General features: G+C 36.8%; 1 protein-coding gene across 2 annotated transcripts; it reads left to right on the plus strand.

Annotated features, from left to right (window-relative positions):
- Window positions 1-4823: 4823 nt before the first annotated feature.
- Window positions 4824-60277, plus strand: BMP5 (bone morphogenetic protein 5; the record flags this gene model as incomplete). 2 transcript variants are annotated; one of them, XM_083857856.1, is made up of 7 exons in its annotated part: window positions 4824-5481; window positions 29086-29278; window positions 35836-35984; window positions 46448-46645; window positions 54525-54601; window positions 56382-56492; window positions 60128-60277. In XM_083857856.1, the coding sequence occupies exons 1-7, from the start codon at window positions 4998-5000 to the stop codon at window positions 60275-60277; spliced, it is 1362 nt and encodes a 453-aa protein (XP_083713982.1). In that variant the 5' UTR covers window positions 4824-4997. The 2 variants fall into 2 exon arrangements, with proteins under 2 accessions (XP_083713982.1, XP_083713983.1); XM_083857857.1 differs by lacking the exon at window positions 56382-56492.
- Between the last annotated feature and the right edge of the window lie 671 nt (window positions 60278-60948).

The following is a 60948-nucleotide window of genomic DNA, read 5'->3' on the forward strand; positions in this document are numbered from 1 at the left end:
TCAATCAGCCTGGGAATAGCACAAGATACTTCTGGCCGTGCTGCAGCCAGAGAACAAGGAGACCAGCAGGTACCAGTCTGCAGCTGGGGCACAATAAAGCCCTTCTACAAGCTGAGCCAAGAATAATCTTCTTTAAAAATGCTTTACTACTTACAAATGTTGCTGCTCTTGTCCAAGTGTTTTGTATTTGCTTCAGTGCAGTTCCTTTTTTTTTTCTTTAAGACGATTAGGGGTATATTGTAAACCAAAGGGGATTTCTGGGAGGTTTTTGGGTTTTTAATTATGCAAATGATAGCACTGTGATGTTGAATAATATTATTAATTGGATATTTTGTTGTTCTCATTTCTGAAGTGTATGTATATAACAAGATTTTTTATTTCCCGGTCCTTGATAACAATAAGTTTCTAAAAAGTCCTCAGGCAGATTGCAAAATTATGTTTCTCAATTTTCATAATGTCAAAGAAAAGTATAATTGTAATGCTGTAGAGTATTCTGTGCTGATAATTTTACAACATTGTGTATGTACTGTGAATAGAACAAACTTCACAAATTATTGTACTTAAAGCTGGACCCTTTCTGTAAATTTTAAACAAAGTGTTCTATTAAATGCCATCTATAAAATGCTTGATGACTTACCTCCTAGGCTGATTTGTGATTTTGGCTGTGCTTTTGAATACCTGGATGAAAAACTCATTTGCTACAGGAAACTTGGTTGGTAACTGAATAACTAACACTATAATCAAAGTATTGAACATGTCCACATAGTAAGTGTTATTTTGCAACGGACTCCTCTTGCTGTAGCATAAAATGGAAGTGTGCTCTCTCTCTACAAATAAATAATACTCTGAATAAAAGGAGTTTAAAAACATCATAGTTAATTTATGTCTCAGCTGCCGATTTCTGCAGATAATTCTACCAGTTTTCACAATATGCCCATTACAAATGGAATTATCTTTGCATTAGAAGACATGTCTCTCAATGATGAAGAAAAATATGCTTGTGCTTCATTCTTATGTTAACAGGGTAAAAATACATCCGTCATACAACATCCAACTCAATCAAATAAAAAAGTGAGTGAAATTTGTCATACAAGGTTTTTTGATTGGACCTTTGGAGCATTTTGTTGTGTGCATACTTACGTCCAAAGTCGCAAGTGTACACCTTATGCAGTCCATACCACCAGTAAATCTGAACTGGATAACAGGTAGTATAACAGGTTTGACAAATTATGGTGTCCGTGTCACATTTCTCCCTCAGGAGATGTCCAGACTATGTGCTTTCTTTTTGCTGGGGAATCTGCAGCTTTAGCAACTAATTATTCTCCAGCTCTCATGAAACCTTTTATGGGAGTCTTTCTCCACATACCTTTTGCTGCAATAGCCTTGAAGGGAGGTAATAAGAACAGACTTAAACATTTTTAATGCTGGATCATCTGTTTATACATTATATTTATCTGAATGACAAATTCAGCTAGTCATTAAGGGGTGAAAGGGCCATCAGAATCATTCTGTGTGCATGCATAGTTTTCAGATTTAGACTGCAAATGTCTTGAACAGGGTCTGCATTTTAGCCAAATTTGCCAAACAGTTGCAGAGAATCATTGCTGTGGAGAATCACCCTCTGTTGATGTGACATTGAGAACCAAAGGAATTCTGCATTGAGTAGCTATCCACTGATTTTTAGCATGGGTAAAACTTGTCCACAAAGCTACTTCTAGCTTCAGTGATTACAGTGGTGTGCTGGTATAATTTTTTTCACCTTAATAGTGAATGGTGATCCATTGGAATTCAAGATTGGCAAGATCTGGATTCCCAGGTTTCATTACTTCCCTTAAGATATTTTCTCTAACATTGTTTAGATTAGTACAAACATAATGAGCTCTGAATTCACTCATCATGTGCATACATGCCACATTGTTTAAGAAATTCATGCAGCTGCTTCCTATCTTGTACTGCCAAGGTGCCTGCACGGTGCTGCGCTGCTTTCCTGCCTCTGAGTCCCTGCTCTCCAGGTGCTCCTCTGTCACACATCTATCCCTAAGGGGAGCTCACTTCTGGAGTCATTTTAGTCTTCCTTTTATTTTCAAAAGGTTGAGTACAGGCTGTTCAGGTGATTTCTTATGTTGCTACCAGGTTTAGTGTCTGGGGAAGAACGAAGTCTATCTGCGTATATCTTGACATGCTGAAATTGTACATGGTATTTTTTCTTTAGAAGTTCATTGTTTCATATTGGAAATGCAAAATGGGGTCTATCAGCGATTACAGACACCTTTCCCTTAATCAGCAAAGACTTTCAGTTTTAGAGCTGTGTCTGCACTCTATGAAATACCCATGTTAAGAATGGAATATAGGCTTAGGCACAAGGACATTGTGCTTACATTAATAAAAACTTTTTATAAATTATTTGTGTGTTCTAGTCCAGGACATTTGGTGCCTCAGTGTAGTGCAAGGTATTGTAAAATAAATGTTTTGTATTTATGCTGCTCGTTTGGTTGTGGCTCAATAAAAAAATAACAGGAGTTCTTTTCATCAAACATATGATTACTGGTTTTGATGTGTTCTTATTTAATTTCTGTCTGGAAACTTTTTTATCTACATAAAAATATCCTTGAATTTAAAGGAATTTTTTGCTTTTTTAATGAAAAAAAATTACCTAATGTGGGACAGACTAGTAACATAATATAGGAAATTTCTGTTGCTGGACAAACTGATGGGCTGAGGACTTAAATCCTCTGAGCAATCAATCCAATGGCTTTTATGAATGTTTAGGGGAAAAAAGAAATATATTACTGGAAAAGAGGAAGAAATCTTGTTGCAGGATATGCATTGGCCAGATTCAGAAAAGACATACGTATGGTAAAGTCTCGTGTATCCTTGCAACTGACTGAGCAGAGCAAGTGAAAAGAACCAGGAAACCAGGAAATAATACTTTTCTTTTAAAAGATAGATTTTAAAGGAACACCTTAGTGAGGAAAGAAAATGTGTTCTTATTGTGGTTGCTCTTCCGCTAAGGAGATCAAGACTTTTGCTAAATATCTTCCTAATTTTAGTGCAAATTCAGCAGGTCTAGCATGACATAAATCCTTTCTTGGGGGAAGCATTGTTCATTGCATGTGCTGATTTATGAGAGAGAATCAGCTTTATTTAGGTGATGGCCGGACTAGACTGTAAAGCTTGTTTGTGCTTAACATACTAGATAAATTGTTCCTGGCTTCTTAGGGTGTGACTATACTTGCTGTCACACCCCTAAGTTTACTCAAGGACTGTGTGATTTGCTGAGTAGGTGTCATGTAAAGGAAAATCCAAAGGGACGGATTTTATATACCTAGTTTTTGCCTTAACTTCATGTTGACAGAAAACCCTTTTTGTCCCTTTTTTCTACATCAAAGTAAAGTCTCCTGAAGGCTAAAGGCAAATTTTAGCAGCAAGGAAAATGACCACCAATAATCTGAGCAGTATGAAATTTGACACAGTGATTTTGTTTTAGCAAGGGGAAAATACCAGCTATTGGCTGTCAAAAAATTCTACACTAAACCTTAACTTCATGGGCAGCAGCTTTAAAATCTATTTAATATTCTTATTTCTTCAGTTATACTTTTTCCTTCGTGAGTTAATAACAGGCTATGGGATTAAATCTTAGCTTTTCATATTTACTGTGAAAAGTAGTATAGCAATTTATGAGTAAAAATATTCTTTGAATAAATTATCATTGCAAATTACAGTTTATGAAAGATGTGGCTATAACCATAATTACAGCATTGGCTGTGCACAATTTGAAATCTTGCTTGCTGAATAAATTTGTTTTCATTCAGCTTGCATTCCCAACATTCCCATTTCTAGAAAAGAGTGAATCAAGCCTTACTGACAAAATTTCCTACAGAGTTTACTAAAAAGGTCACCTTTGTTTGCTAAATTTGCATAACACATAAACTTTTCTTGATTTAGTGAGATGCTATTTTTGTCTGTTATGAAAATTTCCTACGCAGGTTTACTAAACCACAGACTTGTAAGGAGGCTCACAAGAGCTTCCATATTATGCCATCTATATATCCTAAAATTGTTAAATTTATAATTGATTGTGCAAGCTGTTAAGAAAAAAAACAGCCAATGGCCAAAATTAGGTATATTACTGTAAATTGGAGAGACGAGGGAGAGCTTTAAAGCTCTATCTGGCAAGAGAAGGGTTAAGGACTTTTTCGCTATACCCGTTTCAAATTACAATGAGAAGCCTCTTCTTTCCCAGCAGGGTTGTGCTTACATTAGTCTTTAGATCTCTCTTGAAGAGAGCTGCTATATTTGTGCCTGCTACAGTTGGAAATAACAGTTCAGAAGCTGAAAAGAGTTGAATGGATTTACAGAAGGTTATTTTTTGCAAGTAAATTCATGGCAACACATTAATTTGATTAGTACATGCTTTAGAATTACTTTACACTCAAGCGATTCAAAAGATGTTAAAGTTATCTCCAGGCTGCTGGACAAATATGTGTTACACCACCAAGGTACAGATCAAGACAAATCTGTGACTCAGGATTTTATCTTGGGAAGAGCGCAAGGTGTACGAAGAACTCAGAATAACGAGGGAAGATAACTCTGGGAACTACAATGTGTCAGAAGAACATCTCTTGCTAATACAGCTCCCCACCAAAGACCTGGTTATCTAAGGTTTATATAGGAATGCCTAGGTCAGCTGACAAAATACTGGTCTTCTGCTCCATAAATGCAGAAAAAATGATAACAACACTGGAAAATTGGAAGTCTGAATTTCAGCTTTCTTAGAAATAACTGCAACCTGACACATTCCATAATATTTAAACAGGGTGGGGGGAGAGGAATCACCAAAGATATTACGATGTTACGATTAGAGATGACATTGACATGAAGAATAGGTAAATTTTGTTTTTCAGCTACTGGGAAAGCAGACCTCATAGGAACCCAGAACAAGTAGGAGAAAAGTTTGTTGGTTTTTTTTTTTTAACTTGTTCTTTTTCTTTTCAAAGATGAACCTAACTGTGCTCAAAGCTTTCGTGGGCTTGCTCTGGAATTGCTGGGTTCTGGTGGGTCACGCACAGGGAGGTTTAGGAGACAATCATGTCCATTCAAGTTTTATTTACAGGAGGCTGCGGAACCATGAGAGAAGGGAGATTCAGAGAGAGATTCTCTCTATCCTGGGTTTACCTCACAGACCCAGACCATTTTCACCAGGAAAGCAGGCTTCTTCTGCACCCCTTTTCATGCTGGACCTGTATAATGCCATGACAAATGAAGAGGATTCTGAGGAGCTGGAGTATTCACTAAAGGGATCAATGGCAGGGGAGAGCAGAGGGATACGGAAAGGATACCCTGCTTCTCCAAATGGATATTCGAGGAGAATACAATTATCTCGCATGACCCCCCTGACCACACAGAATCCTCCCTTAGCCAGCCTGCACGACACCAACTTTCTGAATGATGCTGACATGGTCATGAGCTTTGTCAATTTAGGTAGGTGGAAATATTTTTTGTTTTTGCTCTCTCTGAAAAACTGTTAGTCTGATCTTGTGAAGGGCAAACCTCTCGGCCAAACTGTAACCTGTCCTAAAACGGCAGGATGGGGCCCAGGCTGCTGTGCCACTGGTAAAAGAAAAATCATACGGATGGTAAAGTAGCTACATTGTAGGTGGCCGTGGAAAAAAGATTTTTCTCACTGTTTATATAAAGTCAGTTTCTATAACTTCCCTCTGCTGGCTTCTGTTTTCTTTCTTTCATTGATGTAATGAAAATTCTAGCCTTAGGCCAACTAACTCCTTTTTAAAAAAAATCTCTAAAAATCAAACACTTATGCCTATTGCTCAGTTATTTCCCTCAGTGTTTTCCTTAAAGCTTACATATGAACAAACATCAGTTGTTAATATTTTAAAGCTAGAAAGGTATGAAAAGGGAAAAGTTAAACCATTAAAAAAAAAGATTCATAGGTTATTTAGTGGGGTATTTTTCTTTTGTTAAGAGTCAGAGTTTGAGAGTTTTATTATCTTTTCAGTTGGATGGCTGGATTTTAAATAATCTGTTGCTGTTGCTTTGTTATTTCTATTTAATAGCAACAGGCTGTGTTTTATTATACTGCTATGGTGCTCAGAATCTACAATGGTTTTTATTTTCTCTGTCATAAATAAATTAAATGACAAGTAGAGTATTAAACACTAGAAACATGCAAGCAAGGAATGCTTTTGAAAATTATATAAATTCAGATACAAAACCTGATAAAACTAAATTATATTGGCTTCTGAGTATAATAAACATGCTTGCCAGTTACATTGTAGAAAAAAAACCCAGTTACAGATTTCTTTACTAAAATGCAACTTAAAACTTATCTAGAAAGATGTAAATAATTCATGAAATTAATTTAGTATTTTTATAAGTATTTCAAATGCTGCAGGACTCATAAATTTGGCTAAAAAAGCCACTTCTCACTGGACCTGAATAGCAAGAGATTTAACTGAAAACTTGAAGTTTCATAATAAGCTGGTACAAATTCTGATGCACTCTTGTTTTCCAGGGTAATACTTTAGAAACTTTCTAACAGTGCTGCATATTCCAAAATACCTTCATTTTAACACACACATTCTATACCTTTTTGTCTACCAGGTTTTCAGTAAATATGAATACTCCAAATACTGAAATTCTGGGAAAGTTACAATCTAGAGTTTATTTGCCGTAATAACAAAATCACTTTTCATCAATTATTTGGCTGACAAGGAGGTGTTCAAGTCTGAGGTATTTTTCCTTAAGAGTAACAGATGTCCACACCTCTAAATACATTTGCTTGTTGCTTTTGCTCCGGAAATAGCAGGTTAGGAAAGAAATGAAATCTGTTTTCAGAATACGTGCTCCTTATCATTAAGAAACAGTTGTATATTGCTCATGTATTACTTTTAAATTAACATTGTGTGCCTTGATTTACCCAGAGTATCTGGAGTCAGCTGAATTTAAAATAGCAAAGTTAAACAGAAAAATCAAAAATGTTCTTATCCTTAGCATAAGTCAAGGCACCGATCCTGCAAAAATTCTCCTTGTGTGTCCTGAGAAGTACCCTCTGTAAAATATATCAGGGTCCATTCCATCAGCGTTCCTGAGGACTATTTACATGGAACCTAGGCTTTGATTTCAGAAATGTCTTTGATTACAATAGTACTTCTTGTAGTGAATGAGCAGAAGTCTTTGAAGTTTCAGTGTCACATATGTCCTTGGCTGATCCTACTGTGCTTTCCCAGACAAAAATCTTCTCTTGAAGAACTCAGGTTTCCCCTGAGTGTTGTACCTTGGGTAGGAATTTTCTAATATTTGTCTTGGTTTTTTAGATGCCAGTGCTGTCTTAAGAAAATAATTCTGAGAAGCTAAAGCTTATCTTATGTTTCAAAACTGTGAAAACTGGGACTAAGATGCTGTATTTTTCTAGTGATTAATATTAATAGATGCCATTTGCCTATAACAAAGTACTGTGTAAATATCAAGTTTAATTTGGCATCTGAAAAGTTAAAATGTGTCTCAGCTCTAAGTTAGTTTAAATCCTAATTCACTTTAAATACCCTTCCATACAAGTTGGACATTGTGGTATATCACACAATCCACAGTGTAAAATGCATAAAAAATATTGATGACCAATATAGATTAACTTCAACATTTTTATTAAACAATGTAATGTTTCAGTATAATTAACATAAAAATGAAATAAATCATGGAAACAAGTAATCATTTTATTTGATTTATTCAGTATGAGATTGTGACAGATGAGGGCAAGCTCTTTTAATGGAGAATGGGGAAAAATATGCAGTGATAAGTGAATGCTAATGCTGTACCTTAAAATCAATAAATGCTAATGCAGCACAGTAATAACTCAAATGGATTTAGAATTGAAGCCCCAGTCAACTTACATTAAATAAATCTGCTCTGAAAATAGTATTCACCATGTTCATACTTGCACACCATTAATTACATAATATGTAATTATAAAACTCTATTAATCATCATGATGTTTTAAATTGAAAATTTTGTATATAGTTGTACCAGTTAAGATGTATATATTGAAACAAGAAATATGTAGCTGAGATATTGGATAGAAATTATTAAGCATAAGAATTGATAAGACTGAATGAGATTAAAAAGTAAAGAAAAATAGACAAAAGCAAATAATTTTATATTAAAGAATAAAAATTTAAGTTTATATGCTAATTTTGATTAAAACCTCAACCTGTCAGAGCTGCAAATACCTCATTTTCAAAAACAAATTTAGAAAATAAATTTCTAATTTCAATCAAAATTCTATCAAGCAATCAGGGAGAAAAATAAGAATGCATTTATTTCTCCTGAAGTTAAAATTGTAAATACCTGTTCTTTCTACTGGAATTTATATCAGAATTTCCATCTCTTTCTTTCTTGAAAGATACAACAGGACAGAGACTATGTCTTGTCCTGTGTTTTGTATAAGATTGTGTACATTGGCAACTCTCCATAAATATTGATGAGTGTAACAGAGGAGTTAATTGGGTTTGGTCCAGCAGTCAAAGAATAAATCCTCCACTAAACACATTGGGGTTTTCAAAGATCTGATTATATCACCTTCAAATTCAGATTTTTTTTTCCTGACTGAATGTTTTTTTATCCTATTATAATATTTTATTATATTATTGTAAAGCCCCGACTCTTTAGAGTTCTGGCATCTTCTTTTTGGCTGGTCTCCCAAAATGACATATATAGGATACCCTGTTCCCCAGAGAATAGGCAAATAATACTTACGCAGTCCAAGTCACTTTTTGTTCACTCAAAATCTAGCTAGAGAAGGACTTTTTAAAGATTGATGTTAGTGTTCCCACTCTTCACCTTTTACAAAAGGAGGGGTATTGAATAAAATAGATTTACATGGATGAGGCTTGAAAAAACAGCAGAACTTTTGTAAAGTATATTTAAATGTTTCAAATACTGATTTTTCCATTACCATCATTAAATCCGCCGTACTTAGGTGTTCTTTCTCATGCCATTCAAAAGATCAGTATTTTAATTTTTTACAAGGTGTTAATTTTTCTCCTAACAGATTGTTTCATTTGTGAAGCAAATCTATTTTCTTTCTTCATATTTTCCTGTTAATTGATATGAACCTTTCATAAAATGGGGGATATATATTTGCTTTTGTGGTTTTCTGTTATGTCTTCTTTTTTAGCATATAAAATTAATTTCAAACACTTGAATGTGAAGATCCTGACATACACGTGCTAAGAAGGATATAGTAATTGCTGAGATTTTTAAAGTGAACAGTACACCCCAGAAAACAGTAAAATAGTATGCCCCATTTTTTCATCTTCACAGACAATGGGAATGATTGCACAATCTTAGAATAATTTTAAACCGCACGCGCTGTGTTCAGTTGTCAAACCAGACACTGAAATCAATGGAAATTTTGTCTGAGGCACAGACAACTGTTGATATTTCTCCAGCATCTCTATCCCAACTTTGAACACTGTTTTACAGATTATATTCTTCTTTAAAACCTGAATCATTAAGCAAATACATAAATTCAAAAGATTTATAGCCCATTGTATTCATTGGAGAATGCTAACATGGCATAGAACAAATTTTACAGCTACTTTGAGAAACCTATAGTACGTCAATCCACACCAAATACCTGTACAAATATATTTTTGTTACGCATGAAAAAGAAAGGATTCCTTACTGCAATCAGATCCTGAGCATACATAGTAGCTCGTTTCTTAAATTAAACTAATTCGGTTTCTACAACCTTCCACTCACAGCTAACATATCATCAGCGAGGAATATGGAGTGCTAAGCTATAAAATGCCAGGAGCTGAGGAAGGGGTTTGAAGGATACAGGCAAAAAAGTCTCAGGATCATTAACTTCTCTCCAAAAGCTTAGGAATGAGCACAGTTTCTTTCTTTTCCACAGGATTTCAGAGGTTGCTGTCTTAATTTTAACCGTACGTGAATTTCTTTGGCTGTGGTACAATTTTAGTATATAAACGCAGCCTTCTAATAAAAATATTGACACAGCCTTAGCTGAAGTGATGGAAAGAGCGCTATTATCTTGCCTTGAACAGAGGGATGCTGTTATAGAGATAAAACTTGTTAAACAGCAAATAGACCCCATGTCTTTAATTGTGCAATTGGATCAATACTGAGAAAAAAAAAGAGAAAATGTTTGTGAAGCTTTTATTCAATGGCAACCCCAAGACAATAAGGTGCCATTTTTCACTGTTTTACATAACATTTGGAGCAAATTGGATCAAGCAGGACTCACTTAATTTTCATCCGAAGTAGACATCACTTGACATCTTGAAATCCTAAGACTTTTTTTCCCTTTATTAAAGTTTTGTCACCCAGTCAGTGAATGGAATGAATTTCTTGTGACCTGATACAGTCGGGCATTAGAAATAACCATGAATTATGAAATAGTTTTCTAAGATCAAATTAAATATTAAGACAACTCTTGGCAAAAGAATTTTATTTGTTTCTAGAACAAAAGGACTTTACTCACAGGATGACATGAGTTTAAAATGCTCATCCAATACTAGCAATTCATTAGAATTTTAGCCAATTTTTGTGCAATGACAAAGCAGGTTTTAGAGATTGCTTTTAGATTTAGCAAGAAATATTCTCCTTATCCCTTTTTTGAATTACACTGCGTTTGTTGTTTTATATAGAAATATTTTATATTTCTTTTGAAATCTCTCATGTTATATGGATCTTAAGAACTATATAGCTCTACCTCAAAATAGGTCTGTGTGATCCATAAATATCATCAAAATAATGTTTTTATAACCGTCAATTAATTTTTATGCCAAAGTTAACACTTTAAATCCAAGTAAATTATTGTATCTACCCAGCCAAAGAAATGTCAAGCTCTCCATTAACTGGGGTATAAAACTGTCTGACTCTCCTTGCCGACAGGTTTGAAAGAAATTGCAGATAACTAAAGAGAAACTGATTTAGCAGATGGTTAGACGTGCATGGTGAAAAGCTATGTATAGGTATGGATATATAAAAATGTATATTATTATTAATATTTTTCCCATTGGGAAGAATGGCTGACCCAGTTCCGCTTCTTCTTTAGAAAGTGTTCCTTTCCAGACTAAACACAGACTTTGGGTGGGGTTTTGGGGATTGTATGTATTGTACAGTGCATATTTTCCCAGGAAAACACAATCTGGCAGTGATTCTGGCTAACCATGAAAGAGAAAGAGGAAGGCTTGTGGAGACATCTCTGTGTGGAGAGTATTAGGGAAGGAATCCTGCTATGGATTGGATGGAGAGTCTCTTGGTTCTCTCCCTAAACTCTGCGTTGTTTTCTTAGATAACTGGACAACTTTGCACTTACTGCTCCTATTATTATTTTCTCTGAATGTTAAATTATGCAAAGAATTTTACCATGGCTACCTGCCTACTTACTGCCTAACTTATGGGGGTAATTATGACAGAGGCAGTTACTTTTTCTTTTCTTTTTAGCCACAGTAGTTCCTTTCAGCTTGCTTTCATAGGCCCACAAACTAATACAATTTGGAAAAAATTGATTGATTGCAGTCTGATCATTCTAGGTGTCATCTGGTGTTTCCACATAGCTGAGAATGAACAGTTTATGAAGTGCCAATTGCAGCCTCCAGCAAAAGAAAGGCTCCCCAGGGCTTCAGGAGAGCTCTGGCTGCTACCAGACTTTTTAATTATTTCCCACACTTTTCCCTATCCTCTCCTCCTTGTCCTTTCCCTTGTCTCTAACCCCTGCTGCCTAGGCAGGGTCACTGAACTTTAGTTTTATGTCAGTGGCATTTGGCTGTAGAAGGGATTAAAGGCTGAGAAGTGGTGAAGCCAGGCGACAGAGTGGGAGATGGAGACAGAAGGAATGAGAGCAGGCATGACAGAAAACGGCAAAGCACAGGCTGGGCTTTAGAAGGAGGACCTCTCTCTTCTCAGTAGGCAACAACCAACGTGCAGGGCTGGATGCAGACCTGCTGGGCATGGGAAAGGTTCACAACAGAGAAACAGTCTCTGCAGAAACTGATGGAAGATTTAGCCCTACTCCTCTCTGCCTCATGCGGAGGGTGATGTTGCAGCACTGAGAGCATTTCCTATGCCAGTAGAATTACAAAAGTGGAAGTTCATCGTGGTAGGGAGAAGGTGAATGCAGATGAAGAAAAGCAAAGAGCATGATAAAGATACACAGTGTACAGAAGAAATGCAAAATGAGTGCAGGTGTGGGTTTCTTCTCTGAGTGAAACTTGAAGGTGAAGGGAGCACTTTTCCTCTGATTCCCTTGCGGAAGAGCAGCTACCTCAGCCTCCCCAGGCACTTGGCTTCCCAGGCAAAACTTTTCATCCTTGCAAAACAAAATGCAGCTCCCCCCACCCTCCGGTATGTGTGTGCCGGGAGTACACAGACGGGCTACTAACATTTGCAGCCATAAATAACTTAGGAGCTGCTTTTAAAAACCGCAGGTTAAAGGATGAGGGCTGCCATGACGCACACAGAGGTTGAGATCAGAGAAGCAGCTAAGAGGGGTCAGGAGAAACAATGAATCCCCTTGTTCTGAGTCATATTTATGAGTGCTCCATTGCACCTAAAGTTCATATTTATTGGCTAGGCCATGGGGTTTCCCCATTTGCTCATCTCTTAAAATAACACCCCTGGTTAAAATTTCCTATAAAACACAGAAATGCTACAGCAGGCAGAACTTGTCAACCCTGACAACTACATTATTTAAGTTTGTGGGTGGGGTATACCAAGCAAGAGCTGGTTTGTGTTTTGTACTGAATTATCAATTTGTTTCTCTACAAAATACAACTGTAATATAAGTAGAACAGGAAAGATTTTATAGCTCATCTCTCCACTCAGAAATTTCTCAATTATTGAGAGATGCATTTAAGTGTTTAGTTCCCAGCTCTTTTTGAGAAATTATTGTGGTGCAATAGATCAAGAACCTGGCTTTATTAATCACTACTATACCACTCAATACACATATGATACATGGGACACATGTGGTACCTCACCAAAATGTGGTACTACCTTTTTTCCCAGTGTAATTCAAGGCAAACTGAGGCAAAAATCATTAATGAGTCAGAACCTAGAAGACTAACCAGGAGAGCTAGTGCTCGTTCATGATATGCACCTGTAGCTAATAACTAGTTACTTAGCAGAAGCAAAATTCCACGTAATTCTCTTTTTCAAGGAGAATCAGGATGAGGAAGAAATCTGAACAACTGAAATTTCTATAAGGTTTATCTTTACCTGGCTCAACAATATTACTTATTCAGACTCCATGAGAACCTTAAGGTCTTTTGCAACTGCGATGATTCTGTAATTATATCCCTTTGTTGACTGGGTCAATTAGATGAAATTATTGTTGTGTTAATTCATAGGTATTTGACTGTAGCCAAATTGATGAAGTTAAATTAATATGATCTGTTATGCTGTACCGCTATTCCAGAGTAATTATTGTCGATTAAGAGCAATTTGGCTAGGCATATCCATTTAAAACATTTATTTTTTTAAAAATGGAGGGGAAATACACATGGGGTATGTACCTATACGATACTGCAAAATAATTTTAAAAACTGATTTTATTGGACTTTTTCAATTGTGAATGGCAACATTTTTGGGTGTAGAGGTGTTAAATTCTGTTCTAACAAAGAATGAAATTCTGAAAAAAGATGTGTTCTGTTTTGTTCTAGGTCTGAGAAAAAGAAGGAGCAGGGACACTGAATGAGCAGGGACTCTGATTCTGGGGTATTGGGCAGATGGTATCTGATGGCATCCGGTCCCTAGAGCCACAGGATTCTGGTGGCACAGTTTTCTATCTGAAAAACTGAAAGAGTGAGAGAACAGTAGTGTGGATGATATGGCTATGGAAGCAAGCCCAAGCCCAGTGTACAAGCCCACAGCAGCTGTAGTCTTTGGGATGATTTATGATGGTGGAGGTCCAGAAGGAACATAGCTCTGGGGAGGTTGTTCCCAAGATTAGCTCAGCTGGAATATTTGTCAAAAAACTACAAGTCATAACGTGCTAGTGATCCCGAAGGTTAATCTGCTGCTCCTGACCAGGTTACCTTGCTGCCTCATACATGAAAATTAAATGTGTGCAAAGGTTTTGCAGTGAGTCATTCCCACCCCCAGCCAAGTCAGAGAGTGAAATGTCAGAGCAATCTAATAGAAAAATCCTGAAGAGCTGCAGATAGAGAATGAGAACCGTGTACTTCTGTTTTCTAGTCCATAAAATGAGGATGGGCAAATACTCCTGCTTTCATTTTCTCTTCTGTGCATTGTCATTCTTTGAAGTTGCAGATTTGCAGTTGGTATAGCTTTCTTCTTGTGAATCTTTGTTTTACTCTGGCTGTGTGCTCCCTAAAATACTTTGCTTCTAAAAGCCTCACAACACCTTGCATTTCATCATGGTGATCTCAAATGTTATTTTAGAAAGGACTAAAATACTCTCCTACAAGGGCAACAAGTTTTCTGTTCTTAAAATAGACAGATTACAAAATAATGAAAATGAAAAAGAGGCACTGGAATTTAAGCACCAAAACTGAGATTTGTGTTTTGGTGTAATAAAGAGAGGAAGTGTGGCTAACTTAGCTCTTGTTCTCAGAATATAGGCTTGTGTCTCTCTGAGTCATGTGTGCATGCATATCAGTCTGTGTGCATGGCTTTGTGTATGTAATATAGAAAGCATGTAAATCTCTTCAGTTTTAGTCACTGGAATTTTTTCCCCCTTAAATCATAATATTCTTTCCCATCAATACTATGTGGCTTTAGCGGCCCTGACCTTTCAAGCTGCCTGTTTGGACCAGTGTTTATCAGATGACCATTTGACCTCCTTGTTAATTGTACTTAATTACATCCTGTTGTAACATTTTGAAATAAGGAGGAGAGTTTATGGATCTGCTCCAAAGACCTGAAGACTAAAACAGCAGCAATTTTCAGTGGTATGAGGTGCTGAGTAATCTTGTAGTGAGAATAATAAGAGCTGTGGCTTGTCCAGTCGATGGCAAAAATTAGATCCTTAAACCAGTCCTTTTCCATTTAGGATCGTTGGTACTTCTTTGAATAAAATCACACTTTTTTTTTTTTTAATTTTATTTTGTTCTGAGAAGGACTTCTCCTATCTGACTAACATCTTGGCTGTTTCTCCAAAGAGATCAAGAAAGGAGTGAGATATTAACAGTACTGCAAGGGCTGAAGTTCACATCTAATGATATAAAAGACAGTAGCCTCTGTTTCCATAAATATTATCTCTGTAGTTTTCCAAAATTTCACAGTTTCTTATGCTTCCATAGAATTCCCAGTTCCCATGGGTTTTCAAGACTTGTATAATCTCGTTTCTACAAGATTTTTTTGTGCATTGATGATTTATGAGAACATTTAAGGTTTCATTAAAGGGAAGCAATTATCCCCGGCAGCTGCAGAAAAACAAAAATGAAAACAAATCAACATCTAGAAAGAGCTGCAGTTCTTTAAAATGGTCATTCTAAAGGCTCAGAAAGCTATTTCAAGCACTTTGTATTTAACAGTGGTTTTCATATAGTCAATGGCTTTTGAAACACATGGCATTGACCATATCACTTCTCACTAGGGATGATATATATTTCTTTTTCTGTTGTTATTCCATAGCTTACTTTCCACAAATTTGTAGTATACTTGATTTCCTAAAACACATGAAGGAAAAAGTGTATACAAGCTATAAAATTATCATTACCAGGTGAAAATCTACTCCCAAAATTTTAAGGCAAGGCAAAAGAATACATCTTTGATTTTGTTTTATTACAACAGCAATAAATAGATTTATTGTAGAATGAAGTGCCACAAAAAATTGATTGTAGTGGTTAACTTCACATCATTATGGCTTTATAGCAATGGTTTATCATCCGGCATGGGTCAAATTCTAGATAAAAAAGATAAGCAACTTAGGGCTGTGCTGTGAGCACTTCGGCTGATGCAGTACTGCCCATGATTGTCACTGTGAACTGAACACTATTGTGAAAGCTAAAACTCTGTACTGTCTTTCATGTACCAAAGGTTAAACCTATAGTTCAACTAAACACAAGTGCTTTTACATAGTTACATTTTTTTTGTGTATTGATTTAAATTACAAGCCTATATGACTAAAAATAAAACACAGATTTGCTGGATGTCATACTAATATATTCAAAAGGTCACAGTTTTTAAATCCTCTTGGGTGTTAAGCAATAGAAAATATACAATTAAATATGATGACTTTCAGGAAGGATCGGTTTCTTTTTCAGAATTTTGAGAGGTATAATTTGACACTATACAGTATTGTATATGACAGTAGTTTGCAATTACTTATTATTTCAGAACAAATTTATTTCTTTCCTTTAGTTCTTTGGTTATCTTCTATATTATATCCTATAGCTATCAACTATGGTTCTTCAAAAGGTAATTTTTTTTCATAATTTCTTCAACTATTGAATTAATAATCATGTTTAATGAGGCTGTATATAATAATGAGAACACATTTACAAGGATAATAATTTTTAGATATATCAAATTTTTTAATTTAAGTAAGTATATCTTAATATATTTACAATTTTATAAAATATGTGTACTTATATATTTTTGTATAGAAATATAGGTATGTATTAATGCAAAATCCAGAGGCAATTGATGCTGTGGAGTAAATTCTAAGATACAGATCACAGAGTATTCATAGTTGAAAGGGACTCATGAGGATCAAGTGCAACTCTTAAGCGAATTGCCCATATGGGGACTGAAACCCCAGCCTTGGTCATATTAGCACCGTACTCTGGACAACTGAGCTAATCTTGAGGTGAAATAGTTCAAGTTCATGCTGCAATTCATTGGGTAAGAATGGAGAGAGTAATGTCGTTAAGATTAACATCATATTGCCATTATTCTGATTTCCCTGCAGTTGTGTTCTTCCTCCTCCGTATTTGTATGTATTCCTTATAAATGCAAAATACAAAAGATGTGTTTATTAGCACGTGTGTGCACAGGAGACCTTGTCTAAAAGGTGTTCACCACTCAACTGGAATTGGTACACAGGCACACTCATGAAGTGAAATCTTGGCTCTATGGGCACAGCTTCCAAACAAGTTATGAACTGTTTGTGCTGGGTTTACATTACTATCTGCTGCTGTACAATAATGAAATTTCTTTTATTAACATATCACTAACATTACATCATTATATCACTGAGATTTACCAGAGACTCCCATAAATCATGCTGCTTCTCCTTGTCTGCAGGTAAGGAGCACGTTTTAATCAAAATGGGAATGAAAGTGTCTCCAAAAGATGAAACTGTGATACTTCCAGATTGACAAATGGGATTTTACTTCATAAAAAAACTAAGCCTATCCCCAAAGATTAGAGCAGTTGTCACTCCAAATCTAGTGGAAACACAGGTTTAGCGCAAGTGTGGGCAAAGGCTAAGGCTGATCAGCTGCTGCAACATGCATGTGAAATATTCTTAGTGGTCTTGTACCAAAAAGGTTGCAGGCCAGGTTCCCACTCCCTGCTCATTCTTACCTTCTGTTCACAAATTTTGTGTGGAGCACATCACCCCAGCAGAGTACAAGCTCCAGGAGATTGCCTTTGCTATTCCAGAGAAGTGTTACATCTCTAGTGTGATTGTAGATACCTCTACAATCAACTTGGGTATTGTGTTTGTAAGTAACTCTGTAAGGAATATGAGGAATGCAGTCTCAGGTGTAGTCTTCAGTTTCCCTCTCACTGAAAATGCAGAAATATTGCAACCATGTCCACAGTCCTGGGCAAGCAGCTCTAGGAGCAGATGACCTTCTCATGTCCCCTCCAACTGCAGCCCCTCTGTGACTCTGTGACAGAGTAACTACAAAGAAGGGGTGCCTTACTCTTCTCATATACATTGACATCAATCATTGGGGTTTTTGGATAGGAGTGATGATCTTGCATCAGACAATTGTTGGATGAACAGTACTGTATGCTCAAAATGTCATACTCTTTCTCCTTCTACTTTGGAAATTATTTGCTTGCTTGTTATGTCATTTTGAGGCTCCTGTGTCTTTCTCCCCAAGTACAAAAGAACCTACCATGAGGGATCATGACCTACTGTCATGTTACCTGGAGCTAATCTGAGCTCTTCACGTGGTTTGTGAAGGTTATTTTTCCCTTCCTTTGTCAGTGCAGGTGTAATTCTAGATGGCTAACCCAGAGGTATTTTATCCACTAACAGTCAGTCAGTTTCTGCCCAGAAAGAGGGTCAAAATGATCATTAACTTTGGTAAGTTTTAAACTTTGTTCAGGGAAAAAAAAAAAACAACCACAATATTTTTCCTTCTTGTTGAGGGGACTTATTCCATGTGGGGGTGAAATTATCTTTGTGAGAATAAATCATGGTCAGATTAGACTGACAGAACTGCTGAGGAGAGGGTACATTTTGAATCAGTATTAACAAGCTATTAAAACCACAGCCAGGTCCCAAACTGGCTGTTAAAACCTGGTGTCTGAAAGTGCCATTCCTCACTACCCCTGGCCAGTCTCCTGTCTGGTCTTCCTCCTCATCTTCCTCCTGCTTGCCTCCACTGTAGTGTCTCTGAGGGCGTGCCCCTGCTGTGCTTCTGGTCCCATTGCTCTGTTCCTCAGCACCGCTGCTTAGGCTCTCCTTGGTGGCCAACAGCAAGAGTGTGCAGGACAAACCTTCAAAACAAGGGCCAACAGAGTATAAAATATGACATTTAGTCTCCCTACATTTTCAATTTTAAGGTGATGACTCAGTATAGTGATTAGCCCAATGTACATTTGTGCAACCAAAGTATAAATCAGAAGACTTCTGATTTTATTTGAGCTAAGCTAACATAATAACTAATTACACAGCCTGTGTGCAGTTATTTTTTGCAACTGTATTTAATATCCTGTCTATCATATAGTCTACAGAAATTTTTTGATTTCTTATATGTAAAGAAGACTTTTACTCTCTAAATGAGATAGATGTTCTTGAGGGCTTCCTTTCTTATCCTTTTACAGCTGGGCTGTTTTTATGGAATGTTTGGTCAGTGTTTAATGGGTATGGTATTAATATTAAAATGCTCAGATGTGAGCACAGAGTGAGCAGAAAATATTGCCTATCCAGTCATATCCAGTTTGCTCTGCAGACACAACTTCCATGGAGGCATTTCCAACAAATTTCACAGAAGAAAATAGATGGAGTTTATTAGACAACATGCATGAATGGTAAATGGTAGAGTGACTTGCCACCTCTGGCTGGAAGTGAGCAGAGGGTTAACATGAGCAGAAACTAAGAAGATGTGAGAAGATAGAGTGCACTTTAATGTTTAGCTTTTCCTCCCCTGCTAGTTGCCCTATGATGATATATGCCCTTTCACCCTCCTCAGAAGTTATGTTCCATCTGTATACTTTTACAGTGTCAAAACAGTTATAACTTACACCTATTTTCTGACCATTGGATCCCAGAGGTATAACTTTTGTTTCTATTCAGTTGCAGTTGAACCCAAGGGGGATCTTTTTTTCTGTCATTTGTTAACCTTGAGGTTGTGTTGATCTGACATCCTGACTTTCACACATAGTCAGAAACCTGGCAATAATTGTTAGTTTTCTTTGTGATGATCCGTGATTATAGAAAAACAAAATTAAATGTAAGAAAAAAAAAATGGAAGTCTACTGTCAGATGGTATCAAAATTTACTGGCTTTGCCAAAGGTGAGGCAAAATAGACATCATTGAAAATAGCAGACAAAATTAGCAACCTGAGGTTTGGTGGTGTAAGGATTAGTTAATTTATCTATGCATTACGTAATAGAACTATGTAATAGAGGGATCTTTGCTGAATTTTTCAAGATTTATCACTAGATGAAATTGAATGCAATCAGAAATCTAGAAGATTTAGGTTAACACATGTATTTGTGATTGGAATGCCTTTGTAATACAGTGTGCCTTAAAACAATAAAGAAACAGCAGGGTCCTTACTTATTAAAGATGAAATTGCACATATGTCCAGTTGTATCTTTTGTTGTGCTTCGTGCTACAGCTGAGCAACTGGAGTGAAAGGTTTGCATTTGTGAGGTTGGAAGATACAGTGCATTATACTGTCAAAACCATCAGAAAAAGGAGATTTTGAGATGTCAAGTTGCCAACTATCTTTTGTGTTAGGATTGTGATAATACCCAAACTTAGACTCTCAAAGTTCTGTTCACTTCTAAAACTTGATCTCTTTGTCTACTTCTCCTCTAGTACTGGCCGGGTTTAAAGCAGCATAAGAAAAGCAGGGTGTTGCTCTCCCACTTATTTTGTATCAACAACTGAAAGCCTTCCAGCATTTAATTATTATTGGACCGGCTGCAGTGCAGCACTTGTTTTGACTTGTTAAGCAAGTGCATTTGACTTGGAAGAAGAGTAAATTGAATGAATAACACATGTTTAGCAATGAAATTTTTAACAAAACATTGGCTATTGAATGAAGACCAGCAATTTCATTAAAACTTCTATTTCACTCCATATTTTAATGTAAAGTAACAGGAAGGTATCATGGGTAATCTCATAGTGTCCAGATTACCTGGGAGATTATGTGTGAGAAAGCCAAGCCCAGTTATGCCTCTTTGATTGAGGCATTTCTTTAGGTATCTGCTTATAGAGGTTGCTGGCAGGCACTGTTACATGGTTTCTGGGAACTCTTTCCTTCTCATGGTGAATGCTGGAAGCTTTTAACTATTAACTGGGTTCCAATTCTTACAATAATTCATTAAAAAAAAAAAAAAAAAAAAAAAAAAAGAGAGAGAGACTAATCCTTTTACATATTCACTTATATTCCAGCATGGGTATATAACTTTCTTTATTTACATGATAAAGTGAAAACATTGCATGCTCATTTTGAGGGGATTAGAAAGTAGAAATCATATAATTTGGAAGTCCACCTTAATAATATTTTAGTCTTTACACTATTTGGAGTTTTTGAAATGTGTGTTTTGTTAATTGGCAAGAATCTATGAGATCTCATTGGCTACAATAACAAAATGAAGAAATGAATATTTCAATAATAGAAGAACGTTCTCAAAAGATGTAATACTAAGTGCTTGGTTAAAATGCATTATTATATTCTAACATTTTCTTTTTCTATAAAGTATGAGATACTGAAATGCATTTTTAAGGGTTAAAGAAAGAAAACCAAGAAGTGAAATATTTGCTTCAAAAAAGACAGGCAATGGATTTTTTTGTTCGCTTGATTTTGTTATTATGCTTTCTCTTTTCCTTCTTGCTCTAGATTCTGCTGCCATTGTTGAAGGTTTTTTTCATTGACTTTATTTTGATTTGAATTATTATGCAATTCATACAGTTCATTAAATCTGTTCATTTATAGAAAGAATGTTCTATCACTAAAAATTTGGATTCGATAAATTGTATTTCATTTATTAAAATTGCCACTAACTGCACAGTATTTCATCAATTTTCAAACTGCCTCTAATTCTGGTAAACAAAATAGGAAAATGTTGCTCATTGATGTCAGTAGCTGACTTAAAAATAAAGAATTTAGTGAAATAGCCCTAAACTTACAGCAGTATATGTAGCTTCTGCATATGACTGATCAAACTTTATTCTTTGTGTTTTGAAAAGAAAGTATATTTCATGTGAAAGTAATTTATATCATTATTTCAAAACCACATCTGTAAATATATTTACTTTAAATACAACCAAGGTAATAATAACAACAAATGCAGAGAAACTCAAATAAAGAGTACTGCAATAAATCAGTATTTAAAAATCAGAACTGTTGCAATGAAAAAAAAGTTCCAGACTTGCCCTTTCTAATTAAGCAAAATCCTCACTGATAAAGGAAATAGCTTTTCTCCAGCTGGAAGGGGATCTGAACGTAGATTAAGTTTCTGACAATGACTTTCATGTCTAAGATAGGGTATGTGTGGAATGTAATTTTGGGGACTCCTATTTTCAACCTCTGCCTACATTTTTTATGTAAGATATCACAGAATCATAGAATCATTTATATTGGGAAAGGCCTTTAAGATCATTGACTCCAAGTATTAAACATTCACTGACCAGTCCACCACTTTGAGGGCTTCATTCTGCTCCCTGTAGCTGTCTTCAACCTCAGGGAGCTGGCACAGGACTGGTCCAGCTCTATTAAACAGTGAAACAAAGAAGTACCTCAGCCTTTTCTTCATCCTTTCTTTTTTCCCCACATCCAACAGAACAGAAATTCTCCTTAGCACTCCATTTGTTACTGTATTTACAGTAACCTTTTTATTGTGTTTTAAGGCAGTGCCCAGATTACATTATAGTTGGGCTTTGCCTCTTCTAATTTTCTCTGCATAACCTCATGACATCCTTGTAGTCCTTCTGATTTCCTGCCCCTTCTTCCAAGGTGCATAAACTCCCCTTTTTTTTCTGACTTCTAGCCAAAGCTGTTTGTTCAGGCAGGCTGCTCCTCTTCCCCATTGGCTGTTTTTTTGGCACATAGAGACAGTCTGCTCTTGATCTTTCAGATTTCTCTCTTGGAGAATGTCCATCCTTCCTGGGTTCCTTTGCCCTTCAGGTCTGCCTCTCAAGGGACTCTGCCAAACAACCTGCTAAACAGGCCAAAGTTGGCCCCAGGAATTCCAAAGGAGCAGATCTGCTGACTCCCTACCTTACTTCTTCAAGAATTAAAAACTCTATTAAAACTCCATAATTCTGTGATTGCTGTGCCCAAGAGGCGTCCAGGTGTCACATCACCCACCAGTCATTCTCTGTTCACTAGCAGCATGTCCAGCAGGACACCACCCTAGTTGAATCCCTCACCAGCTGTGTCAGGGACTTTGTTTCCACACATTTCAGCAACCTCCTAGACTGTTTTCTCTCTGCTGTGTTCTATTTCCAGCAGACTTCTTGTCGTCCACGAGAATGAGAGCTGGCAGTTGGGAGACTTCTCCCAGCTGCCTGCAGTACTTTTCATCTGCCTCACCATCCTGGCTGAATGGTCTGTAACAGACTCCTACCAGGATATCTACCATTTGCCTTCCCACTGGTTCTTACCTATAAACATTCAACCCAGTTGTCACCAAAAGAGGCAATCGAACATTCCCTGATATAGACGGCTGCCTCTCCTTCCTTGCCTTCTCAAGAGTTTATAGCCATCTTTAGCTGCATTTTAGTTGTGCAAGCTATTTCACCATATTTCTGAGGTGACAATTCTCCATCCTAAATGGAAAACGTGCAATGGGGTGGATAACTCCGAAGTTTTGTAGTTAAAACACTCAACTGAATGATTATGGTAATATAAATGGTAAATGTCTAATGTCAATAAAAATATTACAGGGACGATGTGGGAACAAAAACTTAGTTCATTCTTATTTTGGCCCTCAACCCCAGCATTTCTTCTGTGGAATGGCTCAGGATGTCTCATTGCTGGGCTACTGGCATCCTGGCAGTTTGGGGACAGTCTTTGAAATCAGCTGATAAGGATTGAACTGTCCTTTGACTGAGCAAGAATTATTATCAGTCTGATTTTCTGGAGCTGCAGTGAACTAAAGGGTAAATGTAAATAAACTCCTTTGTTCTGTTTACTGGCTGATACCAGACAATTGACCCTTAACAAACAGAATTGTCTCTCCACTAACTGTATCAGGCAGCCATCTCTGGTATCCAAAGCAATGATTTAAGGACAAGTGACTATTTTTTTCGATTCAATGTCTAACTCAAAATAGATTCCCTGAGTTCAGATCATTCTAAAAAACAGATAAACCTAGTAATGCAGTAGTGCTTAGAGAAGTAGAACCATAGTTTGCTGCTTTCTAGTTTTTTAATCACCACTTTGGGAAGTTATTTTTCTTCATTTTTGGAGTTTAAAAGTCCACCTAATTTAAAACTTTTTCCAGAGGATTGCGATCTTCATTCAAAGGCCAATGAGCAGAATGAAATAGCTGGCACTTATTTCAATATTAACTAGATTTTACATATTTAGGACTTGCAGGGTGAAAAGATTTAAGGTATGCCTGCCCAGATAAAGTCATTTTATAAAATTGCTATTCATTTTCTACAAGCCAAAAAAGTTACAAAGCTTAAAAATATCAAAATACATATTTTAGTATCTGTTATCTGGTGTCTTTTCAACTGAGAATGACATTCTGATGAATGTCCTTAACTTCTCTCAGATGCACTTCATTAAAATATTTACACCTAGCATAGCTGTTTTATTTTGGCAGTTTTTTTAACCCTGTATGCTTCTCTAGAATCACTTTTCACCTTTCCACACATCCTACAAAACATTTATTGCCTTATTTTGTAAAAGGCGAGTCACTCAAAACAGTGTCATCTGTGATACTGGAATTTGAATGAGAGAGAGAAGAGCAAGAATGAGATAAACAGCTATTTGATGTCTGTCTTTTCACAGTAGCACAATAGCTAATTCCTAGGGCCTCTGACCTTTCAGTGTCCTGTAACAGAGTACTTGCATTAATCTGTTGCTTATCTGTCACCTACCACATTTGATATTTCCAGTCTCTGCTTTCAATTATCAGTCATTAGAGGCAGCACTGAGTAATTTCAGGAGAAAATGCCTGGAACCTTTGACCTGTTTTGGTCAGATAACCACAAGTGTTCACTGTAGATAAACTATCATTTCATTATATTCAAGCTGTAAATGAGTGTCGTTTGTAGTGTATCATCTTACTGTAAACTTTATCACCTTGGAGTGATTAAAACTGAGTGGTTTACTTAGTACTTATACAAAGAATTTCTAGTCAAACAGTGAAATTCAGTGAGATTAGTGTAAATGACCCTTTATAGTTACACAGATCTGTAAGTCCCTCTATTTTGCCTTGGCACATATATTTTGTAGTTAAAAAGTGACATTGATTAGTGAGGCTTTACTGTTTGTGAATCCAGTTGGGATCCTGGTACCTTATATTCTAAAATCAGCTTATTATAACATGTCCTTCAGCATATCTTTAGTTTGTTAACTATTTGCCAAAGCAGCTTTCACTCTGCCTATGTGTCACACCCACACAGCAACATCCTCAAGAAAAGTGAAGCACACATCAGTTTGGAGCTAATCACTAATGAAAGAGCACAGCTAATAGTCCCTCATGCACTATGACCTAAAGTCATCGCTAGCAGTTTTTATATTTTTTAGAGATCAGTCAATATAATCAGATATTTATAGCTGAATTTCTAAAATACTGATTACTTATACATCCATATAAGTGCTTTGGGCATTTTCTAGTTGCTCTTTTTTTTTCTTTTTCCCATAAAATAAATAGTCTTGTTAATGAAAATCAGTGCATGATATTGTCTTTTGATGCAAAAGAAGACTTCTTTTCCAAAACACCTTTTTTCTGTAAATTCAACTTTTTCTTTTTGGAGTTGGAAGTAGTGTTAATACAGTGTAAATGTTTCATCAGTTTGCCACATGGGTGGAAAATATCATTCTTTCCCATGTTACACACAGGTGTTTGTGATATTCCCTTGAGCCATGATTTGTCTGATGCAACTGCAGTGCTGCATATATTAGGTTCAGGTGGTATAAAAAAAAACATTTTTAAAAGTCAGTGCTCAGAATCCTGATCAATGAGAGCAAAGGAAGATTTTTTTTTAAAAAAATTATAATCGGCATCAATCTTAATATTCTCCTTATTTTTTACTTAGAAAAATTATATTCCTCCAATGATTAAAAAAATACTGATTTTCTAGTCAACTGGTTTTTAGATGTCGTGATTTGTCCCACAGAAATGCATTTTGGCAGATGTACTGGGCAGGGCTGGAATGCCATGAGAACATTCTGAAAGGACTGAATACTTGAAAATCTTAACCTGTGTTTTTCTGCCCATGTTGAAAAGCTCTTGCCTGTGAAATAAAAATATTTGAGAAATGGTGCCTCACTGAACTCCATGCCATTTCAGCAGGACAAAGAACCCAACAGATACCCTACTGAGCGTTTAGTCTTGCCTGATGAGGCATTTATTAGACACAGAAAGGATCAAGATTTGTGTATTATTTTCAGTAATAAAATATTCAATATAATTTAAATAATATTTAACTTTTTTAACTTGGCTACCATTCGAACCCTTGGTCATTATTGCAACATCACCATTACCACTTTTTTGCAATCTGCTATATAATGCAAGATTTTAAGTTGCCTACATTTCTATGCAATTTTATTTTGCTTTGTATGTTGGCTGATACAAATTTGCAGATAGAAATTCTGGATTCATTGCAGGGAATGGGACCTCCTTGAACTCGGGGTGTTTTTGCAGTCTTGTTCAGTGCCTGTTTCCTACCACCTTCACTTCTGCAGACTGCTGCTACGCTGAAGTCCTGACCTGCCTGTAAATGCTGTCTCAAATCAAAGAAATTTTGAACTTGCGTCCCTCTCAGATGACAGTGCTGTGTCTACCTTGGGTATATACATGAAAACATAGATAAATATTATCTGTGTGAGTTGCAACAATTAATTTGAGGCCCATCAGAAAGTGGCTATCAGTATTCTTTAGCAGTTGTGAGTGATCCTGGGAGATGCCCACTGATATTATTAGGGGTATTGTGGAGGTTTCTGTCCAAAGTATAACATTTAGGGAGACAACTACAGTTTCTAAACTGATGGTACTGATTAGAAAGTACTTGGTAGAAACTTCAAACCCAAATAAAAATCAATCAGTCCAGGAGTAGTGGCATTTAAACCTTTTAGTCAGTGTCTAATTATTCAATATTTACTCATAGTGAGTAGTGCTTAGTAACCCAAGCATGCTGATAAATACTTTTTGAAAAAATACTACCCAGAGACAGCAGAAAGGTTTGCACTACATTAAGTCTGTCTTAAATATAGTTCTCATTTGAAGGTTATTGACATATCTGTTCCATGACGGTTTTGAAATGCTCAGTTATAACCTCAGAAACTTGCAGCAGATTCTTTGTACTAGAAAAAACCCTCCCGGCTCAGTGCTCTTGCATATGCTAATCTCTGCCAAGTTCCTCTGAAATGAAAGGCTTTACATGGGTATTTAAAAAAAAAAAAAGCAAACAACTCCCAAACCTTAAGTCAGATCTCTGTATATATCTCACAGTTTAGAACCGGGCAGTGGAGCTGCTAAATAGACTGTATCCTGTTTCTCTTCAGTAGCAGCCCATTCATCTTCAGGTCCAGAGCAGCCAGTTTACATGCTTCTGCTGCTTTTCTGCTTTACTTTTTCTACATAGTGTTCGATGGCAAACCCATGTAAGCTAAATATGCACTTGAGCCAAGTAAACCTCAGAGTTAGCAGACAATTTTCCTTTTGTCAGCCAGGAGAAAGTTCATTTTCACTGAAGATAAAGTGTTCTTATAGCCTATATATTTTAGTTTTGGTGGTTCTTAAGGCAACACAGATTTGTACGGAAAAAAAAAAAATGCTAATGAAAGCAAGAGGAGTTTATATTTTTGAAAGGGTGACAGGGAAGTACACTGTAAGGGACTAGTTACATTACCCCAGGTGACTTAACTAGTAACCACTGCTCTGAAAATAGTGTTAAATACTTTCTGTTCAACAGCTTTCACTTTAATATGTCAATAACTATACCCTTATATGGTAAGCCCAAAATGATTTTTTACTTTTTAGTGCATTTCTATTTTGTAAGACAACATATACATTATAATAATACAGATATGTATGTTTATATATAAAATTATATAATTATATGTATAGCCATGCAAACACATACAGATTATGTATGTAGAAAAAATAGTTTGGGGGGGATGTATACATGAGCATGTAAGTATAAATATTGTAATAATTTACACGTTATTTGTACATGTTGCATTTAGTAATTCAAATGTGGGCTTTTCCAGAACTGCTATTGTTCCTTCCTCAGATCTGAGGACTAAAATGCAATGAAAAAGCTGGGGTTACAGGAGAGGGTATTTAGGGAAGCTGAATGTAGCCATAAATATCTAGTTGGTTATCTAAACCAAGTCCCAACTCTGAGTTTTAGACTTTGTCCACCATCAGTAAAACAAAGCACGTATGTCATGAGGCAAGTAGAACTTTTCCAGGAGAGAGAAATTCTGTCTTCTCACAGAGTACAGCTTATTCATAGGTCAATGATATGTTGTACTCTGTGGAAGTGGAAACCATGGATCATTTTCCTTTCCACATCCTTAAAATCTGAAGTATTAATCCCATAAGGTGATCATCAGCCAGTACTATGACCTGTAGTTTCCATTGTCACATCAAAACATATATTCCATTGCAAAAGCTGCTCCTAACTCAGAATCAGAACTGCAGCAGACAATGGAAACAGACCCAAATCAGTTGTAAATTAAAATCCTCTGGTTTGTTCCTCTTAAAATTCTGTAGAAACTTCAATTAAGCAATAATGAGGTTTGCTTTTTTACTTTAAATTGTGGCAGTGTCAGAAGCATTGGGAGCTGCACCTGCCCTCCAAGAACAGGGGCGGGGACTTCTCAAGCCAGAATTTCACATCCTATGGTGCTGGAATTCCAGAACCACTTGGTCCTGACCCACAGTTCCTTCTTCTGACCACTGGAAAGATAACGTCCATGCCATTAGAGTACAACTTGTGTTAGTTTATATGACTTAACTGCTTCTTAACTATATAGCTGTTGCAATGAACTTTAGTACCACTTTTATTATGTTAAACAGAAATGAGCTATATTCCTCTCATCAGCCTGGTTATAAGGAGCAATTAGTGTTTTCCAAAGTAATCTATATTTCTATCTTTATTTCTATTGCTGTGCTTATGGCTACACTGAAGTCCTAAATCCTTTCACTGCTTTTAGTTTGTCCATATTTCTAGTTACTTTACAACATGCCCTCTTTTGTCTTTTTTTTTGATATTCTTTCCACTCCAGCTTCTGGAATTTATATAAAAGCCATGGAGGTTTTTTTTTCCTTTTGAACTGAAGATACTGGGCTGGTGGAATTTTCCTTTAACTGGGCGTATGTCTGGGCTTGTGGTTTTATTATTTGCAGAGTTTTATATTGTCATGTTTGTTTACCCCCAAGCAGAGGGAATGCTCCATTAATCAGGGAAAATGGGCATTTGTTTCACATCTTTAATTTACATTTAATTCATTTACATTTAATTCATTTTCTCACAGTTGAAAGAGACAAGGACTTCTCCCACCACCGAAGGCACTACAAAGAATTTCGCTTTGACCTTACTCAGATCCCTCATGGAGAGGCAGTGACAGCAGCCGAATTCCGGATATACAAAGATCGGAGTAACAGCCGCTTTGAGAATGAAACCATCCAGATTAGCATTTATCAGATCATCAAGGAGTATCCCAACAGGTACCCTCCTGGCATGGACTCATCACATGTTGAATACCATCCCATTTTCCTGTCTTAGGTGGGGAGGCAGTAATGGAACATAAGCCTACACCTGACAAGGCACCATTGCTACCACTGTGGGTTGTGCAGTATTAATTCTTAGACAACAACAGCAAACACTGAAGAATAAAACTTACCTTACATGTAATTTATTCCAGGCTTATGTCCAAGTTCATCAAATAATCTGCCCACGCACAGAACAGGTGAGGGTTCATTGTAGAGGCATCTGCGACTTACAGGGACAAGGGACTCTGCAAACCTGAGATATTCTAGAATATGTGGTTTTATTGCAAGGGTCGTGGGTAGAAAGGGCCTTCCCTTCAGCCACCAGCCTCGGCTGAAGGGAAGTCCCAGAGAGAGAACGAGAGAGAGCAAGAGGGTAAGCTGGCAAGAAGAGGGGAGAGAGCTAGAGCAACGTGGCAGGGGTCAGAGTGCAGGGGGAAGAGAACAGAGGTAAGAGCAGGGAAAGGAGAGTGAAGTCCAGAGAGAAAGAGCGAAGAGGAGAGCCAGAGAGAGTGAGCGAGGGAAAGCCAAGAGAGTGAAGAGGGCGAAGAGAGAAGAGAGCGAGGTCCAGGTTACAATACGTTATATCTCCTTTTGTGATGAATATTCTAATTTACAGTGACCAACCAATACAAGACACAAAATCCTATAGAATCTACATACAGCCTATAAGAACTACTACATTACCATGTGTTATATTTTAAACTCTAAAAACTACTCTTTAGACTTTTCTGTTTTGCTACATTGACCTTTGGATCCCTTAGCCAGCAGAAAGGTATTGTTCAATCAAAAGGGATTCTCCTTCAGCTGGCCAGGCTATTGTCTTTAGGTTATATAGTAACTAAGACTCAGTATCCTACAACTCAAAGTAAGCTTCCATTTCTATTTCGATTACAGGTTTCATATTTTCAGAATCTTTTGCTAAGCAATCATATTTATAAGGTTTCCTTGATTAATCTTTCCCAACAGTTCATGTTCTCAGTGAGGAAATGGCAGAGTCCCATGCACAATCTAAGTATCTATATTTGGGAAATACACCATTTGCTGACACTGAGGTACTACAAGCCAAGTTTCACTTGAGCTCCTTAAAGGCCGAAAGATTGTCTAACTTTGATTACTTTCAAAGAAGCATGTTTTTTTTTCTTGTGTTTGATAATTCTGCAGAAGGTAATTAAAAGATAAACTCATGCACTAACTTTAAGATAACATGTGCATACTTAACCTATACTGCTCACTGTAACTGAAAACTAAAACAAATCATAGAATCATCTAGGTTGGAAAATATCTTTGAGATCAAGTCCAACCGTAAACCTACCACTGCCAAATCCACCATTAAACTATGTCCCTAAGTGCCACATATGATATTGCATCCCTGAATTTGAGCTCTGTGGCTCAAACTGAGCTTTGTAGAGCTCTGAGTATGACATGTTTCCAAGACTCTACAAGATCTCAGTAAATTAGCAGATTTCACCAGGCAAAGTAGATAAATACCTGAAAATTATGATTAAAAACTAGTATCAATTTGCAAGATGCTTCTGAAAAAGCTACATAGACCCAAAATATGGGGATTAAAATTAAATTAGTTTATGTCTTTTCTCAGAAAAGTCGGGGGGGGAAGTTCTGTTTTAAGATTAAAAAAAATCCTCTCCTTCATCTCGAGCTGCTAAAACATTTCTATCCCAGGAAGGTTTGGCAAAACCAAAGAAAATGTCAGCTTAAACTTACAGAGTATTCTGGAGGAAATAAAAGCTCCCATCACAAGTTAGCTTGAAGGCTGGGCCAGAATTCAAATCTCTTTTCTGCCCACAGAACCTTGAGATTGTACCCTCTTTGAACATCAAGTTATAAAATATTTATGGCTATAAACAGGGATTCATTTAATGCCAATAGAATCAACAGGAGGGAAAGCACTCATCCTTCCAGAATACCTTTTGCTTTCTTAGTAAATTTGGGATAAAGAAAAAAAATTATTCTATTATTTTTTTTGCCTCTATCATCAGGTTCCCAAAAATTCTTTTGAGACAGGTTCTAAAAGAAACTTCTTGGAGGAAGGAATGAAGCAGGAGGGAACACAACACATCCTTTTAAAGAGTATAGGTTAAGGTGATGAAAGCTCTTCACCTAAGAACTCAGATTTTTTTTATGAACTAATGGGAAAAGTTAGTTTTTCTATTACTTTTGATGTTTTCTTTTTAAGTTCTTGAATATTTTCGCAGTAGGTGGTTTGTATTTATTTTATTTTAGAGAAAGCAAAACTGTTTACCACGCTGATGAAAATCACAGTGAATACTATATGACTTGTTCAAATGACAACTGCCTCTGTGAAGGCATTAAATAATGCTTTTGAGTTCTTTCAATGCAAAAACAGAAATTTATAAATGCTTTGTATTTGCATTTACAAGTATAAAAGCTCCATGTCCTCCGATGGAAGCATGATGCTGAAAGGAGGTGCAGGCAATGACATGCCATGCATTTGATTTCACCAGTGTAACTACAGAAGCTTCAGATGCAGACTAAGTGTTTCTCTCCTACTGTTGATTTTGACAATTTCAACTCATATGTAGAGATGTTGTAGGCAACTGCCTAAGTGGAATGGGATGGGAGGAGATCACAAACTCTTCACTGTTCAAATTAGAAACAAGAAAAATTTTCCAAAAGCCCCTTGCTCCAGACAGAAGAGACCCCATGATGAGCTCCCAGGAACTTTTTTTTTCCAACAAAGCCACGTCTTTTGCTTTTAGGCCCAGACTGTGATTTTCTTGACTTTTTCACTTCAGGTTCATTTTATATATGTACATGTTTTAGGTGCAAAAATTTTAGAAGCTGCAAATACCAACTGGGAGAGAGTGCGTGAACTGTGAAGGTGTGGAGGCACTGGAACATGTTGCCCACATAAGCTGTGAATGCCACTTTCCTGGAAGCTTTCAAGGCCAGGCTGGATGGGGCTTTGAGCCACAGGTCCTAGTGTAAGGTGTCCATACCCATGGCAGAGTGTTGGGACTTGATGGCCCTTAAGGTCCCTTCCATCCCAAACCTTTCTCTGATTCTGATTCTGTAATGTCCTACAGTCCTTACTAGTGACATTCCACAGCCAAACTGCTCCTCCACCCTTCTTTGCTTTGAACAGAAAACATGGGTGTCTGACAGGACTCTGCAATCCCAAATACAATCCTACTATGCTTTCAGGGAAGGAGTGCCCAGGTTCAGGGTTTCCAAATTGCATGCTAAGGATTGTGTTGTAGTCTAAGGCATTTTTCTGTCTCTGTGGCAGCATGGGTAGTGAAGTGTGTGTGTTTAATTCCTTTGGAGTTTGCTGAAGTTTCAGTCTTTGGGATTGCAGTTTTTTTTATTCAGTCTAAGGAAGCATGAACAGCATGGCCCATGGCAGGCTGACTTCCTATGGAACCCCACCATGGACTCCTACCTGGATCTTTTCTCAAATGTAAAAAACGTCCACCATATCAAATCTTTGTTCGTGATTTGGTGGCAGCTAGCCACTATTTAAGCAAACCCTGAGGGTTCTTCCTACATTATGGAATCCTCAAGTTGCAGTAAGATACAAAAGCAGATTTCTAAAACGAGGCTAGAGGTAAAGCAGCATTATTGGGATCGCCTATTGCACCGTGATGATTATTTGATCTGATCGAGAACTGTTCTGGGTTGCAAGGAACCTATGGTTGGTTTGTTCCACCTTTACTTCCTTAAGTGTCCCAGGAGATGTGGAACTTCTTAGACATTCTGCCTGCAGCCTCTTTGCTGAAATTCTTGTCTGTGGTAGCATTTCTTCTGTAGGAAACTGATCACTGGGGACCAGACTGAAAACAATAAACTTAAACAGCCTCTGTAAAGGTAAAGCAAATCAACTGTATTCTGGCTGAATGTATTCACTGTTACATTTCAGGCTATTTACAGCATAATGCCTTAGGTTTTTATTACGTGTTGTGGGCTATTTTTTAAATAGAAATACTTTTTAAAATTCAGCCAAAAGTTGTGGCTTTTTTCATTTTAAGTGTGATTGCACTTAAAATGAGAATAAAGGAGAATTTTAAAATTAAAAATATCACAAAATGTGATGGGAAGTTGGAATGAATGACACGAGTTAATTGGGAAACCCTGATCCCAGAGCTTCTGCTGCCTTATCAGGGGTCAGGTTTTCACTCTGTATCAGTTGTGAAAAAAGTTGGTTTTTTTCCCTGACAAATAATTTGAACTTCTGTGGTAGGATGCTGTTATGTAGGCTAAATCATTAGTATTGGTACAGATACATTTTCTCTATTCTACTGTGTGTTCTCAAGAATCAGTTCTGGTTTTCTCTAGGTATCCCCAACTCATTTTCATTTGCTGAGTTAATGGGTAAGAGCAATCTGTCTCTTCAACTTTCATTACCTTAGCCAGAACACTATACTTGCAGGAAGACATACAGGTAAACTGACATATCAATGCCAAAGACACTTTAGTTCGAGTTTTTGCTGCAGTACAAAGTAAAAAGCCATACTGAGGAAAAATTTGTCCTTCATAGGAATTTATAGACTGGACCATTAGTAGTGCCTTATTCTGATTTGGCATGGGAAACACTGTAATTTTTGAGAACATTTAGTATCAGTCCTGGATTTGGAATGGAAAGACTCTATATGAGAAAACAATTATGTATTCTAGAAGGAGAAAAGATTGGTATGTATATGGTATTGTAGTATTTTATATTCCAAACACTTTTACAGTTTTCTATTAAATCTACTGAGCAATGCAAAAGTACTTCTAAATACAGCTCAAAGACAATTAGAGTCAGTATTAAACTTTTCAGGTTTAAAGTTCCGATAAAACTTCTTATTAGAGAAAAAAAGTTGGCATTTAAGACTCCAGAGAGTACTATTTATGAGTCTGTGGTACGTTGTTAATTTGTTCAGTGCTAGCATAGCAGGTCAGGCTCTTTTGAATGGTAAGATTTTCTTCGTGTTAACTCCAGAGGGGGAAAGTAGGTTTTCTCCTTGTGTGGTCATTAGCACAGTTCTACTATAATGGAAGTGATAAGAGCCCAGCAAAAGATTATCCTTTAACAGAAGAAAAAAAAAAAAAAAAAAAAAAAAGTGACTTGAAAAAAAGCCCTTTCGATTCCTTTTTTTTTTTTTAATTACCTTCCGTTATAATTTCTGAGCTCTTTAACCTGATTTTGCAGATATATCTCACATGTAAGTAAACATATGCTTGTCAGAGTTCACTTGGTCTTATTTTCCTCAGTGTTTAGCAACCCCACTTTTAAAAGGTGCATTTGATGCTTTTTTCAGTATCAGACCCTCTAGGTGCATTTAGTGTGTTTAGATAAGACAGTGTAAGAACTTCCTAAGGTGTCATAGTGATTAAGAACTGTAAGAATACAGTGACAAGACTAACAATTTTAAATTCACTTTTTTACATAAAGCCTGTTCTTTCTGTCTCTTTCTTCTTTGAACATATATTCATTCTGTCTGTAAGGCAGAATGTACAATTCCCAGATCTACAAGTCTGCCTTTAGCTGACTTGTACAGTAAAAAATTAGAATAAAACATTTTTTCTTGTATCTTACTGCTTTGACTACTATTTATGGCATTAAAAAATAGGTTTCTCTAACCATAGATTTAGGTTTAAAAGAATAAATGCCGAAAACAGTTTTAAATAATGCATGCTGCTTTGTAGAAGCATGTAAAATGAAACTGATGAGAGTTTAATACCTTGGGTTTAGTCTGCTCATTGTATTAAATTATTTGTAATACAGATGATGATCTGGAACCAATTGTGTCACAAGATATGTGAAAATAGAACAAATAAGTGACCCATGCTAAAAATTTGGCAACATAATTATACTAACTCCCCTGAGCAGCCCTTCTGAATTACTGGAAGATTTCATGGGAACAAATTTGAAAATATACCAGGCAACTGAGGGTTAAAATGTAATAATTATATTATTGAATAGATATGTAATTTCTGCTTTGATATAGAGACTTATTTTCTAAACATCTGTAGTAATAGGAAGTGGTCTGAACTGCCATCTATTCATGTTTTGTCAAAGGACACAGCTGCCATCATATGTTATTAACAACAGATTTCTTTTCAGCAACACTATGTGTCTGAGTTTTAGTTGAAACTGGAAAGTGATTTTGACTTTTTTGTTTTTTTCTCTTATTCTGAACAGTTTATAAAAGTGAATCTTCCTCTGATATTCTAATATTGAAAGACGAAATCTTGTATACACAGCCTCAATTACATATTTTGTGTAGTTCTATCAGGAAGTCATATTTTTCAGATTTTCCAGAGCTATAGTTTCTACATTCTGAAACTCATTTCAGAAAGGCCTCTTAGGGGAAATACCTGTATTATACTTAACAAGTACTTGTTAGCTATAGCACATGCTGCACTGTGTCATAACGAGGATATGTCAAAAGATTATTAATTTGGACTCCAAGAAGTTATTGTCAGCAAGAAAATTAGGGACAAAGGTAATAATATTTGAATGCCTTGACTCTCTATTTTCTTTAACTTAGGGATGCAGACTTGTTCCTGTTAGACACAAGAAAAGCTCAAGCTTCTGATGTGGGCTGGTTTGTCTTCGACATTACTGTGACCAGCAATCACTGGGTGATTAATCCGCAGAACAACCTGGGACTGCAACTCTGCGCTGAAACTGGCGATGGTAAGATCCAAACTGTGGATCACAATGTCACGTGTGCTCTTGTCAAACCTTGCTAGGACTTTCTTCTAGATGGGTGTTTTTTAACTTGACTGGGGACAATTCACTGAGAGTTTATAAGGAAATAACACAAATCTTATCCTGCTGCTGTTGTAGTCTGCAAATTTTCTATTATTTTCATTTCTGTAAAATGTGTCAGTTATAAAACTCACTGAATCAACAATTGATAAGAGCTCCTACATACAAAATTAAATTCCATTTTAATGTTCTACCACTGATTATTATATTCAGGAAAGTTAGGCAGCTTTGCAAAACTTCTTGGGCTGAAGCATGGAGAAAGTTATAAAATAAAACCTCAGAGCCATTCAGAAGGTATAGCAGCTGTTGATATTGATGTTGAAGAAAGATTAACAATAGGGTGATGTAGGTATTTGTCTTCTTTAACTTGAAAAAAAAAAAGATTTTGTTATCTTGAATTGGGTTAAAATTTGAAATGTTGAAAATATTGGTTAGCTGAAAATTAGAAAAAGCCACTATCAAAACTGAAGTTTTCAGCTGTGGAGGTTTTAGTACAAATTCACTGGGCTACTGCATTATTCATAGTTATGCTCTTCATTAAATTTGAAAATGCATCTCAATGCAAAAAAATATTTTTCGAAGAAATGTTCTTTACTTAGACTTCTTTAGAAACTAATAAAAAGAGACTTATATGCTGTTTTTCTGTGATGGTTCACTTAATCCATACCACTTTACAAGCAAACTCAGATTTAACTCTTTTTGTCAAAAAGCTTTTTATGTCAAAGGTCAAGGGATCTATGATGCCAGTTAATCTAAACCTTAGCTGACATAATGTTAATGAGTAGCAGAAGAAACCCTGGTGTAAAGACTAATATTTTTTTCTTCTTTGTTCTGGCTACATTTTCTCATTGGTTTTGATCTAAATTCCCCCTCAGGCTCAGCTGGGCTGTGAACAAAGCGTCTCATACTTTTTCAGCAAGTGCCCTGGCTGCTGGAGAGTTATGCAAAAACTGTCCTTTAGGCACGATGCTGTAAAAGAGAGCTGGCAGGCTTGCACCAAAGCTCATGGCCCCTTCACCTAATCTTACCTTTACAGTCAGAGTACAGTCAATGGACAAGGGGGCACCAATGCAAAGTAGACCACGTTGTTGCTGCTTTCACCCAGCCTTCAAAGGCTGTGTCCTTCAAAGGAGTGGTCCTGGGCCTGGGCTGCACAGGGAGTAGATCTCTTGGGGAGCCTGGTTTAGTGAGGCCATTTTAAAGCCCTTACAATTCTGGGGAGGTGACACCTCCGTCAGGAATCCAAATTAGGTGAGCTGGCTTCTGGCCAGCTTTCCTGCTCCAGAATAAATTCCATCCTTGGCTTTTTTTTTCCCCCCAAGAGATTTGAACACAGAAATTGTTGAAAATTAAATATCCATGAAAGGCACTCATCAAGAAACCCCGCAACCAGCAATTTGTTTGTTCTAGCCTCAGAATTACATCCATTTGGTAAACTACAGGAGAGTTTTTATGGGTAAAAGAAAATCTTCAGGTTAATATAGTGAAGAAATTATAAAAGAATAGCTTGTGTAAATATTTCCCCTGTCCTACTCCCAAGATCAGAAAGGTGATAGATAATTTTCTATTTTAAATTACAAAGCCACAAACAGCTTTACCTTTTGCACTTTACTTATTTGACTTATGAAGATATTTGCCTTTTCCCACACTTTCTATTCCCTTTTCCAGTTTATTCGTACAAGGATTCCACTTCTAGGGACTAAAGTTTTCAAAACTATAGGATAGACCTGTGCTACACCACTTCAGCTTAGCACAAGCAAAATCGTCCTTTCATGCTCTTACAATTTTGCTCTTAAGGCTTTGATTATTTTTATTGGGTTGCTGTTACTTCTGGAAACTATTAGAAACACCAGCAGTTGAATGACACGTTTGTGTACAGATGGAACATGAATTTTTATACGACTCAGTATGTAGCAGACTCGGTTCGTAACCCAGAGAAAACCCCACCCACCTTTCCTCCAACCACTTCTCTGTGAGGGCTCAGGGACTGGTTCAAATCAGCTGAAAAACTTCCCTTGGCTCGAGTGAACTTCAGGCCATGCAGGTCTGAAGCACATTTCTTCGTGCCTCCAGCTGTCAGTTGAGTTTACAGGAGGTATAGCACTTCTGTCCTCATAACTGGAGAGATATTTATGATAAGACTTGATCCATTAACCTTTCTATTGCAACAGATCATTAAAATAAATGGGATTCTATTAAGTAAGAGGATCCCTGATAGAGTTATTCCAGCATCACCTGGGCATCCTGGATAAGCAAGTCTGTAAATACATACTAATTTTTAGATTTATTCATACAGCCAATATGGGCCACCAATAGTTGCTGAGACTACTAGGTGCTACTGTATTTTTATCACTACCATTAAAAGTAATCTTTCTTACAGTTATCTATCAGAGACATTTTGGCAATTACTTGTTCAGATACACTTCTTTGCATCTCTGAAATGGTGCAAAAATAATAATGCCTACATAAGGAATAAAAAAAATTGCAACTATTTAATATACAGTGTGACAAAAAAATCTTTGGAAAAATGTCTGGCTGCTGTAATTCATATTTTCCCCCCTTTGAAAATCCTGAAAAAAGTACAAAAAGCCACATGACGTTGGAATGTGTTTTATTTTTCTTTAGGACAGTATTTGGTATCATACGTCTCATTTTAGCATGAAATGTAGACGTTTTCTCTTAATGGGACGTTTTATTTTGAACAGTAAGAATAAAGGTTTGCATGACACATATGGAAGCTGTCAACATATAATGCACTGTTTCCCTGGGGCTGTGGTAAATTAAGGATCAGGCTTTTTTGATTCTATTTTTTTAGTGTATCCTCAACATTCTGCAGCATCCCCTTTGGCTGATTCCCTACTTTTGACACCAAAACTCTCTGTTGTGGTTCAAATGAAAGGTGACTTTTTTCATGCTGATGGATGCACAAGTGTTGGATGAACTGCAGCATAAAATCAATACAGATGCACAAACAATTTGAAAAGCTCCATGTAACCTTTTCCCATATATATATATACACCATGTCTCCTAAGACTTATAACTTGCTCTAGTGAATCAGCACCTTTGTATTAACCATTTAGCATTTTTATAAGTGGACATTAGCGGTGCTCTGATCGTTACAATTGCTGAAGGGGTATAAACAGCTACAAGAGTAATTGGTTTTCTGTTTATGTCATTGCTGAGGAGAACCTAGAGTTGTTTACAGAGGATGGGAGGGAGATAATGTGCAATGTGATTGGTGGTGATCCACAGAATAAAACAGATTCCAAATGCACGGCTCTCAATACAACGTCCTGAGTAGCTCCACAGTCATGTAAGTCCATACCTTTTATTAGATTTCTGCAGCTCTTACTTATTTTTCATCTACCAACACACCAAAGGGAAGAAACTGGTGCTGACTTTGAAGAAACAAAGATTAAGATTTGTTACCACATAGTCCCATAGAAGGTTTCTTTGGGCTTCCCTGCTTTTTGAGGTGGGCAGACAGCAGGAACTCTCAGCTCCCTGACTCTGACTCTTGCTTCAAATATTTTTTTTTTCCTCAGAGCAAAAGCAAACTTGAAAACAATAGGTTCCCTGATCCAAGTGAAGCCTGTGGAAGGCCAATTCCCCTTTCAGCATGAATTTGGGTATGCTCTGATATGTCTCCCTTGGAAGGGAGTTTGGTTCTTAACCCTACATGCTGCATGAAGGATTGGTGAAGTTCTTCTCCAGTGATGCTAGGGAAGAAACTAAAAAACACAGCCTCTCTTTTTTAGCCTCTCTTCCTTTTAGCCTGGATCTTCCAAGGTCCCTTTCTTCAACTAAGCCTTCAGAAAGGCAGTTTTCTTTGTGTGGCATGGTGTGGCTGGCTTGCTTTCAAGCTATGACAACCTGTGGCAACACTCTGGCCACTTCATGTACTTGGCTATATATTTGATGTTGTTTTGGCCTCACCATTACCACACTAAATGTCATCAGTTTATTCTACAGCTGCCCCTAGACAACCTTGACACCTTGCTTACATGACCATGGTAGCTATCAAGTACCCTGGAGGATGTCGCTGGGTTGTTACCCTTAAACTTCCTGATGGATCTGGTATTTACAAGGCAAAGTTTGAGGAGCAGTTTCACCTTCATTACTGTCCCTATAGTGGGGGAACTTAGGAAATATGTATTTTTATTGATATATATATGGACTTTGGCAGGCAATAGCTCTGACTAAATTCTGAGCCATCTGGAAGCCATACAGCCATGTTAGCACAGCACTGAACCCAAGCTAATACATCCTGCCCCTCAGCAGGTTTTATTAGCTTGGGCTCAAGCACTGCCTAAGTACAGCTACATTCATTTCTGGTTCAGAGCTGACTTTGGCCAAAATTGCACTAGTTTTAAATTAAACATGCTCAGGAATACTGTGGTGTGAAATAAGCTGGAGGGATGAGTCTCTCACTCTCCAAAACACAGTGATCCCATGACAGCTGTCCCCATGAGAAAGGTCCCAGTGCTGCCTTGAGGTTCTATTGACTCTGAGGTGGAGCTGGCATGAGGATGTAAATGCACCAAGACCACACTCCTACCCTGAGCAGAGCAGATGATCCAGTTCCAGCACTCTTTATTTTGCTCAGATAGGTGAAACCACTGTTTTCAGCTGGGTCACAAATATGGTCTGCATTGTGTCAGGTTGTAGCAAGTGAACACACCCCTTGTTAGTAACGACACTCACTTTAAGCAGAAGCCCAAGGAGAGGAGAGAAAGAGGTTCCCACCCCTTCTCCTACCACCAGTGGTGCACACTGGTCCTGGCTGTACAGCTGTGCAAATCACCCCACACCCTGCTCCCCAGACAGATGAAGGATACATCTGCTTCTCAACACCATTAGTTTAGAGATAATGGCATTTGCATTCCATTCCATTCAGAAGGCTTTTATCCATTTTATTCTTTAGTGGATGACCAATTAATCTAATCTCTCCTTGTTTTATTGTCTTCCTGAACACATTTTTTAATGGTGCAGAAAAGCCCCAGGACTCTCACAAGCCTCTCACAGTTTAAATGCATTAACTTGAAAGGATAAATCAAGTACTTACAAAGCATTTTTGTATATAATTACATCTGATATTTTGTGTAAGCATATATTGTACTGTCATATTATACAGCAAATATAATTCCTTATGTGTTCCCAAGTGCTTTCTTCAAGAGCTTTATGGATATCAAAATTAACACAAAAAGATACCCAAAATTCCTTCAAATGAACCGAGTAAAAACAACTAAATGTAAGATTTGACAAAAGATCAATCTAGTCTTGACTAAAGCTGTGAAGCCTAGGAAAGGCAGAGCAGAGCATCCAAGACCACCCATTTGTCAGAATTCCTTAAAGGCTCCAGGGAGAAGAAGAGTTAATAAAATACATAAAGCTTGTGTTAAAAGCATATTTTATGTTGTTACAGATAAATGTGTCCACTAAAGGAAAAGTTTGTGCAACAGTTTATGTAGATAATACAATAGAGACAGTAAAAATTACTTTAGAGTTGGAGTGTTGAGGATGTGTTATATATGGACCATCATGTTGGTGTTATTAACTTTTCTCTTGTCTTTTTTAAAAATAAGCTTAGGTAGCCAAACTCTACATCAATTCTTTTGTTTCAAGTCCCATTGGTCTCATAAGTACTGTTCAGGCATGAGAAACCACAAAAGTTTCTTTCTAATTTTGTAAACTACTGTGTGAGCTTTCATAGTCAGAGCCTATGGGAATTTTTTGCTCAAATATTAAATGTTACTGGAGCTTGGATGTTCAGGATCTTTCTTCAAGAGGCCTTTCCCAAACCTCATTTCAAATGTCACTCCCCAAAAGAAGGAAACCATAGGTGTGGCATTGGAATTTTAATTTTTATTCAGCAAACTGTGTTGAAATGAATTCTCAAAATCACTAAATTTTTCATTTCTAAGTACAAATGTAAGTATGATAAGTAAAATTATTACCAAAGTAACTACTGTGACCTAGCAGCAGTGGTTAATCTGTAAAATGTGTTTTGTGACTTCTTGAACACTTTTGAAAGTAAATAAGTTCTTGTTTTTCATAACAAAATGAGTGGTTTGGTGTGGGCTGATGACTCAGGACAAAATAATGGATTTTGGAATTACTCATTGTGCTGTCTTGCCAGTGTAAATCTGGCTAGGATGCATAATGACTGAGAGCTCTTGCAAAATAAGTGTCTGATCAATATTTTACTTAAAATATATGCTGTCTGAGGAGGTGAAGCCAAGGCACAGATCTTACTGTCGTTGGCATCCACACTGGCAATCTCAGAAAAAGTCAGCTTTCTGAATGTTATGAAAAACAAGGATATGTCTCCAGGTCAAGACTGCAAGACAGATTGTTATTGAAAGCTTGAAGGGCTCTTGTATTTCCATTTGGAGCAGCTGGAAGAGAAATGAACTTTTAAGAGGGAACTCGATCAGTTCACGAAAAGATTTGTATGATATGGCTGCATGTGACAGCACTGAAGCAGACATAGTGACACAGCAAATAGCTCTGCAGTTATCATCCTGAGTGCTATTCCTATTTTATAGGTGAAAAAAACAAAAAGCAAAATATTGCCAGGATTGTTGGGATACGACCTTCTTGAATTTCACTGTCATTTCTGCAGCAGTGATTCCTTTACTATTAGGGAAGAGATTGTGAAAAAGCAAATAATATTAATTCAGTTCAGTCAGTCAAACCTAAACTTCCATGCAAGCTTTTATGCAAACAGCTAAGGGCACTTTACTATCAAATAGTATAAAAACCAAAAAGAAGTTTAAATGCCAAGTCAAACAAATGTATCTTGCCAAAGACTCAGAATCCTATGAATAAGGACTAAAGAGTTCAGCAAATTTGAAACATAATGCTTTAAATAAGTCTTAGTCTCCAAATATACCTGCCAGTATGTAGAAGAGATAATTAATTGTCAGCAGTATTGAGAAGTCCATGCCAGAATGTGAAGAATACAAATCACTGCACAGAGTAAATCCACCTTTTGTGGTTTTGGGGTTTTTCTTAGATGCAGGAGCAGTTGCAGTGGCTAAATTCAGTGGAACAGGCACTAGCAGATTGCTGGGCACCTTCTTCTTTTCTTCTGAAATCTGAAGAAAATCTTTGAAATCCTCAGAATTAGAGATATGATGGAAAGAAAGAAACAAACCCATTTTTCAGGATGCTGGACAACATTGTTCAGAGATGATCAAGAGAAGCAGAAAGACAAACCTTGCTGTTTTGGTTTTACGAGTTTCATCTGGCTGAAGCTCTGAGTGTAGTTAAGCAGGTCAGCCTGAGTCATTCAGCTGACTTTAGAAAGTATTGCTTTAATGCCACAGTATGGAACAACCACATGCCTGAGAGACCTGGATTGTCAGTTGTCATTGAAGCCAAGAGTTTTCTACATGTTTACAAGAAATGATAGATTAAAACAACTTACAAAAATGAAACCCCTGAATGTTTTTTGCTACAAGGGGAAATTCAGGATAGAGCTGGTGGGGTTTTTTTGGGGTTTTTTTGTTGTTGTTGTTGTGGTTTTTTTTTTGTTTTTTTTTTTTTTTTTTTTTTTTTTTTTTTTGTTGTTGTTGTTGTTGTTGTTGTTGTTGTTGTTGTTTGTTTTTTTTTTAATGTATTCTGAAGTTGACACTACAAACAAAAATAAGGACTATCTAACAAGACAATGGAGCTACTGCTGTGGCAGAAAGCTTGATGCTTTTCAGAGGCAGAATGTTTTGAAATGTCTCCTGTTCAAAAGGGGGCAATGCTTTTTAGACTGAAGGCAAATATCCCACATATACACCACTTTTTTTCTTTTTCCTTCTTTTTTTTCTTTCTTTATTTTTTTAAAAAATAAAGGATAATAGAAGTTCTGTAAATGCAAACATTCTTTTGAAAAGAAGCAACCTAAAATGGAGACAACACATGTAGTTTGAATTTCCAAACCAAACAGTTCAGAGATCCTCCTCAGAAGAAATATAGTGTCTCAAGGGCAGTGTATATTTTGATTGCTTCGTCTTCTGAAAGTTTCAGTTAAGCTAAGGTATATGATAAACTGAGAGAGAAAAGTTTAACGATGTACCCACAGAAGTCAATAAAAGTTTTCCTCTGCAGTAGAAGCAGATCCAGTGCATATACCATTCATGAACTGAACAAATGAGTCCTAAAAACTTATGCTGGCTACTTAGAGGATGAAGCACATAAAGGAATATAGTCACATAAGCTATTTCTCTGTGAAAAAAAGCTGTGGGTTACAGGATTAATTTTTATAGTATATCTCTATACCCTGGATAACCAAGTAAGCCTTAACTTGTGGAATCTTAATAGTCATCTCATTGCTGAAGTCTAAAGGAAACCCAGAGGAAACTTAATAATATTAAAAGTTATTTTAAAGGGAGTTCACATTGGTTTGAAGGATATTTTGCTTCGCACACAATATCCACCATTGTAAATTCAGAGAACCTATATTTAAATTCAAAAAAGCTTCACACACCTTTACAGTTCTCAATATATAAATCTAATAGTATTCTTAAAATGTCCACCAGTAAAACATTAATATTTTACAGATAAAATTAAAATTCTGAAAGTAATTGGAATGAAAAATAAAAAAAAATAGTAAAAATATTCCCTCTAGAAAGGAAGGGAAATGTGGAACTTTGTGGTAAGAAGCTAGCTTATCCATTTTGTTATGAATAGAGAATAGCGCGTACAGTTTTTCATATCTGACTTGCAACAGAAGATTGAAACATATAGAATTTAATGTTACTGAATTATTTAATAGTAACTCAAACACATGAAAAGAAGAATTAAAGAAACACAAGACTAAAAAGGCATTTAAAAAGAAATCAGAAGCTTCAACAAATATATTTTTCTCTTGCAGTCAAGAAAGTAATTATCAAAATTGTTCAGAATATGTTGCCAATTACTCTGCTCCATAACTGCTAAATTTCTCAGTTCTTCTCTTGCCTTTTCTGGGTTCTCTGTCACTGGAAACATCTTAAACCAATTTAAAGTGCTACACCTGAATAAACATGTTGTAAAAGTGTTTATGTATTGAAGTGGGTCAGTTCAAGGTATGGTATTTGGCTGGAACTTCTAATTTCTCTTTTTACTGCAAAAGGGCTGCCAGAAGGAGGAAGTCTGAGCTGAATTAATACATTTGTTACAGTGGAAGTAGAATGGAAACTACTTTAACCACAAATCAAACTGCCTCTTTCATTTACGCCAGTGATAGAGTTTTTTTAAGAAATATAGACTCTGGCATGCTGCCACTGTAAGTTTGTGTTTGAAAAAGAAACCTATATGCTTATTTCTGTAAGGTTTACTCCTGTGCTTGTTTGCAAGTTCTTTTTCAGGGTGATTGAGTTAACAGCATTATGCATTTGTGAGGCAGATGCTCCTTCGCTCCCCACATAACAAATTTTCCAGTGGGTTTAGAGGAATCCTGAGGCGCCCCGATGCCGCCCGGCACACGGTGCCAGTGCCCCTACCTTCCCATTTAAAGGACCTCTGTGTCCCCACCCTGCACAGCTGCACAGCTTCACATGACACTGTCTCATTTTCTGACGGTTGGAGGGCTCTGCATAGTACACGTACGCACAAAAGTGTTTATGCTGCCAAAATAAATTCGGGTTAAGAGTGAGGGTTTATTTGCTAAAATGTCACTGATGCAGTTTCAGTGACTTGTTTTGCTTTCCTTTCTTTCAGTGAGGTTTAGACCACATAACATAGTGAGGTTACCCCATAGTCCTGACTGAACAAATATTTTAAAGAAATATGCACATCCCCTGGGAAGAGAACCAGAGTCAATAATACACATATTTCAACTCTCTTCTCATGAACAACTGAATGGCTTCCTACATTTACTGGTGAATGAACATCAGTTTGAGTAACGCTGTACAATATTTATTTTTAAAGCAGAATTATATTTATTATCTGCACTTCTATTTGCTACTGGTTTGCTTTGGGGATATAGGGTTCCACATCCCACTGAAACAATGCAAAATTAGAAGATCACATTACATTATCCTTGCTACAGAAAATAGACTTTAATGAGGCTCATTTATTTTTCAGTTCTATAGATATGCATAAGACTGAATTAAAAGACCTCTGTAATGAATAAGATGTATAGCACACAGAGACTGCAATTTTATGCAATAACGAATTGTACTTGTAAAGCTGTTGAAACTTTTGCAAATTGTTGGGCTTTTTGCCTTTGTAAATTCTGTTCAACAAAATATGGATAGGATCCTAAACATTTAAATTCAGGATTGTAGCAAATTCCTTGCTATGATTCAGTCAGCAGTTGAACTCCTGCTGTGTCTTTGGGAGGGGCAGAACTTCACCTTTTAACTTGCTTTAACTTTTTAACTATTTAAAACTTTTTCTATTGCTTTTAGGTCGAAGTATCAGTGTTAAATCTGCTGGCCTGGTTGGAAGACATGGGCCTCAGTCAAAGCAACCATTCATGGTGGCATTCTTCAAGGCAAGTGAAGTGCTTTTCCGTTCTGTCCGAGCAGCCAACAATAAGAGGAAAAATCAGAACCGCAACAAATCCAGTAGTCAACAGGAGTCCTCTAGGATGCCAAGTGTTGGGGGTAAGATGGAGCTATGATTTAATAGTGTTTTTGTAGGAGGTATGGGCACCTGCTCAAATGCAATGCAGTCACAACAGCTCAAAAAGGTACTGCTCACTGGCTGAACTGTAAAGAAACAGTGCTCCCGCTCCTCTTTTGTTATGTTGGCTTCGGGCGAGGTCTGCCTTCTGTAAGTCAGATCAATTACATGTGTCATGGGCTCCAGGAGGGTGAAATGACCAAGTTGCTTAAGAAAGGCTGTGTCTGAGCTTGAAACTAAGCCTATGCAGTATGCAACTGGATGATATCTTTGCTATGCATAAATAAAAAACAGAGGCAAAGAAGAAGATTACACACCTACTACTTCTCTAGGAAGCCTCAGCAAAACTGCTTCTCAGCTGAAGAAGGCAAGCTGTAAAACAAAAATCTCAGTACTGGAAATGAGGAAGCTTAACGAATCTGAAAAATCGTACACTGTTTAGGAGTTCAGACTAGCTGACAAATAATGATGCAACTATAAAATATATCCCTCTGTGGAATGAATTTGGTCTCTTACCTGAAAGGTCCTGATGATAATACACATGAAAATATTCTTAATTACTTTAAAGCCTGGAATAAATTTTGCTGTACTTTTTCCTGAAACAATCCTTTCAGCTGAAGGCAGAAAGTCACTTTCTAAATATTCTCACTTTCGAACAAACTTTTCTACTTTTTGGGAAAAGGGTGTGAAATTTTGTCTTTCTAGAAGCATGGCAGATCTAATAAAAGCATATCAAAACCTTAATATAAGTGCTGTTCTTAAATCCCATGGATGTCTACAAGTAAGCAAATCAGTATTTTGTAGAAGGAATTTAGCCTCGGGATAGGGCTCATTCATTTGAGGAAAAGTGTTATGAGCAATATGCATTACTTGTATCTGTCTCATAACCTTGACAGAGGCAGGCTAGAGACTATTCTAATGCAATGCAAAAGTGTTTTCCACATCTTTTGCAGAAGGATAATTTTACCTTAACAGCCAAAAACTACTGCTGAGTTGCTAAAGAAATCAAAGAAATTACTTAAATAATTTTTCATATTCCCTGGAAAGTCTGCTAATTTTGAGAATCACATTATTTTGGGTGGAGGGATAATACACTTAAATACACAAGACACCTAAATATAAACATCACACTTTCAGATTGAATCCAGTGTATCTAGTGCATGAAAAAATGAGTATTGAATAAATTTCTTAAGCCTCGTTGATTATAGCAGGAAAGCCGAACACAAGCTCCTTGCTGGTTTAACCTGGGAAAAACACAGCCTTGTCACATGCTGGCAAGTTGCATTGACATAAGAATTACCTCAGAGAGAACTATCTATAAGTCTCAAAATACTTCTCAACTTGTTTGTGCTCCAGTTGTTGTCCAGACCTGTTGTAAAACAAGAAAAATCAGAACTAGAATCTCTAGTGAATTGTGCATTATGAAACTAATTTTGTCCTAATCTCTTTAAGGTCTACATAAGCATAGAGTACACCACTACATGTTGATCCATGGCAGATCTCTTTCAAAAGAGATTGCAGTTCAAGACAACCATACTGCTATAACAAGATCAGGTTAAGAAGCAATTGCACATGAAATTGCCTCAAATTAAGAGGCATTGACCATTGCCTGGAGAGGGAGGAAGCAAGATATAGGCAGGCTGGAAAAGATGGCAAAGCTGAAGATAGATAAGTGACCACAGCTTCAGATAGGAACTGTGGCAAACTGCTTGGAGGTGTAGCTCCTGCACTGTGGCAAACCACATTCCCTGCTCCTGCCTTGCAGTTTGCCTCAACAATCCCCATGTCACAAATAAACATTTTTCTTCTATTTGGGTGCCATTAATGATCACACACTGGACTCCTCCCATCATGGGTGATCCAAAACACTTTCAATAACTACTGCAACAATACTTATGAAATACTTTGAATGAGCATGCTGAAGGCTACAGAGGTGATGTACGGATTGTATCCAGATGTCACTAGTGTGTGAAAAAGACATAGAGAAGAGAACATGTTCTTATTTCTCTGATCTCTGAGTCTTTTCAGAATATAGTACCTTCAATGCTATCAGAGAAATATTATGTTCTCCCTGATATGAGAGACAAGCTATGCTCTTTTTCATCTGTTGTCCAGCCCCAAGATCTGGGGGATATACTGCACCCCTTTAGGTTTGTGGAGAAGGCTAACTGTCCAAGTTCTCTACAGCTTCAGTAATGAGCAGAACTTCAAAAATATAATTCATGTCTTCATAATTAAACACAAAAGCTTTTGGGTAAAAGTCAAAGAATTTTGCCCATCATCTTTCTCATGGAAGACTGTCAATAGACTATATTCAATTCTCATTCACTCCTTGATGCAAAACATTTGACACAGCGACAGGCAAAGATAATTGTGTGATTTTGGTCTTTTGTTTCTAAGCTTCTTCCATAATCTTGTATCTACAGCATCTAAGACAGACACTGACAGTGAAAAATGCTAACTTACATGGCCAGAGGTAATGTAGCCAGACCCAGATAGGTATGTTGTCATTAATACATGACAGACTTTTGATATTTCTCTCTTTATATGTCTCAACTTTACCACAATCATGGGTTCACTTCCTCCTTGCTCCATTCTTCTTCATTTTCTCTTCCTCTTCCTTTTTCTCTTTTCCTTTTTTCTTTCTGATTATTTTTCTCCTGTTTCTCTTTGCTCTTGCCTTTTGTCATCTTTCTTTTGCATCTTGCCTTTTGTGTTTTTTCTTCTTCTTTTTCCCTTCTTATTTTTTAAGTTGTGGATTTCAGCAATTAGCTTTACCATGTTCTCAACATGACAAAAAGGAAAGCTCCACTGGACAACTCAGCTCTTCTCTTCCAAAGGACAAATTGTTTTATTAATATTCATGGAGTTTCAAGAAATCATAGAATAGTATATGTTGGAAGAGACCTGGTCATGGGGAAAATGAGGGGAGTCCCTGCCCCTAGCAGGGGAGTTGGAAGTAAGTGATCTTTAAGGTCAATTCCAACTAACATTCTGTGATTCTGTCATATGCACAATCACAATATGAACAAAATAAAATCTTATGTATCAATTATTATAACACCTGGGAAATTGTTGAGAGACTTGGGGTCATCATCCCAGTGTTGCTAAGAACATCAAGAGCAGATGACATCAATGCAGTGTAAAGACAGACAGAATTAAACTTAACATTCAGGCTCTACCTCTCTGCCATGCACAGAGGATTAAACTCTTTTTTGTTTACCCAGTTTTATTTTTGTCAAACTGTAGATAGAAGAAAAAATAATAAAAACCCCAACCCAAAACCAGGCAAGTTGTTTACAAAGTGCATCACATAACTCTCAACTAAAAAAAAAAACTGGCCTAATTTTAATTTTTTTAGCATTGTCTAAAAAGAGTTACAGTGTAACTGGGCACTGGAGAATATCCACATTTAAATACTGAAGAGTGACTTACACCAGGAAACCAAAAGACAAAGCTACATTATTTTTGTTCATATGGATATAAATCCAGAAAGAGTACTTAAGGCTACATTTTATGTATGCTATTGAATAGTGTTACGCTAACTGATTCAAAATATAGTATTTTGCAATAGTCAGTATAAGCATGTTTTTATGTCTTTATTTGCCCTGAAAAAAAAATCTCATGAAATTTCTTATATTTTGTCAACCTCTTTCCACAGGTCCTTCTGCTATGTAGGGGTTTTGATTCAGACTGTAGCCCCTGAATAGCTGAGGAATAATGTTTTCTTAGTCACAACAGCCTATGGTTTTGATTCTTGACAGTATAAGCATATGGGCCTGGAAGCTACAGTGTGTGATATTGAATCCTTAGCACCACATTCTATTATAAATGTCACATTTGATACTTACATAAAATGTTACAGTGCGCACAACATGTGTCTTACATGAAAAATAGAATTCAAGGAAGGAATTCAGACTTTCCTGAGTTTCACTTTCTTCATAGGTGAATGAGTTAGATGGCTTACAGTCTGTACTCGCTGGCCATTTTATCAGGTGTTCTAGTGTGACCACACATCATTTGAACCTATATACAAATGGCTCAGAATAACAATGATGACATCTGTGCAATGACTTGCATATATATTATTCAGATTTTCACCTTTAACTACAGGAACTTCTGCTACATCCTGGCCCTAAAATTTCTGTATGTGTTCTTGAATATAAAAATGTCACTTCAGAGAAAGCTGGCAAAAGCATAATCTTCAGCTTTAGTTTGTTTGCCTGTCTGAGTGCTCTAAAAAACATTTTGTGGCTTTCCTGACTTTCTCATGTGCATCTTTTCCACATTTTTCAGTCACAGCTTTTGTGCAAAGTGACTTTTATTCTGTATGTATGAGTTTTAAATTCCCTCTAATAGCTGAGACAGAAAAGCTCAATATTCACCTTCTATGAGCACTGATGTTAGTGAAAATGAATGTACAGATCCTTGTGAGGAGTGATCAGTGAACACAGCTCCATTTTTTTTAAGTTCTTTTACTTTCAACTACTTTCATTGTACTTCTAGAATGTGTGCAAAACCCACTAGATTATTACAGACAACTCAGCACAAGGTATGACTCAGGGATTTTGATTGTATTAAAGACATACAGATTTTTGAAAAACTGAGATATCTTAGGGCATCCTGCCTTGCTTCCAGTTGCTACTACAAAAAACCATAGATATCCCACGGGATGTGGGTGCATATTCTGACCCTGTATGCCCCGGGTCATACCCAACTGAGAGTATCTGAGACAGCAACACATAACCAGCTATATGTGGAAATCCTTTAATGACTGTCAATGAAGAGCTAGGAAATTAGGAGAGAACACAGTGTTTGTCTTTAAACCTTATGAGGATTTGAGAATTTAGAGAGCCTAGCTTAACATCCCTGATGCTTATTTAGTATTGCAAATGGACGTATCATAATTTGTGGACAGTTTTTGACACAGTTTTGGGAGTCATATTGGGCCCATGTGTATTCAATAGAAAGTAGGTACAAGCCTGTTTAAAAAATAAGAAAAAGCCCATTCAAAGAGCATGTTACCAATAAGAGAAAGAATTGTGTATTTTGTATGATGTCTTGTCGAGTCTCTTCTGGATGTGGTTCAGTCCAACTTTTTATTGGTAATTTGGATGAGGGAGCACTCCTCCCAGGTCTCATATCCTCTGTGAACTTCCCAAGAACACATTCTGTTCTATTGTCCAAGCTACTAAAAAGGATATTAATACCAGTACAGATCCTTTTGGGACCTCCCTCGTAACCAGCTGCCAGGTGGATTTTGTACCACTGATCCCAACTGCTTGGGCCCAGTGACCTAGAAAGTTTCCATCCATTATATTCTTACCTATCAAAGTTATTGATTGGTTTGAACAATTTGACTTAAGGAATACTATGGGAGACCATATCCAAAACCTTCCTAAAAACAAAGGGATCGACACCCAGAGCTCCTCAAAAGCCCACAAAGCTAGCCAGATCATCACAGAAAACAATCAGGTTGGTTAGGCACAGTTTCAGCTAGTAAATTCATGCTGACTGTTCCCTAAACACCTTCTTGTTCTTTGTGTGCCTGGACAGTTTCCATGAGAATTTGTTCCAAAGACTTCCCAGAAACTGAGGTTAAGCTGATTTGCCTTCTTGAAGATGGGTGTGACATTTTCCATTTTGAATCATCAGCAATGTCTTTCGACATATGAATGCTCAAAAAGGGCAGGAAGTGACTTTGCAGTGTTGGTCAGCTCATTCCCCACCCTGAAATGCATCCCTTCTGCTCACATAGACTCATGTATCTTCAAGCTGCCTAACTGATTCCTAACTCTATCTCTTTTACTGTGGTAGAGCTTCAGCCACTGGGTCAGGGACTTGAGAGTCCTGAGGGTAAATCTTGCCAATAAAAAACAAGCCAAAGAAATAATTGACTACATTAACCTGTTCTGAGTCCTTGTTGCTAGGTCTTTTGCTCTACTGAACAACAAAACTGTATTTTTCTTATGTTTTCCTTTTGCTACGAATGCACATGTAGAAGTGCTTCTTCTTGACCTTCACATCCCTCATGTTTCAACTCCAGCTAAGCTCTAGCTTTCGTAACATCCATCCCTACATACCCAGGCAATATGTTTATATCATTTCTGTGTGGTTCATCCTGATTATATATTAGTTTTTCTTCGTATTTGAATTTGAGTTGTCAAGATTTTCCTAGACAACCACAGCAGATTTGTGCCATATTTGCTTGACTTGCAACAGGTTGCAATGCTGTTGTTGATGTCACCGCTCAAAACCTTAACTCTACTTCACCACGGTTGCTGCAGCCCCATCATGCTGCAGTTCTCATCAACATTCTCATGCCCAATCTATTCTTTATTCATGGATTTGTATAACTACAACAAACTCCTAAGGCTGACAAGGTAGAATATATTAAAATAGAGTTTGGAAGCTGATTAAATTGACAGTGTGGTTTTACTGCAAACCTCCTCCTCTGGGTTATACTACTAGAAAACAAGCCTGAAATAACTATTTTTCTTTATTTTATGCTGCATTCGGTTGTGGCCATCACATCTTTGGAAAGACACAGAGAAGCTGAAGAGAACTCAGAGAAGCAATGGTAGCAGAGGTCAGGACAGCTGACAAGAAGCACTTGACAAATTTGCAGAAAAACTCCTCTAGGCCACCATGTATTTGGAAGAGTTTTCTGCAAAGATGATGGAGAACTACACAGATTAGTTCATAGACTGTAGAAGGTCCTTTCATTTTATGTGAAAAAATAGTTTCTCCCTAAGTCTTAATTATTCTGAAATTTTTCAGAGACCTTCCCATTTCACTCTCAAGTTTATATATAATGTTAAATAAGAAATGTGCCTAAAAATTATTTTTCTGAAATGGAAAGATTTGTTTCTTTTTCCATGTTTTTCTTGTTAGGGTTTTGTGGAATTTTGTTTGTTTGTTTGCTTTTTCTTGTTGCTGTTGTGAATTTTTTTGTGAACTACTTTTTTCTTTTTTTTTTTCCCCAAAATGATTATTTTGGTTCAAAAAAGTCACCTTAAGCATTCTTGAATTGGAAACAGAGGAGACAGTCTGTACTCCCTGTTCTGTCACATGCCTCACTTACGGCATCACATGAATATGTCTATAAACCAACTTTGGGGGCTAATGTGATGAAGGCATGACCCTATTCCTCCTAAGATACTTAGGACCAGTGAGGAACAAGTACTAGAATTTCTCCAGGAGTCAGGTTGTCATGTAGAACCATGTGTGGAAGGTTCTCAGTGTCCTATCCTGACACATCTCTGACAGTGATCTTTCAGTCCTTTAAAAAGTTAATCTACTTGTTTATAATTAGTATTAGCAATTAAAGATCATCAATGGTGAATGATTCCAGAATATATGGTAAAAAAATTTATAAGTATAATATGTACCACTATGTGTTTAACTAAGAGATTTTGGAAATTCCCTTGTTTTGGGATATTTTTTATTGTTGTTTATTCATCTTTTGAACTGGGCTACTTTCTTTACCTGGAAATTAAAACCATGCCAACCTACAGATGATTTCCCCATATTTTGGATCAGACTCTCATTTGTCCTCTTTGATTACCTGTGTGGATATTATTAGAGATGTTACCCAGCTAGCCAGCAAATAGACATCTTGTAAAGCTGTTTCCCTAATGCTGTATGCATTATTTTGCCAGTGTACAGAAATTGTATCAGTCTTCCTGCACTGATTCTGTATTTCCAGGTTTACATAGCCTTTACTAACCCTAGGAATATAAATGACAGTATGGTTTTCCTTTCCTTTGTACAGTTTGGTAAGGATCTCAAAAATAGCTAAAGCTTATCAGTTCTAGCAATGCTTCCAAATAATTTATTAATGTTATTTACTTTCTGTAGATTATAACACAAGTGAGCAAAAGCAAGCATGTAAGAAACATGAACTTTATGTGAGTTTCCGAGACTTAGGATGGCAGGTAAGAATATAAATGCTCTTTCCTAACAGTTTAAACTGGGACAATCTGTTTTAAAGTCCTTTGTTATTTACACTCTGTTTTCTTTATGAAAATTGGTATTACAATGAGAGACAAATTCTTTAAATGCATTTTGTAACAAATCCTTATCGGTATTGCTATCACTATAACTTTACCTTTTTTAGCTCTTCTCTCATATATATTGCATTCATTAGTAGCTTTATGATTTGGATTCATTCACATAAAGATACACTTAAACTACTGCTAAAGAGATGAGTGAATCTGCAGCAAAGGAAACCAAAATCCTCATATCATAGCTGATTTTATATAATTTTGGAGGAAAACTCATCCTGCCATACAGTAACAAAAAAAGAATATACTTACAGTAAAAGGTCATGAAGTCTGAGGCAGGGCATTATGGGAAAAGAAAATAGAGATCAATCTAGGTTTTTTCCCAGAAAGCAAGAAACTCTCTATAAAGAAAGAACAAGAAGGCCTACAGCAAACCTATAACTATGGCATATGTAGGTAAGAACTCAGGGATGGTTGTCTGTGCATTTCACATTTCTCTGAATTATTTCAAAACAACCCTCCAGGAGCAGAACAAGTCTATGAGGAGAAAAAGTATGCTATCTCTTTAGTGGCAGCTCATCCTTTATGTACCTAGTTCAGATTCTCGTATGGTCTCATTATGCTGTCTGATGTTTTTTAGTATATTTATCTCCACAGCAGCCTAAAGAAGTGGGCAGAGGCTGTTTTCCCAAGTCTTCAAAGTAATTACCCTGTCCAGGGCCACAGAGCAGGCTTGTGATATTGAACTCAGGCCACTGAACAAGTGAGCCATTGTCTCCCGATTACAGGGTTGGTTGTTTTTTTTTTTTTTTTTCAGGTATCAACAGTTTTTTTGTTGGTTTTTTTAGCAGTAAATTCTGGTATGCTCCAAGATACACTAGGCTCTCAGATCAGTGGCCATAGTGGCCATGGTAGTCAAAGAAAAAAGAAAATCTATTTTTAACACAAAGACTACCATAAGAATTTAAAGTTTCAACTTTTGGAATGGAAAGCTGTACAATACAATACTACACTGTACAATATTTGATCAGTGAAACACAGTCTGAAATAAGACACACCAAAAAAAAAAAAAAAAAAAAAAAAAGGTACAAATCCCAAGAAGTAGCTACTCAGTCCTCTCTGCCCAAGAAGTAGCTACTCAATCCTCTCTGCCCTTCCTGCAGCACGTTCATTACCTGGCAGAGGAGGAATTCAGCAAACTAAACACACAGCTTTCATTAACATTTTAAAATATTTTCCCGCTTGTGGTCTTTTGCCCATGCTGTGTTGCTTGAAATACTGAAAATGTATGATTCATTGACATGCCAACAGGTAATCACTAGCAATGCTCAGTCTCAGGCAATAATACATTTAATAGTATTGAGTATGCTGAAGGTAGAGAATGCATTTTAATTGTTTTTGTTGCACCAAGAAGTGCTCAAGATTTTTAGTCTGGAAGGAAAAGTATTAAAGTATAAACTATAAAAGTATTAATCTTTAATCTCCTTTATAGGCTCATTAGTTGGTATTCAGTACAGGTTTTTAAGTTTAATTAATTTTCACCTCAATTTTGCATGAACAAAGCAAATACTTAAAAAAAACCCCCAAACAATTAATTTCACATGCCACCTTCTGAAGTTCATTTTATCATTGAGCAAGTCTTAGTTTGATATAGTTATAAGTTCCCTGAGTGAGAAAATATAATGAGTGGACTTATTTGTTCTTGTTTTAGGATTGGATTATTGCACCGGAGGGTTATGCTGCATTTTACTGTGATGGAGAGTGTTCTTTCCCCCTCAATGCCCACATGAACGCAACAAACCATGCCATTGTTCAGACTCTGGTATGCCTCTGACTGTGTTATGTTTGCCTATGCCGCAGTTGTTTGTGTCTTTGCTCAGTCTGACTCTTCTGTTTACCACTACTGAATTTTGATTATTTCTGGGTAAATCATACTCATTTCAAAACCTGCTTCAGAGATTTGATTGGAGAGAGGATGAACTGCTCATAGTGGCCTGTGTGGTAGGTTTCACCTCCATTTCAAATGCAATAGTATATGAGAAGACTGTGTTGTATTACTGGAGAATTGTGTAGACAGGAACCAAAGGGGCCCCCTGGTCTGACTTCCAAGAGTTTTTGCAGCTTATTGGAGCTCAATGTTAACATCTACATGTTATACCTTCCAGAAATGATGACACTTGGCCACTCTGTGGACCTCTGTTGTCAACTGTTGGCAGAGATTCTTACACTGTAATTTAATGTGAAGCTTTGCAAACAGATGCATTTGCATGTAAGAAATTGTGTTCAGTCATGCCTGGCTTACAAATGCAATTTAAAAATAAGTGTGTTTGGATCTGTTGCTCTGCCTGGTACATGTAAAAGGGGATTTGCAGCCAGCTTTCTGCCTCTGTTAATTCTTATGTTAGTCCTGTGTCTCAGCTGGAGCAGCCAAAAAGATGATCTTAGTTGAGGCAGCTGGCTAGGCCTCCTCTACCCCAGCAGCATTCAGCTACAGGAATCATGACTTTTAGACTATGACTAAATGTAATTCTGCGAGGCCAAAGTCTGGTCAGTGTGGTCAAAAACTGATTTTTCACTTGTGCCAGCTGAAGAACTGGCTCTGAATAGCACTGGTATTAGCAGAATGATTAAGAAGGAAAGAAAAGAGAGGTAATACACAAGAAGGGAGTCACAGCACGAAATGAGAACAGAAAAAAGTTGTCATCCTCAGTTAGTTTCTGGAAAGCTCAAGGCACTCAACTGAAATTAGGGAAACATGAATTTAAGGTTCCATTTGATTTAAACTGATAATGGTAAAATATCCTGACCATCAGATTGTGCTTATGAGTCTGTCCAAAGATAATGATCTTTTTCTTTTATTTTCACATTAAAATCTGGGCCTGAAAATCCTTTCTGCCTTGAGAGATGAGTGGAGTTACTACCTGGGACATTGACCCAAGCATCCCCCTCGAATTTAAACCTTGCACCAAAAAACAAACCAAAACAAACCAAGCAAACAAACAAAAATAAAATTTGATTTCTTTCTCATAGAAAACAAGTTCTGTTGTGAAAATTGACAAGTATTTCTACATGAGAGGGACATTTTCAAAAACTCAGCATGTGCTGAGAGCTTTTCCCTTCCATTCAGTTTCTCATTTGCTCATCTTCTCCAAGTCCAGTCACCAATGCAACGTTATTCCTCTATCCTAGAATTCCATTCATCAAGATTTACAAAAAGAAGGCAAAATGTCAGAGGCTGAAAATAAGTAGAAGTGTGTGAAGGAGTTCAGGTGAAAGGGAACAGAAAATGCCAGTTGGCAAGGAATATAGCAATGTTCTTAGAAAACAATGAAGAACAGCATATCTGCAGCCCTGAGCTGAAAAGAAGTAGGTCAGCAAAGCAGTAGTTTAGTATTATGCAAACATTGTCCAGAAAAGTTGCCAATATCACTGAGATCCCCAGGTTAGAGTTCCCTCATGCAATTATGGACTGTTAAATAAGAGTTGGCTCAGTGCTACTTTCTCTTGTGTGTCTTTCCTGTCCAAAAATAGTTATTTTCCCATTGTTAAGAAATGTGTGTAGTTTGTCCTATTTTTTAAATTGGATACTTAATTTTTCCTATTTTTATGGCCATTTTGGAATTGTGTGTCTCCCTCTGCATATACTGTACATGCATTCAGTGCAGCCAAAAAATCATGAGGCCAATTACATTTTAGCTGTACATAAATTAGATGAGATAACAGTAGTTGAATGCTTTCTGGTTTAAATTATACAAAATTCAGATTTACACAAGGTGTGCATATGGAGATGGCTTAGGAAGCAATTATTCATATGCTCCACCCTAACCCAAATGCAGTCACCTCCTGGCCATCCTGATTACACCATTCTGAAAAAGCCTCCTCTTTGGGTTAGGAAGTGATTGTTCCTTGGTACCTCTCCAGACTTTACTGATTATTTTTTATTTTCTTTTGTAACAAGAATATGGGCCAGTCGCGCTCGCTCTCTCTCTCGTTTTTCTGCAACTGAGCTCAGGCAGACAATACAGATGCATATAAATAAATGACAGGGTGCATTTAATGAGATCTATACTTTCTTCTCTCCTGCATCACCCTTAGAACAGGCATGGGGGGTAGCATTGACTTCCTGGTCATATAAGGCAGTGGATCATTATGTTGGTTTGCACTGAATTCGGAGTAAACATTTGAAAAGGCTGTGAACATCACTTCCATGGGGGTATTGTGGTATTCATGGATCTTCCATCAGAGGTGGCAGGGGCTGGTGGGACTAGGATTTATGGCCGGACAAACATCTGCCCAGGTCAGACACAATCATTTTTTTCTTTAGTGCTTTGCTATTCATTTGTTAAATAGTTTTAAAATATGTGTTCAAACTATTACAAAACTGCTACTTCAGGTTTTATTATTGCTCATTTCAAAAGACCTTCTCATGGTAACTGTTATGTAAAAATCGTTTCCTGATAGACTGTTCTCTGTTGTCTGGCAAAGGCTCTGAGTTTAGATCACTGCAAGACAGATGGCTCTAACAGATTTGCAAAGACTTAGCATATAAACAGAACCTATTACTGCTGAAGTCTTCATCCATGCCTTAATAATCTCTTGCCCTCTCTATTACAACTGCCTCTTCTCTGGCCTCCCCAGTTTCCAAGTGTTCAGCACGTGTAGAATATTACATCCAACCTTCTTTCAAGTACAAAGAACTTATATTTCCCCTATGTTATTTCCACTAGATCTTGATTGTTCTGGGACACTTTTCAAAATTGTTTTATTTTGCTTTTACCTTTTATTAATTTATGTCAGCCTGGTGAACATAAAGACTTCTCTGCCTCAGCCCCTGCCCCAAATATTCTATCCAGCTGGCACCCCACCTTATGAACTAATTTTTTTTTCAGTGGAAGTAGAATTGGATCCACTGATACCTAGATAAGACCTTAAAATGCACTCATACTGTCTGAGACCCCACATCTTACAATTTCTTAGGCTGAAAACAGTTTTGTTATGAGGCATTGCCTGCACAACCTTTGCTGTCTGCAGTAGATTTTCCTCCACACTGAGCCTCCAACAAGGAAAGGGTTTTAGCTCATGCTGGGGTTCTGGTGAGACCTGGGGCTTGAGCCTTTGCTTCATGTCACGCCCTGCCCTCAGCAAAAATGGTATGGACAATACATTTAAATGTTCTCCTGAGCAGCTGCATAACTCCAATTCTCTAAATTTCATCTAAAAGTCAACTTTCTGTCTTGGCCACTTCTCATTTATCTCTCCATCTGTTTTTATTGTATAACTCTGCCCGTGCAATCGAAATCAGAAAAATGTGCTGGAGGTAAGCCGTACTTTAAAGTCACTAACCAAGGAAAATTTGTGACCACAGCCCTTGCTGAATTGCAAAGACATGTTTTGCACTGACATTGTCCTTGCACCTCTCTGTTTGATATATGAGCTATGTATTTATCTGTCTTTCAGGTTCACTTGATGTTCCCTGATCATGTACCAAAGCCATGCTGTGCACCAACAAAACTGAACGCAATCTCCGTGCTCTACTTTGATGACAGTTCCAATGTTATTTTAAAAAAATACAGGAATATGGTGGTGCGTTCATGTGGCTGCCACTAAAATAAAAAAAATAATCTAAAGCAGAGGGTTTTATTCAAAATTGTAATAAAGTCAAGATATGAGCATTGCTGATGAAAAGGCAAGCCTAAATTTATTCCATTTCCTGTCATCTCTCATTTAATTGTACAGTATAATGTATATAGTAGCTTTTATTTATTTAAAAGTATATACTTTCTTTTGTATGAGCAAAATTTCAGAACCATTTATTTAATGGGTCACCTCACTATGCAGTAGAAGTTCACAAATTAATTTTTTTCAATTTACCATACTGAAATCTTCTTTATTCCACTTCTCTTTAATATTATAAAGCCTTTTTGCATAGAACTTTTTAAAGCTAGAAACTCCAGAACTTCTGTAACTGCTTTGTATTGTTAAAGGAACTAAAATGCATTTGTTCATATTATGCCAATGAAAACTGTGGCAAGGTATTTATTAGGAAAAGGCACAGGAGGAAAAAAACTAAACAAAACTGCTCAGCTAAACGTATTTTTTTCTTTTAGAAGTTCTGCTCCATTAGAAAAAGTGAAATGCTGAACACTGCTTAAATAAATTAATTGCAGATAAAAAATAGAAGTGAAAAAATTGCACATAATTGTTATAACTATTTTCTTTAACAAGATGAGTGTAACTGGAGGAGTATATTACTTTTTGGCTTGTGAGCTGCAAAGTTT

This window comes from Zosterops lateralis, assembly GCF_965231275.1.
Source record: "Zosterops lateralis genome assembly, chromosome: 3".
Classification (NCBI taxonomy): domain Eukaryota; kingdom Metazoa; phylum Chordata; class Aves; order Passeriformes; family Zosteropidae; genus Zosterops; species Zosterops lateralis.